General features: G+C 41.9%; 1 protein-coding gene across 1 annotated transcript; it reads left to right on the top strand.

Annotated features, from left to right (window-relative positions):
* The first annotated feature begins 21,173 nt into the window (after positions 1 to 21,173).
* On the top strand, positions 21,174 to 47,031 carry LOC306920734 (translation factor GUF1, mitochondrial-like). Its single transcript, XM_079497585.1, has 17 exons — positions 21,174 to 21,551; positions 21,800 to 21,911; positions 22,504 to 22,652; positions 24,689 to 24,769; positions 25,409 to 25,486; positions 25,612 to 25,695; positions 35,906 to 35,970; positions 36,197 to 36,400; positions 38,383 to 38,423; positions 38,961 to 39,084; positions 41,672 to 41,804; positions 42,827 to 42,970; positions 43,400 to 43,533; positions 43,732 to 43,833; positions 45,825 to 45,944; positions 46,406 to 46,442; positions 46,546 to 47,031. Exons 1-17 carry the CDS (start codon positions 21,357 to 21,359, stop codon positions 46,675 to 46,677), a joined length of 1,935 nt encoding a protein of 644 aa, XP_079353711.1. The 5' UTR covers positions 21,174 to 21,356; the 3' UTR covers positions 46,678 to 47,031.
* Positions 47,032 to 72,089: the final 25,058 nt, after the last annotated feature.

Raw genomic sequence — 72,089 nt, 5'->3', positions numbered from 1 at the left:
ACAACAATAATATAATGATTGTGTGACCGGGCCGTGGCCCGGAGTTTGAGTTATAGTACTTAAAGTATATAGTAGTATATTATTAGACCAATTACAGCTTTACATAAACATAACACAGGTTTTAAATACGAAGTGGTAGTGAAGAATGAGGACAGCGACAAGGATATTCCCCCAAGATTACAATCAGGTTTATTAAACAGATCAATCATAAAAGCGACACTTTATTGTAGGAAATACTTAAGTCATAAAAACAGAGAGGAGTTAAAAGTATAATCAAATACTTAACCTACAGTGAACGAAAGGGGGAAGGGGATGGAGTGCACAGTACCAAAGTGTAAGGGGGGGAGGGGGCACCACTGTGAGCCACCCAGATCACTGCACCTCTCCTGCAGCAGAAGAGAAAAGGAGATTAAAGTTTGTTCACAATTGACTCTTACAGTTTTAAGTATTAGGAAACGTCTTGGGGGAAATTACAAGTACAAAAGGTAAAGACGAATACAATGGCCACCAAATAATAGAACTAAACAAAACAAAACTCAAATCAAGGTAAATAAACAAAACTCAAAGTAACAAAACAGCAGTGGCCGTCAGGTCTACAAAGGAAACAAATATTACACATCAATACTATATACAACCATCCATTATGTAAAGTAATAACATTTGCAACATTAATAACAACATTTACCTCTGTCTGCATGACTATCATACACACGACAGGGAGGCTCAACTCAAGCAGGGTCAGTATGGAGCAGGGCCTAGAGTGTAACAAACAAAGGTTTCAAGCATTTTTTGACGCTCGGGGGGGTGCCCGACTCAATCGATCTGCTCGGGGCTGCTCAAAGCGCTGTGTGTGTGTGTGTGTGTGTGTGTGTGTGTGTGTGTGTGTGTGTGTGTGTGTGTGTGTGTGTGTGTGTGTGTGTGTGTGTGTGTGTGTGTGTGTGTGTGTGTGTGTGTGTGTGTGTGTGTGTGTGTGTGTGTGTGTGTGTGTGGCATTCATTGAAGAATCGTTGCATCGATTATAGTGATGCACCGAATATTCGTCCGCAGAAAATATTCTGCAGAAAATGGCTAAAAATGCATTTTCGGCCTAGTCGGTTTCGGCCCGAATAGGCGAAATATAAAATGTATCATAGTGTATGCAATGAATGCATTCAAAAGAGCTGATTAAATGTTTCATGGACCCATAATAGTGATTATTATTTAAGTTATTATTATTATTTAAGTTATTTAAGTCATAAATCAGGTAGCTTTAAGGTACGGCCATGACAGCAATGGTAGGAAAAAAAGATATATAATTAATCATATTCGGATATTCGGTATTTGGTTTTCGGCCAACTGTTTCCTATAGTCTGTATTCGGTTTCGGCCAAGAATTTCCCTTTCGGTGCATCCCTAATCGATTTCATAAGTTCATTTAACAAGTCGATTCTTCTCGAATCGACTTGTCTAAAGTACAAAAAAAAATAAGAAAATTTAAAATAAATTGCTTTCCCCATTGTTTTCCCCATATCATATTTCTATGTGTGCGTGTGTACAGAATTCAAACTGTAGGATTTGTTATTGTCACGGACAGAAGTCATTCTTTATTTCTTTCCCTTTGCATAGCGCACCAGAGCGCACTCGCCCATTAGTTTGCATTGCATTCAGATCGTGCCCTTAATTAAGAACCTAACTGCAGCTGTGTGTGGCTCTCAGCGGTGTCCCACTAATTGACTAGCCTCGGAAACCCAGACGTTTTTATTTCCAGGGAGTTGAAGTTGAACTGTGCTGTGTCAGAGAAGTAACAGATAGAAGGGCGGAAACTTTATTCCCAAACTATATCCACCCCACCTCCGTGCTGACGAAATTACTGTCCGGTTTCTGGTTTAGCTTTACGTGCGGGTTGTTGTTTATTTGCATGGCTCAGAAAATAAGTAACAAACAAAAGGTGGCCTTACACTAGCCGATAATCGATCTGCTCGGGGCTGCTCAAAGCGCGATCGGGATCGGCCCGATCAACATAAAAAATGTTTGATATTTGCTCTGCCCCGCTCCGATTATCCTATAGTGTGTGGTGCTATCAGATTTCAGATTGAAAAAAATCGGCTAGTGTAAGGCCACCTTAACATGAGAACGTTATCGAGTTGTTGTCGGAGGAGGAGGAGAAGGTTCACGTCGTGAATGTGGAACGTAATAGCAGATTGTATTCTGGTGATGTGCTAACTGCTGCTGGCTGCTATAAATGTTAATATAGACCTATGTCTTCTATTGTGTTCTGAAGGTCGGCTGCTGTACTGCCACTAGTGTTAATGTTATATTTTGTATTGTGTTCTCGGGCCGCTGTGTTGCGCTGCCAATTTTTCCCCCTCACCTGTTGTGTTCTCTTTTCTGGTCTGTGTACCATTGTGCGACGTGTGTGTGCCTGCACGGTTTAGTATTTTACCATTAAATTTTTGTGTTTTGATAATCAGCGCTTTGCCATATAGATGATACTGTAAGATCCATTTGAGCCACCTTATTGTTTTCCATGATTCATTGTCAATTTGCCAATCTACATTGCCATGGTTACAGGGAGGGAGGGTATTTAACCCTGTCCCTAATCAGTCTCAGGTGTTGCCAGTGGCAGAGGTACACATACACTGTGTCATATTGGAGATGCCACTGCTCTGTTTGACATGCTCCGTATGCTCCGCGCGCACCTCCACACCCCCCCTGTTAAAGTCCCCATCCGCCCCCCCCCCCCCCCCCCCCCCATCATAAAACGATGCATCGACTCAACTTCGACCTTACTGTCTGACAAGTCGACTTGGAAAAGTGTGTGTGTGTGTGTGTGTGTGTGTGTGTGTGTGTGTGCGTGTGCGCGTGCGTGCGTGTGCGTGCGTGTGCGTGCGCGCGCGCGCGCCAGGCATGTGTAAAGCATCTACCGTATACCGTATGTCCGATGGTGATGGGCACAGCATGTCAGGATGCTGTTATCATTCAGGTTGCTGAAAGATAACTATGAACAATAATAGGAGATCCGCATACTGTTTTAAAAGCTCCCAAAATTATTTATTAATAAGACAAAGAAACAACGTTTCGGCTTAACCGGTCGGTGTCGGGTGTACTGAAGCTGTGCGTTAAAGTCCAGGTAGGCTATAGGGCATCATCAGATTCCATCTCGCCATCATGAAAATCATTATATTATGATTATGTAAGGGATAATGTATGGCTGAGTGGTCATTGTTGATAGATAAATCACCGACAGGCTGATTAACCACGGACGCAGAGCAGAGGAGGTTAATCAGCCGGAAGGTGATTAATCTATAAACACTGACCACTCACTCAGCCATACATTATCACACTTATTACATGGCTACTTAATACATCAATTAATACAAAACACAACCAAACGAGCTATTTCCTTGCTTGGTAATGAAAGTATTCCATAAGTGTCGCACTGGCCGGTGTCTGCCCAGCTGCAGCACTGTCGGAAAACAAGGACGTCACATGAGTTGATCAAATAGAATCCATGTTCGGGTACTGCTTTGTCTATTTCTCGCTCAAATGTTTTCAAAAACATTTTTGAGAGCAATGTTTAGCTGTAAATTACATTGTTTATTCTTTATTCGGATCCCCATTAGCTTCCACAAAGTGGTCACTAGTCTTCCTGGGGTTCACACAAAACTGTATACAATAAAAACAGATCATTGAAAATTTAAACAGACAAAATCTAGTTATCAGCTAAAACAGTGAAGTCGCTCTGCATTTAACAGAGACAAAACAAACAATAGTAACATATACAGTGTTTACACAAAACATAAAAAGTACAAATAAGAATAAGGTACATTGTGTGTTTACATGGCTGTCATGTTGGAAACGGCAGTAAATCTAGCGGCTGCAGCCAGGTGCTCCGAGGGTTTGATTAGGCAGCGGTTATAGAGCGCAAGATATAAGACACCACTGAATTCTGCGATTGACCAATCAGAATCAAGCATTCAACCAAGCCATGTAATAAACCCACATGCCCACAGACAGAAATGATAACTAAACATTCTGTTCTGTTGGTGATTTCCACAGAGCACCACAGGAGGAGATCTCACGCCATCAGGAGAGATGGCCTCCAAAAGACATTTAGCACGGTCAGAGGAACAGCGGGAGATGGACCTGGGACATGGACTGTTTGATGCAACACTGCAACCTGTAGTAAAACTGTACCGGATAAGTATGTACCGTTTTATTTACAGCTAGTTAAACATGTGCTCCTCTGTAACTGTCCTGTTGTACCTTGGATTAAAAGTGTGGGGGGCGTGGTTTGTGATATGGTTGTAGAAACTTATTATATTCCTCTGTGAGGGAATGAAGAATGCTACTAAATGTCTTTTGTAGGTTTATTTGATACAACAGATGACAATAATATTATAATGATTGGACACACAAATGAGCTGAGAGTGTAATACATCAGAAGTGGTGAAAAGAGAGACAGATGGAGTATGTCCTATCACCTCAAAATGGTTCGGGAGTGTGACACAGGTTTTGGAAAAGACTAGACACAGTTCCAGGAGAATGTAAAATAAATCTCACAGACACAAAGCTCTTTTTGGCTGACCAGTCTCCTTTCTCAGTAAACATCGTTTCCCCTGCCAACACCACCCCTTATCTGCCTTAGTCTAGCCTATGTTTACATTCTCGACCAGGACACTCCAACCAGACATGATCATAACACTGCTCTAATAATGAACTGATTCAGCTTGCAGTCATACAGAACAAGTGATGAAACAGGAATAGAAAGAATCCTTTAAGCACTCACTCATCGGCGGCCAAGCCATGTCACGTGACTTGTGCGTTGGGTGCACTGTCACGTGATTATTGTTTACGGAAGCAGTAGAGAGAACGTGTCAGATAACAGCTGGAGACTGGTCTAAAAAATATTAAATAATGAATTAACAGCTGCAGACTGGTCTCAAACTCACTCTACTACGGTTGGATGATATGCCAAAACGTTCCTATTTGCCACTGTCAGCCCAAAAATTGATAACGATAGAAAATGAATTAATGTGAGAACAGCTCCACACCCCAGCTGGAAATATACTTCACCGTACAGCGAGCCACATGTCAAAAGTAGCAGATGTACAAGCTTGCAATGCGTCGTAAGCTTGTAGATCTGCTATTTTCGGCACACGACCCTGTCCTACGACTAGTATACATTGGGCTGTAACACACGTGCCAGTTTCAGGTTACTTACTGTGACTGTGTGACATTAAATGAACAGAGATGAGATGACACCGACGGTCTTTCTGCTGCCATGCCCTTTTCTCACTGACAAACGTGTTTATACGTCGAAGAATTGTAAAACATAATATATAAATGATCCGGCCCCCTGGAAAGTGACGGCGTGGGGTAGCGCCTGCTGATTGTTATAAAAAAATCAGTCATAAAGAAATTTAGAACACCCTACCAACAGTCATAAAGAAGAGTTGTTCTCCGTGCCAATAGTTATTAAGAAATGTGGAACGCCCTACCAACAGTCATACATAAATGTGAATACTTACTGTCCTTATAAAGTATATAACGGCTCTAAAAGAGCACTTACAGGTGCCTGCAATTTGGAGCTGGCCCCTGTAAAAAGTCAAAGCATCTATACCATTCATAGATATATAAATAGTAAGGCTGTCAAAGTTAACGCGTTAATCGTGCGTTAACTCAAAGTCCTTTTAATCAGCGTTAATTTAATTAACGCGCGATTAACGCACGGTGAAGTTTGACAGAACGGTTGAGAGACGCATACATGTGAATGCAGGCAGGCAGATTCCAATAGCCCCGCCTCTCTCTCATTCCCCCCCCCCCCACTCTCTCTCTACCATTCCCACTCAGTCCGGACTCCGGACCGCCAGGGAACTGGGCAGTTGTCAGTTGAGCTGTGAGCAGTCGTCACGTCAGCTAGGCTGAATGCCTCCGCTGGGCTCGTTATTAATTAATTTGCTTCACAATGTGTTAGATCAGAAGCTCTTTGAAGTGGGCATTGGGCAAAAGCAAAACTCTGGCAGTTTTGGTTGACAAACATAGTTAGTTAGTTGTGAAAGCTTGATGCTAATCATGCTACACAGACCATGCTAATGAGTGCTAAAGCTAATGTTGACTTGCAGGAGAGAGAGAGGGGCAGGGGATCTCGTTAGCCCCTTATGTGCCCTCTCCCTACGCTCATTCTGTAGCTCCGAGATGAGGTCACACACAGGGCCCCTCCCACCCCGTTCAGAAACGGTGCATGTTTCCACAAGGAACGATTCTTACCCTTTTCTAAACAATGAATCGAAAACGTGAAGCTGTAGAAAGGGTTTACACTAATTCAAACTTAGCAACGTCCAAGAAAATCCAACTTTAAACGGTTACACAAGGGTCTAGCGGTTGTTTAGCATGTTTTTCAAGGAAGTTGAAAAGCTTTAGCGCCTCCCCGGCGTCTCCCCTGGTCGAAAATTTCCAACTGACTTCAGTTCACTCGACATACACGCGCACACGCACAAATCCCTTGATAAACATGGAAGTGGCTGACTAAACCAACCGCTGTAACGCTCGTGACCGTTTAAACTCGGATTTTCTTGGACGTTGCTAAGTTTGAATTGGTGTAAACCCTTTCTACCGCTTCACGTTTTCGATTCATTGTTTAGAAAAGGGTAAGAATCGTTCCTTGTGGAAACATGTGCCGTTTCTGAACGGGGTGGGAGGGGCCCTGTGTGTGACCTCATCTCGGAGCTACAGAATGAGCGTAGGGAGAGGGCACATATGGGGCTAGGGCTCTCGTGTGTGTGTGTGTGTGTGTAGTTTATGATTTTGTTTCCCTCTTCCATGGCATTTGCAATAAAGCAAGCATTCTCCCATGTTGAGTATTTAAAACTTGAAAAGCAGTGGTTCTGAACCAGTGGTCCGGGGACCACCAGTGGTCCCTGAGGGGATTCCAGGTGGCCCACAGCTAAATGATGGAGGGTTGGTAACCAAATGAACACTTGTATATCTTTAACTTTTGAGAGTGTAAAATGAAACCAAGTGGGTCCATTTGGTTAAATTTTACACTCAAGAGTTGAATAATTGTTAAACAAATGCATTACTTAAAGTTATTTTATCAATTTATTTTGATCAACATTGGCCTGTTATCTCTCCTAATTGTACCAACATCAATACAGTTCTTTAGTTTGGGTCTGGAAGGCTAAATGTCATCAAATGGTGGTCCGTGGCTCAAATGCAGAATAAATAATGGACCTTGATATTAGGGATGCCAAACGACTCATATTTGGCCAATCGATAAATCGAGGCCGCAAATCGACTTTTTTTCCTATTTATTTTCCATTATTTTTTATTTTTGTTGTTGCTGCGCAGCAGTTGAGGAGAACGCAACTATGCATTCCTTTAAGCAACACAACTTCTGCAGCTGCATCCATATGTTTAGAATTTGCATCAATGATCAAAGCCCAATAATAAAAAATAAACTTTATTTTGTAAACAACGACACTGAAGGAGCAGCGGCGCTATCGGCTGCTATGCTATCAGCTAGTCCCAACTCAAGTGTCTGCAGCAGCCTGTCACAAGTCCCGTAATGAACTGATACGGGACGCACGTTGTTCCGTATTTTAATGTCGGGTCGGGGAATAAATACAGTATGAATGACGGCGGGATTTATTTGACAACGCTGTCCTGCTTTCTTCACGAGAAGAGAAGAGCGCTCACAGCTCAGAACAGAGCGGACCTGTCTTTGAGAGTGAGCAATGAGATGCATTGCGAACCTGGGGTCTGGGGGCTCAGAGCTGCAGCCATTGGCTCATGATACGAGCACACGACCAATGGGACAGAGCATTCAGTGTTGCTAAGATACCCTTCCCCTTCACCCCACACCCTTGGACGATGGCGCTCTAACTGTAGCCAGGGCATGCGAGGTGTGAGGTGCGGCGCTGACGGGCGCAAAAAAAATAAAAAATAAATAAAAACGATTTTTCGACTCATACGTTTTTGAGTCGCGGAAGGCATGAGTCGAAAATCGAGTCGATTTTCAACTTTTTTCAACATCCCTACTTGATATGAAAAATCTTGAAAACCACTGATTTAAGGTATATTTAGAACGGATAAAAAATATGCGATTCATTTGCGATTAAATATTTTAATCGACTGACAGGCCTAATAAATAGATAAGCTAATTAATTAAAACACTAGACATTATTACAAATCAGTAAGTAGGAGAATCAATCTTATCCAATCAGAAAACACAATGAATTTCTCTCTGCTTATGTTACCTCACTCTGCTCCTCTAGATATCAAGGACCTCCCTGTGTGTCCTCAGCAGGAGAGGAGCCTGAGTCTGGTCCAGGTGAAACTAGAACCTCTAGAGATTAAAGAGGAACAGCAGGAGGGGAGCCTCAGTCTGGTCCAGGTGAAACTAGAACCTCTACAGATTAAAGAGGAACAGCAGGAGGGGAGCCTCAGTCTTGTACAGGTGAAACTAGAACCTCCACAGATCAAAGAGGAACAGCAGGAGAGGTGCCTCAGTGTGGTCCAGGTGAAACTAGAACCTCCACAGATTAAAGAAGAACAGGAGACGCAATTTCAAAGACTGGAGGAGGGTGATGTTACATTAGTAGCTGTAAAAGTTGAATATGATGAAAACAGAAAGACACCTCTGGCCAGCACCTCAACTGAACACATGGTTGTGTGTAAAGAGGAAGTTTCTCCTGAACAGGAGAGGAGTTCCTGTCTGCTTCCGGAGGAACCAGAGCCTCCACACATTAAAGATGAACAGGAGGAACTATTTCAAAGACCAGAGGAACCTGTTGGGTCAATGTTGACATTACTAGCAGTGAAAAGTGAAGTTGATGAAAACACCTCTTCACACTGCTCTGAAGTTGAAGTTCAACTGGAATCTGACACTGAACTCACTGAAGACAGAGATGATTTGGGGGAGACAAGTGGAGGTGTCTACACTGGAGAAACAACTTTTCACTGTCAACATTGTGACAAGAGTTTCACTGATTCAAGTACTCTGAAGACACACCAGCGTATCCACACTGGAGAAAAACCCTTTCACTGTGAAAAATGTGACAAGAGTTTCAACGATTCAAGTAATCTGAAGACACACCAGCGTATCCACACTGGAGAAAAACCCTTTCACTGTAAACATTGTGACATGAGTTTCACTTATTCAAGTACTCTGAAGACACACCAGCGTATCCACACTGGAGAAAAACCCTTTCAGTGTAAACATTGTGACAATAGTTTCAGTAGGTCAAGTACTCTGAAGACACACCAGCGTATCCACACTGGAGAAAAACCCTTTCACTGTAAACATTGCGACAAGAGTTTCACGGATTCAAGTACTCTGAAGACACACCAGCGTATCCACACTGGAGAAAAACCTTTTCAGTGCAAACATTGTGACAAGAGTTTCACGGATTCAAGTACTCTGAAGACACACCAGCGTATCCACACTGGAGAAAAACCTTTTCAGTGCAAACATTGTGACAAGAGTTTCAGTCAGTCAGGTGATCTGAAGACACACCAGCGTATCCACACTGGAGAAAAACCCTTTCACTGTAAACATTGTGACAAGAGTTTCACGGTTTCAAGTACTCTGAAGACACACCAGCGTATCCACACTGGAGAAAAACCCTTTCACTGTAAACATTGCGACAAGAGTTTCAGTCAGTCAAGTAAACTGAAGTCACACCAGCGTATCCATACTGGAGAAAAACCTTTTCAGTGTAAACATTGTGACAAGAGTTTCAGGTGTCAGGTGATCTGAAGACACACCAGCATATCCACACTGGAGAAAAACCCTTTCACTGTAAACATTGTGACAAGAGTTTCACGGATTCAAGTACTCTGAAGACACACCAGCGTATCCACACTGGAGAAAAACCTTTTCAGTGCAAACATTGTGACAAGAGTTTCACGGATTCAAGTACTCTGAAGACACACCAGCGTATCCACACTGGAGAAAAACCTTTTCAGTGCAAACATTGTGACAAGAGTTTCAGTCAGTCAGATCACCTGAAGAAACACCAGCGTATCCACACTGGAGAAAAACCTTTTCAGTGCAAAAATTGTGACAAGAGTTTCAGTCAGTCAGATCACCTGAAGAAACACCAGCGTATCCACACTGGAGAAAAACCTTTTCAGTGCAACAATTGTGACAAGAGTTTCAGTCTTTCAAGTGGTCTGAAGACACACCAGCGTATCCACACTGGAGAAAAGCTCTCGTCACAATGTTAACAGTTTGACAGGAGTTTCAGTCAGTTAAAACTCATTAACTACCAGAGGGTCTCTAGAACAGTCTGCAGCCACTGCCGGCGTGTTTTACTAATCTTTCAAGACCAACATCATAATTAGTTCTATGACTATGTAAACACCAAATATCCCAAAAGAAAGAGTTACTTTCATTGTGGAGAATACATGTGATTCTTCAATATTCCATCCTTTAGTTATTGGCAGTTGAATATATATAGCTTGTTTTCACCAAAAAAATCTGTCTAGGAACTGAAAGCAGATAATGTTTTTTTAATAAATCCATGTAATACTACACTACATGGATTTGTTTAGAACACGTTTTTTTTTCCTCTTTCAGTTTATCCTCTGATCTGGAAGCTGCACTGTACTGTAATCAGTGAACATAAACACATCTGTTGGGAAATATAATGATAAATATCATTGGGGAATAGGGCATTAACGAGTTGAGATTTTTCCAAGTCGACTTGTCAGACAGTAAAGTCGAAGTTGAGTCGATGCATCGTTTTATGACGGGGGGAGGGGGGGGGGGGGAGACGACTTTAACAGGGCCCGGTGGAGGTGCGCATGGTCAAATATGTCAAACAAAGCACTGCGCACACAGTGGCCTCTCCAATATGGCACAGTGTGTATCATCTATATGGCAACGCACACGCAGAAAAGAGAACACAACAGGAGAGGGGGAATAATTGTCACACAGCGCAGCAGCAGCAGCAGCGCAGCGGCCCGAGAACACAATACAAAATAACTTTAACACTAGTGGCAGTCAGCAGGCCGACCTTCAGAACACAATATAGAAGACATATGTCTATATATTAACATTACAGCAGCCAGCAGCAGTTAGGCACATCATCAGATCAGAATACAATCTGCATTACATTCCACGATCATGACGTGAACCTTCTCCTCCTCCAACAACTCGATAACGTTCTCATGTTAGTTTGTTACTTATTTTCTGAGCCATGCAAATAAACAACAACCCGCATTGACCGGAGACGGAGAGATTCATGCGTTCCGCCGCTCCCGTGCGTAAAGCTAAACCAGAAACAGGACAGTCATTGCGTCAGCACGGATGTAGCCTCGGAAACCCAGACGTTTTATTTCCAGCACGGAGGTGGGGGGGATATCGTTTGGGGATAAAGTTTGTGCGCTTCTACCTGTTACTTCTCTGACAGCGCAGTTCAACTTCAGCCAGTCAATAGTGGGACACCGCTGAGAGCCACATACACAGCTGCAGTTAGGTTCTTAATTAAGGGTGCGTTCTGAATGCAAAGCAAACTAATAGGCGAGTGTGCTCCGGTGCGCTATGCAAAGGGAAAGAATGACTTCTGTCCGTGACAATAATCAATGCTACAGTTTGAATTATGTACACACGCACACATAGAGCAAAACATATGATATTGGGAAAACAATTTTTTTTTTTTCAACTTTCTACATGCTTGAATGTTCACTATTTTCACCAAATGTTTGCACACTATGAAATGCTCAGAATAGTAATGTTGGGTTCACTTGGTTAATTTGCATTATAAATACATTTATTTACTGTATTTGCAAAGATGTGCTATTGAAAAATAGCAGATCTACAAGCTCATAGCACGGCACAGAGTGCCGCACTATGAGCTTGTATATCTGCTATTTTTTTTTAAAGTTTTGTGCAAATCTTTGAACAAAACTCCTGACCCTCAGTCCACTGCTTCTTCTGATTGGTGACAGCAAGCGATGACACATGATGAACCCTGGGATGGGTCACCAGGTCATCAGATGTCTTGCAGCGAGAGTCTAGATTTAAAATTAAGCACAATATGGTCATCTAATATATTGTCACTGTGGTTATCTTGTATGTCCAAAACCTTTACTTTTCAGGAAATAGATACATGCGTTCTAGGGGTGTAACGATATAGTAACTGCATCAAAATCCATTTTAATTTCAAAAATCAAAGTACATCGAAATGGAAACTCAACATATCGTATCGTTTCACTTTGTATCGTATCGTTTGAAATGCAAATAATCATCATTGAATCGTTTTGCAATGAAACCATGAAAACATTGTATCAATACTAATAATTGAAATCATTGAATCGTATCGTCATAATGAACAAATATGGTCCATGTATCGTATTGTCAACCATGTATCGTGATACGTATCGTATAGCTGTTAAAATGTATTATTACATGGCTTGGTTGAATGCTTGATTCTGATTGGTCAATCGCTGAATTCAGCGGTGAGCTATGTGTTGATAAACCTCTGCCTAATCAAACCCTTTGACAAAGATGGTTTATGTATGAAGATGGGCCAACTTCATTGGAGCCACTAGAGGCGAAACGGTAATGCACCATTTAGGTTTGCCGACCGCCATGAAACCTGATAGAAGAAGAAGACAACAACACTGACAAGTCATTTAACAAAGTACATTGAAATCAACTGACAAGGTGTACTTTTGAAATAGTCGTTTTAGTTTCTCGAAGTCCTCCAACCAAATCAATTCATGATTTGGATCTATCTCATTAAAAAGTCTCTCCCTAATAGAGTTGTAGAATGGACAATAAAAAATTCCTTTAGATCACACAGACTACATAATCTATCCTCCTCAACCGTGCCTACATATCTGCCTGTCTCAATATGCAGACCAAGTATGCCAGCTCTAATTTGGGCACATAAGGATCATTTCTAATCGTTTTAAATATGTCCATTCATTTCACATTATAATATTCACATATTATCATCCTAAATATGGGGTCAGAGCCCCCTATGTGTTGTCCGTGAAATTGCAGATGGACAGAGAGAGGCTTCCGGACTCATCTCAAATCTCGCGAGAGTTTGTTGCTGGGATAAAGAAATGTCATTAACAAAGTCGATTTTCTCCTGATTTGTCTTGCTAAAAGAAGCCATTTTACTATGAATATCTTGTAAATATTGTGTGCCTTGTGATGATTTGGTCCAGTATTTAGTTCAGTGACCATGGAGTAAGGAATGGTTCAGAAGCTGTGTTCACGTTCACTCTCCCATTGGAAATGAATAGACTCCAACATTCTTCCTGTCTCCTAATAATGTTACCGCCCACCTCACGCAGATACAGGAAGTAAAGCAAAGTGGTCTCTCTTGCTAATAAGCCTATCTCACAGAATTTCCCCGCCCCCCCTAAATACGCCCCCTTTCGGGGTTAGTGGTGATAGCGTGACGTCACGCCATAGACACTACATGTTAACCGAGGTAATTTAAGAAGTCTACAACTTTTGTTTTCTCAAGGTAAGGTTTGTTCTATCTGTTCGACCTGATTTACCATCTTGTTTGCTTCATAATAATATTGGTCTGTCACATTTTTACATTAGAAAATGTACTTAGATTCTCCAGAGAAAAAAACGTGTAAATGCTCATGTTAAAGACACCACTATTTACCAGAAGTGGGCGTGGAAAGCGGGCTGTGAGATAGGCCTATTCTCCTCTTGGCCTTTGAGCACCAGCTGCGCGGCTGCACCCCGCTTGATTTACTGTGTTTCCAACATGACAGCCATGTCACACACACACTAGTGACACACAATGTCATTTACAGCTAAACATTGCTCTCAAAAATGTTTGAAAACATTTGAGCGAGAAATAGACTAGACCAGAACATGGATTTGATTTGATCAATTTTTGCTTCGATGCCCCGATGGGGCTTCGATGCCCCCACCACATGGAACACTTTACAGCAAACATTGAAAATGAATACCCCAATATCTTACGGACAATTTAATAACTTACTTTTGAACCTCCCTACCTCAATATGTAACTGTTTTTAACTCATGTTTTGTCTCACTGTTAGTACAATATGTCTCTGCCTTACAAGAAGATTTGTTTTGTGTTTTATACCTGCATGTCTTAATTTGTTTCATATACTGTATGTAATCTCATCAGCATTGAAAATGAGGGAGAACCTCAATTGCTCTTTTGAGAATAAATAAAGGTTTCAATCAAACTCACTTCCTTGTTTTCCGACTGCTGCAGCCCTGCAGCTGGCCAGACGCAGCCAGCGCGAACTTATGGAATACTTTTTTTGTTGTGTTTTGGGTATTAATTTATGTTAGGTAGCCATGTATAAGCGGGATAACCTTCTGTTGGTGAATTATCTCCCGTCAATGACCATCTAGCCAGATATTATCCCTTACTCATTACACCCCTAATGTGTTCCTCCAACGGATCCAATGGAGTTAAGTCTTTAGTTTGTTAATACTTTCCATTGGTTAAATATCTATAAAAACCCACAGACACACTTGACTACTTTCAATCCTTTTGGGCAAAAAAAATTACACCTGGGGCTTTAGGATCTCGGCACCCAAGTCCAAATATATCATCTTTGGGTTTAAGAGGAAGCTGCCAGACCTTGGGCTGACCATGTATGGGTCCCCACTTGATAAGGTCAAGACGTTCAAGTTCCTCGGGGTCTGGTTTGAGGAGCGTATGACCTGGGCGGTGCACATCAGTAAAACAGTGGAAAAGTGTGAGAAGGTACGGCAGCTAGGGGGGGGGCAAGATACTAGTCTTCACGGATGGGTCCAGAGACCCTGTTAGCAGGAGGGCAGGGTTTGGGGTCTACGTCGAGCAGCTGGAGCTAGAGTACAGTGTCCACATTTCAGGGCATACTGTGGGCGACTAGGTGGGAGGAACAGGGGAGGCCAAAAGAGGTGGTCATCTGCTCTGACTCTGCAACAGCACTAGAAGCCCTGAAAGGGGGCAAAAGCAAGGCCCGCCCAGACCGGGTACATGTGTTTGGTCCGATGATTCATTGATCCGATACCCCTAACCCCTAACCTAACCATAACCGCAAGCACGGGAGCAGGCGCTAGTCCGAGGTGCGGACGCATATCGAACCAATGCTCCGTCGGACCATAGTATGCCTCCCGCCCAGACCTAGTCAGAGAGATAATAAATGTCATGTGTAGAGTAGGGGGGGGGGGGAGTGAGGTCACCTTTTGCTGGGTCCCAGGGCATGCGGGGGTAGGCGGGAACGAGAGGGTGGACCTCCTTGCTAAGGGAGGCCTAGGCAGGGAATTAGACGTCCGACTACCCCTGGGGAGGGTGTAACTTAGGGGGCTAAGCAAAGAGGGTTTGGTGAAGGAGTGGCAGGGGTAGGCATTTTCACCATGTCCAGCCAGCTGTAAATAGAGAGTGCGGGTGTAACTTTGCGCCACGCAGTGATGCGGTTAAAGTATGTAGAATGAGGCTGGGGCACTGTGGCCTAAACAAAAACCTACGGATAATAGGGAAACACGCCACCGGGCTATGCCAGTGTGGGCATGCCGGAGACAGTGAGACACATCTTTTTAGAGTGTAGGATGTATAACACAGAAAGACAGGCGCTCTTCTCAAGGATGACAGAGTTAGGAGTGGAGGCTTTTTCTATCTGCTCTTTATTTGGCCACAGTGAGAATCACCAGCTGATTACAAAGGCAGTACTGCAGTTCCTGCATAGTACTGGTGTATACAATACGATCTGAGTAGGTGAACAAACAAACCAGTGGAGGGCAGTAATACGCCTAGTAGCGTCTACACTGCCGGAAACCTAGAAGAAGAAGAAGAAGAAGACAACGACATGTCAACAGACGTTTTTTTAGCTAAAGTTGAACTTGAACAAGTTGTTCGTTTTGAGAGACAGTCTGTCCTTTTCAACCTGAAGACACAAAGAGGACAACCCAGATAGAGCTTTGAGCAACCAGGGCTTCACTCAAACGTCTTATTTCTCGCACACAATCTATCTGGCAACACTGCTCACAGTCACAACAACAGTTGTGCTAGCTCTCTGCTAGCTAAGTCCCTCGCTGCTGTTTCTCTGCTAAAGTAAGTTATACTATTTTATAGTAGCCTAAAACTAACGTAAGGTCTGTTGAAATGCACACTGTCACGACGTGACTAGTGGTCGACACGCTAGTTGTGTGGATTGTCGTTTTGTATCAGTTGTGTCAGACTTTAGTTTGACCGTTTATTTTGTAACGCAGATCAATGTAATGTTTACATAGGCGTCTGAAAAGCCAGCGCAGAACACTGACTACATGTATGTCCTGAACTGATCATTGCAGCCAATGTTTGATACTCTACATTTTTTTAATGCTTTAAGTGCGATTCCATGTTCAGCTAACTTTGTATTAATGCACTCTTAGATATTTATATAATGAGGTGTGTTGTGGAAATTAAATATTTCCTCGGTGAGAGAATGAAGAATGTTTCTAAATGTCCTAATAGGTTTAACTTTACATAGGGTCCCTCTCGGGACCCTACGTAAAGTATTCTGAATACTGGACAACTCACCCTGGTGAGTTGTCTTCACTTTCTGACATGTCGGGGTGAGTTGTCTTTACTTTCCGCTGGGGCGAGTTGGGCGAGAAAGTACGGAGAGCTCACCCCGAAAGTCCAGACAACTCACCCCGGTGAGTTGTCTTCACTTTCTGACATTGCGGGTTGTCTGTACTTTCCGTGGCACCCATTACAGTAGGCCTAATGCAATTTCGGATCTAACTATCGGTTCCTACAGACGTGCGCAGTCACGGCTAATTCTTTATTTATTTAACAGTAAAATTCGGTGAAACACTTGTAAGTAAGGAGTAGAGCGTCTCACTCTCTATGCAGCATTGAGGGGGGGGTCGTTTGTGGATAATGTTTGCGCTTCAAAGGCAGAGTCACGGCTGTACAAAGTTGCTAATTAGACTGCACTCCCAACGGACGCATGATCAATCAATCACAGTTCTAATAGGGCTACTTATACTGACTGAATTACATCTGAATAGCAAAGCAATAATGACCCCCCCCCCCCCCCCCCCCCCCAACAACGATGATGATATGGCTACTGCTAGTTATACATTAGCATGTGAGAAACTAGAAAGGTCGCAATTTTAAAAAATTGCAAAGTGTGGTTGCCGCAGTGGCTTACATATGCCCCTCCCACTGATATAGCTAGCCAATTACAATTTCAAGTCACACATGTGATCATGTGTAAGTATTGTAAGGGATTTATGCCCCCAAAAATCATGTTTTTGCGACAAACGGTTACATTTCTCGCATTTGCGGCGCCCCCTATGGATGAAAATAGAATTGCTTTTGGTACTTGGTTGATTCAACCACCCGCAACATGTGATTCAAATTTGGGATGGATTGGACATTCCGTTCGTGATTTATGGCATTTTTTGTAAAATAGGCCCCTCCTACTATCTTCGGACGACGATTACGGCCGAACGATACGCACTATCAAAATTCTGCAGTTGGTGTTTTAATCGGATAGGTCTGGAGATCATGTGTGCCGATTTTTGTGAGATTTGGACAAAATCTGTAGGAGGAGGAGCCAAAAGTGTGTTTTGGAGAAAATTCAAAATGGCGGAAAATATATCATGACGCAAATGGGCGTGGCCTATATGGGGAGATGCGTCATAACCCAAGAAATCCAGGGGGAAAATAATTTTGATTTTACGACCTACGGTTCAAGAGTTATAAGCCAAAAGGTAAAGTGGGCTGTTATAGCGCCACCATGAGGCCGACCGATAACATTATAAGTGAATTAATTTTCGTAAGTATTACGAATTATCCCTCCAAGTTTTGTAACTATAGCCCTTACAGTCTCTGAGGAAAAAATACTTGAATGTGATTTTTCGCACTTTCCCATTCATGTCAATGGGGAAATTTAAATCACTAATAAATTCATATCAATTAAACTATACAACATTTCTCTTAGAAATGAGCAAGCACACCCTTTCCGATTTTTCCGGTCAATTTGACATATGGGTCAAGTGCGTACAGTTAAAACTGTGGGAGGAGTAGCGTTTCAAAAAAAGGGTTACTCCAGTAACATAATAATAAAGTGTTACAATTACAATAGTCTGGTTGCAGTCTGGTTGCCCCTTTAGGGCAACCACACTAATTACAAGTGACCTTATATAACCATTCAGCCACACACACACACACACACACACACACACACACACACACACACACACACACACACACACACACTTTAATTCAGGAAGATAAGGTTGAATTAATCTAGATTATATATAGGATAAATGGGACAAATCATTCAGATTATACAAGGAAATGAGTGGAATCAGAGGTTTAAAGACATTTTAAACCTCCATTTTGGCAGGAATATGCTTGGAAGATGGAAACAATGTTGCACATTCATCTAATCATATGGGTAGGCTACTGGGTAGCCTACGAACAATAATGTTTGTATTTGTAAGGTTTATTAAATGTATGAATTTGACCTTGACATACTTAAAGGGGAGCACTCATTTTCGACATTTTACTGTGTCATAAATATATTTACATCTGTAGCCTATATTGTGACTGTGCTATCATGCCTTGACTTAATTATACTTATATATTATTGTAGAAATTGTTGTTGTTGTTGTTGTACAGTTCTGAAAATAGACTACTTCAATATCCAATAGGAACTATGTCACCATTAGTTCAGTAAAGTATATAAAAGAGCTCAAAGGCTACATATTCAGTCAGACAACTCACCCCGAAAGTGAAGACAACTCACCCCGAAAGTGGCCGAAAGTGAAGACATCTCACCCCGGAAAGTGAAGACATCTCACCCCTGGTGAGTTGTCCGGACGTTCGGGGTGAGTTGTCCTGACAACTCACCAAAAGTGGCAAAAGGGGTGAGTTGTCTTGTTGGTAACAAGACAACTCACCCCTTTTGCCACTTTTGGTGAGTTGTCCTGACAACTCACCCCGAACGTGAAGACAACTCACCAGGGGTGAGATGTCTTCACTTTCCGGGGTGAGATGTCTTCACTTTTGGCCACTTTCGGGGTGAGTTGTCTTCACGTTCGGGGTGAGTTGTCAGGACAACTCACCAAAAGTCTGACTGAATATGTAGCCTTTGAGCTCTTTTATATACTTTACTGAATATTGCACAATAATACTTTACTGAATATTTCACAAGAATATAACACAAGAGTCAAATGTATAATTAGCAGTAGCCACCATCATCGTTGTTGGGGGGTGCTTAGATATCTTATATGCCAGCATTCTTCCCTAGTGGGTGCTCTGCTTTGAAATGAAAACAGGAAATCATCATATAAAGAACTAAATAAATAAAGGGAAAAATGTATCCAGTAATGGAAAAAAGGCGTGAATTTAGAACTAATGGGGACATAGTTCCTATTGGATATTGAAGTAGTCTATTTTCAGAACTTTACAACAACAACAACAATTTCTACAATATATAAGTATAATTAAGTCAAGGCATGATAGCACAATCACAATACAATACAGGCTACAGATGTAAATATATTTATGACACAGTAAAATGTTGAAAATGAGTGCTATTCGCCTTTAAGTATGTCAAGGTCAAATGCATAATAAACCTTACAAATACAAACATTATTGTTTGTATGTAGGCTACCCAGTAGCCTACCCATATGATTAGATGAATGTGCAACATTGTTTCCATCTTCCAAGCATATTCCTGCCAAAATGGAGATCTTAAATTGTTGAAAATGTCTTTAAACAAAAGATCACCATGAATTCAAGGCTTGTGTGTGTGTGTGTGTGTGTGTGTGTGTGTGTGTGTGTGTGTGTGTGTGTGTGTGTGTGTGTGTGTGTGTGTGTGTGTGTGTGTGTGTGTGTGTGTGTGTGTGTGTGTGTGTGTGTGTGTGTGTGTGTGTGTGTGTGTGTGTGTGTGTGTGTGTGTGTGTGTGTGTGTGTGTGTGTGTGTGTGTGTGTTGCAAACTTCGGAAGAAATGTGAACTGAACCCCTCTTAATTTGGTTACTCCAGATGGCTGAATGTAAGGTCACTTGTAATTTCTCACATGCTAATGTAACTAGCAGTAGCCATATCATCATCGATATTGCTTTGCTATTCAGATGTAATTCAGTCAGTATAGGCCTATTAGAACTGTGATTGATTGATCATGCGCCCGTTGTGCGTCTAATTAACAACTTTGTACAGCCGTGAGACTCTGCCTTTGAAGCGCAAACATTATCCACAAACGACCCCCCCCCCCCCCCCCTCAATGCTGCATAGAGAGAGAGAGAGAGAGAGAGAGAGAGAGAGACGCTCTACTCCTTACAAGTGTTTCACCGGATTTTACTGTTAAATAAATAAATAATTAGCCGTGACTGCGCACGTCTGTAGGACCCGATAGTTAGATCCGAAATTGAATTATGCCTACTGTAATGGGTGCCACGGAAAGTACAGACAACTCACCCCGCAATGTCAGAAAGTGAAGACAACTCACCGGGGTGAGTTGTCTGGACTTTCGGGGTGAGCTGTCCGTACTTTCTCGCCCAACTCGCCCCAGCGGAAAGTACAGACAACTCACCCCGACATGTCAGAAAGTGAAGACAACTGTCCGGTATTCGTCTTGTTACCCCCCTGCCCTCCTTCTCCCACCCCGCCTGCCACTCCTTCACCAAACCCTCTTTGCTTAGCCCCCTAAGTTCCACCCTCCCCAGGGGTAGTCGGATGTCTACTTCCCTGCCTAGGCCTCCCTTAGCAAGGAGGTCCACCCTCTCGTTCCCTCCTACCCCCGCATGCCCTGGGACCCAGCAAAAGGTGACCTTACTTCCCCCCCCTACTCTACACATGACATTTATTATCTCTCTGACTAGGTCTGGGCGGGCCTTGCTTTTGCCCCCTTTCAGGGCTTCTAAGTTCTAGTGCTGCTGCAGAGTCTGAGCAGATGACCACCTCGTTTGGCCTCCCCTGTTCCACCCACGTAGTCGCCCACAGTATTGCCATAAGTTCTGATGTGAACACCGAGCTGTTGTCTGAAATGTGGACACTGTACTCTAGCTCCAGCTGCTCGACGTAGACCCCAAACCCTGCCCTCCTGCTAACAGGGTCATAATTTTTCATATCTGTAGTTACAGAAACTAACCACACGATGGCGACAAACAACAAGAACTCGACTGAGTCAAAGAGATTCTATAGTCAACCACATTTCCCAGAATACATTGCTCGTGACCTGTCACCCCAAAATGACAGCCTTCATGCAGCTCTTGGCGTTGGGTTCTCTGGCTTTGCTCTCCTATAACTATATTTCTTTCTAGGGCTTTACATATATTTATTGGTGACGAAGTCACATTTTCTAGCAGAGCAAAATATGCACTATGTATAGCCTACATTATTAATCTGCTGATCTCAGTTTTATCCTAAACATGTCACTTTGCATTTTGAAACGCTGGTACGAAATGCCAATTTTGAGACGTCTTTTAGAGTTCAAAATGTATAGAAAGAAGCTTCACAGCTATAACACGACCCATACAACGTTCAGACACAGATGGATAAAAAATCTACCAATATTCTCAAGCAGATTCAGACCGATACACAGTGATGCAACACAAACACCCAAGGTAAGGAACTGCATGAAGTTCCTTATGAATTAAACGTTGTTAATGTATAACTGTAACATTATTGTAATATTATATGCAATGAATGCATATTGACAGTAACATCCAATATCAACACAGATGAGTGATGGAGAATATAAAATACTAAGCTAATGTGAAAAATACTTCCCCTTTGTTATTCAAAACACCACATAGGCTATGTTTGATTTTGGTTTCTTCTATGCCAAATTGTGGCACTGTTTACTTTTTAGGATGCTGTTGACCTGTCCAAGTTCCCTGTTGAAAGAATCAGGAATTTCAGCATCATTGCTCATATTGACCATGGAAAAATCACTTTGGCTGACCGACTGCTGGAAATTACAGGTAGAGGTTGTTCAGAATCGTTTGCATGTTGGGAAAAATGCTATATACATTTTCAAAAATAGTGGAAATAGCCGATCTACAAGCTCAACGTGTCACAACATTGTGAGCTTGTAGACCTGCCTTTTAAACATAAAAAGATTAAATATGGCACAGCCCCATTTTAGCCTAGTTCATTATTTATTTCGATTTTTGGTATCGGCCATTGTCAGTCATGTCTTTGTATATTCATAGTTATTTGTCTGCCCTGTGCAATTTTTGTTCCATTCTGGGCGGGAACCCCTTTTGGTGTTAGCATTATGTCATGCTTTAGCTATTGAAAAATAGCAGATCTACAAGCTCATAGCGCGCCACCGAGTGGCGCGCTACGAGCTTGTAGGTCTGCTATTTTTGAAAAATCGAAGAACAACTGACATAGAAACATAGCTTTTTCAGAAAACTGTCAGGATGTAGAAGACATTTTTAGAATCTGATCTCATGTCAAAATGGGTTAACACAGATTTACACGAATAAATCGACAGTCACACTTATTTGTATGACATTAATCGTCAAGTAAACTGTCAAGATGGTGACAGGCAGCCGTATCTCTGAACAGGTGCAATATCAACGACTGCGAAGAACAAGCAGGTGCTCGACAAGCTCCAGGTGGAGAGAGAGAGAGGGATAACGGTTAAGGCCCAGACGGCCTCGTTGTTTTACAACCACCAGGGTCAACAGTATCTCTTGAACCTTATCGACACGCCAGTAAGTCAATTGTAATAAGTCTCTTATTAATCTATATCTGTCTTGTCTCAATTTTGGAAGGCCTAGTTGTTTCCTCTCCTAAATTGTTTTTTAGCTCATTGAAACCGGGTCAGCATCTGTGTCATTTTAGGTTTCCCTTTTATACTTTGACTATTCAAAAACAGCAGATATACAAGCTCATAGATCGCCACTTCGTGCCACACTACGAGCTTGTAGATTAGATTGCTTCCTGTTGTACCTATTGGATGTTTCTTGATGCAGGGTGCTTGCACACGGCTTCCATAGTTGGAATTACTGAATTACTGTTTTCCAAACCTGGAGAAATAGGGAATTTTGGTGACAATGCACAAAAAAAAGTATTGCAAAAGTTCAACAAAAACAAACGCAGCCTTATTTTCAAAACCTGAAAATTGTCCACATAAGCACATAGTGAATATAATTGTGAATTAGTGATAACTGCGTGGATGCGATCTTTTACGACCCCCAAATTATATGTATTTGGCCACCGACCCCCATCTCAAAATATTTTGTTCCAGAGACCCCCAGAAGCAAAGATTTGAGTTAAAACTATTTAAGATTTATTTAAGAAATGTTGAGCTGCTAGTTTTGAATGGAAAGCATAAAATATTGATTTTAAGTCAAATCTAAAATGACATATGCTTACCCGGTCATATTGGGTTAATCTGGGCAACAGTTCTAATTCAATAATAAAGGTCTACATAGTATAATTATTGCATTTAGTGAAATTATGCAATGATTACATTGTGTCTGAGCCAGCATGCCCGGTAGAAGAAACTAAGAAAGTGTGAAAATGTGTTGTTTTTTCAAGCTTATGGCTCCAATACGACTAATAAAGTATTATCCCATTAAAAGACCTGAGGCCGATTCTACACATGTACAAGCTCGCAGCACAGGGTTAAAATCTCAACTGCTCCTGACTCCTAGCCTGTCAACCCATTAACATATATATTTTAATTTTAATGGCCGTGGCTAGCAATTCAGGGAGTGTCACCAGGCTACCTGACTCCACTCCAACACTAAAATATCATGATTAAAACAATTATATATACAGTCTTGTCTCAGAAAACAAAACAAACAAACATTCATTGTTTATTTGTTTTCATTTTCATTTTTGTTCAAATACTGTACAAATCTGTATTCATGTATTTAATAATGCATTTCGGAATATGAACAGGAAGGACTGTAATGTCAGTTGTTTTCAATGTACTTTGTTAAATGTGTCATAATGGGCCATGGCATGACACAAAAATAAATATTTCATTAATTCATTCATTCATTGGTTCGTTCATATTAATTAGAATTTATATTTGGAAAAAGGTCAAAACACAATGTGCATTGTCATTGACTACGGTAATAGGGGTGTAACGATACATTTTAACAGTGAGACGATACATATCACGATACATGGTGGACGATACGATACATGGACCATAGTGGTTCATTATGGTTATTTGCAATGCAAAACGATTCGATGCCGATTATTTGCATTGCAAAGCGATACGATACATAGTCAATGTTGCTGTTTTCATTTCGATATACTTCGATTCTTGAAATTAAAATTGATTTTTCGATGCATTTACTATATACACCCCTAGTAATAAGTTTGTTTAAAAACTGATTCACTTAGGGTTTTCTCCAATAAAAGTTCACCACAGTAGCTTTATATAATACTGTTTATTATACATTATATAATAGGCCAATCATTGATGTACAGGTATGTGCCAATACAGTATGAAGAAAACCGGGTTAATCATCCTCCTTTGACATTTACAGTTCTCATAAACTCATTAAAAAAAAATCAATCCTTTTTGGTCAAGATTGTTTATTTTCTTTATTGCAATTGTAATGTTCCATTGTCTGTAAAACATGATTAGAGACTCATCAAATGATTGGCTCAGGAATGCAAATACAAATGTCCATGAATTCAATGCTTAATGAGGTGTGTAATTGATAGAAAATAAGTCATTTATTTATTAGGTGAACTACTCCTTTTGATACATATTTCCTCTGCCCAGGGTCACGTTGACTTCAGTTATGAGGTGTCCAGATCAATTTCCGCATGTCAAGGAGTTCTACTTATTGTTGATGCCAACCAAGTAAGTGCTATGTCCTCAATATGTTTGGTGCTTTATTTAGTTGTTAATTAACCCATTTGATCTGAGGCCGATTCTAAACAAATGTGCTTTAATGTGCTTCTAAATTAAAAAAAAAACATTTATGTTACTGTCATCATCCACTTAGGGTTTTCTCCTATAAAAGTTCACCACAGTAGCTTTATATAATACTGTTTATTATCCCATTCTGGGCGGGAATGGGATAATACCTCGGGAATGGGATAAAACCTTTTTCATGTCAAGGACCCCCGGAATTATCTGTATTTGGCCGCGGAACCTCATCTGAAAATATGTGGTTCCAGGGACTGCCCAGAAGCAAAGATTTGAGTTCAAAACGGTCGCTCTGAAAGAATGTATATCCAAAGATTTCTGCCACATTTTCACGATTTTGTAAAAAATAGCAGATCTACAAGCTCGTAGCGCTATGAGCTTGTAGATCTGCTGTTTTTCAACAGCTAAAGTATAACATAATGCTTAAAACACCCAAAGGGGTTCCCGGCCAGAATTGGTTAAGAATTTAATTGTGGCATAGTGTTGTGCAGCCACTCATGCTCTCTCGGTTGATTGATATGATAATACACTGTACTTTTGCTAACCATACTTATTTATTGACATGTGAAGGGCATTCAGGCACAGACGGTGGCTAACTTCTATCTGGCTTTCGAATCTCAGCTGACGATTATCCCTGTCATCAACAAGGTACACTCTAATATCCATCTGCCATTCCACTTTGCCATTCAGATCCACCAGTGATTTGATTTTCATTGGTACTTCTTTTGAATAGAGGCAAGTTGTTAACCCCTGACATTTTCTTCTGACTTCAGATTGATTTGAAGAACGTTGACCCGGAGAGGGTCGAGAAACAGATTGAAAAGGTCTTTGATATTCCGTGTGAAGAATGCATCAGGGTGAGTTTGAGTATGACACAAACAAAAGTTAATTTATCTCATTCCCTCACTCATTCTTGAGATAAGGGACAAAACCTTTTTCAAATCAGATTTTTTTTAATTTTAAGAACCATTAAAATTAAATGGATGTATTTGTAGACACAGGTCTCAACTACCAATCTTGAGAAGGAACAGGTTTTTCGCATAACATTTATTTCTAAAATGGGACATTTATGCACTTTATAACTGATTTATGTCAACTCCGTCAGACACACTAAAATCCCTTTTATTTTAATTAGATAATTTCAACAATACTATAAAGTCCTCAGTTATCTTATAATTTTAGTAGTCAAGTTAAGTAATACAATTAATTTAATATTGTTTTATTCCAATATCACACTATTATGAAATATCCCATTTCTCAAATCCTTCATTTTCAACCTTTACTTTCAATATTATAACATAAAAACCATGTTAAAAAAAATAAAAAGCATCATTAAGTAGTATTTCAGTTGGTGTTTCAATACATAAGCACAAAATATTTGACATTGAATCATCTATTTCTTTGGAAATTAACAAAAACATCATGTGACCAACGTCTGACGGAGTTGACGGACATCTGACGGAGTTGACAAGTTTAACTGATTTAGGTTCTAGACCACCTAGGATCTTGATTCTGGTAACTAATCCCACATTTTCAAGGATGAGGAATACAGTGGTACTATTTAGATTTGCCCTGTGACCATGGCAGCCATTTTTCAAAATGGCCGCCACCTGCTGTTACTTTACAATAACTCAAGTTCTACACCACCTAGGATCTTGATTCTGGTGACTAATCATACATTTTCAAGGATGTGGGATACATTGGTACTATTTAGATTTGTCCTGTGACCATGGTAGACATTTTTCAAAATGGCCGCCAACTTTCTGTTATTTCCCAATAACTCAAGTTCTACACCACCTAGGATCTTGATTCTGGTGACTAATACTACATTGTCAAGGATGAGGAATACAGTAGTACTATTTTTTTCAAAAATGGCGGACCTGCTATTATTTTACCAATTAGTCAGGGAATATTATCAGAATGTCAAATCTGGGAATACATTTCTTACTGACAACCTTGATGTGGCCAACTACTTGAATATCTTCTTTACAAACATAGCAACAACTCTGGTTAACAAACTGCCCTCCCACTCTGGGCTCTTTGGTGTAGAGCACATTACAACCTTCTACAGAAACCTAGGTGTTTGTAAAGATGATTTTAAACTAGTTATGGTAACAACTGATGAGGTAATTAAGACACTGAGTGCCCTCCAACCCCACAAGGCCACAGGCCATGACAACATTCCCTCCAAATTTCTCAGAGACTCAGCCATCTCTATAGCTCCAATCATCACCCACATAGTAAACCTCTCCATCAAACAGGGACAGGTCCCCCAAGATTTCAAACTGGCCAAAGTAACCCCCTTGCACAAGAAAGGGAGTAAATTAGACCCCGGCAACTACCGCCCTATTTCTATTCTTAGTTCCATCTCGAAAGTGATGGAAAAAATAGTCTATGAACAGGTTGAAAAGTATCTTGCCACTAATAAATTATTGTACGAGTTCCAATCTGGCTTCAGAATATCCCACTCCACTGACACATGCCTTCTCTATTTGAGCGACCACATCAAACAAGAGGTGGACGCTGGCAAATACTGCGGCATGGTCATGCTGGACCTCCAAAAGGCTTTTGACACCGTGAACCACTCCATACTGGTTAACAAGCTAAAAGCAATTGGTTTCGATAGCACATCAGTGAGCTGGATGCAATCCTACCTGGAGGGGAGAGAACAGATGGTGGAAGTGAACGGAACACTGTCCCCCCCCTCCCAGTGAGCTGTGGCGTTCCACAAGGAAGCATACTAGGGCCTCTACTGTTCCTAATATATGTAAACGACATGACTTCAGCTTGTGACTGCAACTTGTTCCTGTTCGCAGATGACTCAGCACTGCTGGTCTCGGACAGGGACAAACTGCAGGTTGAAAATGCCCTCAGCTCTGAACTCGGTAGAATCTGCACCTGGCTCGCTGATAACAAACTATCTTTACACCTGGGAAAAACTGAATCCATTCTCTTTGGCTCTAATAGTAATCTCAGCAAGGCAAATGGCTTCTTGGTTAAAGTGGGTGACAATGTTATCACACGTAAAGATGAAATTACCTACCTAGGTTCCATCCTGGAGGCTAATCTTTCCGGTGATAAAATGGCCACCAACGTAATCAAAAAGGTCAACCATAGAACAAGATTCCTTTACAGGATCTCCTCACTGGTCAACAAAAACACCTTGAAGACCTTAACAGGAGCCCTTGTACAGGGTTTCTTTGACTATACATGCACCTCCTGGTACCACAGCACCTCAAAGGCCCTTAAAACCAGGCTCCAGACTTCCCAAAACAAACTGGTCAGGCTCCTACTTGACCTAGCCCCCCGAACCCACCTCACCCCTGCCCACTTCGACAGGCTGGAATGGCTTAGGGTCGACGACAGAGTACAGCATCTTGCAATGGGTCTGGTCCACAAGATTCGATACACCACCAAGATACTCATGTACCTGTCTAGATACTTCCTTAATGTTAACGAAGTCCACACCCACAACACCAGAGGGAGTGCAACGAACCATGTACAACCCAGATTCGGCACAAACAAGGGACTAAATTATTTTCGCTCCTATGCCACCAAAATGTGGAACGCCCTACCAACTGTCATTAAGACATGCACATCCCTTGACTCTTTCAAAACCGCTCTCAAAGGGCACCTACGGACGGCTGCAATTCGAAACTGGCCCCTGTAAAATCGGAATCCCTCAAACACGAACGCAAGGACAACACTAGAGACGGTCGCGGCCACACAGCCAACTCAAGGTATGGCCACTGAGCCAACTTGGGGACCCAACGCAGCTCCTCCAAGGAAAACAAACAAATTAACGGAGCTGAACGTGAATCCCCCCCACCGCCCACCCCTTTTTTCCCCTCACTGTATATGTTTCTTTTCCCTTTTTACCTCCTTTATTCCTGTTCTGTCTATAGAAGTGTCTATTTGTACGTCTCTAAATGTTTTGATGATTTGAACATGGTGGACCCTATTGGAAACAAGTGTAATGCTTAATTGGGTCGTCCACTCACAGTTAACAGCCTTTGTATTGAGTTTGTGCTTGAAATGTACTGTAATTCTGCAAACTGTTAATAAATTCTTCAATCAATCAATCAATTACCAAGAATTTTCTTGTTTGTAAAGGTGTCTACTAACATATCCCACATTGGTTTCTATTGAACCACCCTAGGGGAATTTTTGACAGCTGCTGAAAGTTGGGTACCATCAACAACCAATATAAGGCTAAATGTTCTAATTTTCATTATGCTTTAAGTAGCATGTGGCATGTCAAACGAGGGGGTTTTCATGATTCTGAATCCATTCCAAGCATTAGTTTTGCACGAAAAACACTCCTTGGGCTAAAAACGTCCATAGCCATCATCACAGATGTGATGAGGTAAGCACATTTGGGCAAGTGGCTATGACCAAACTAGGGGGTCTATGGCCAAACTAGGGGTCAAACTCCTTGGGCTAAATCCGGCCATATCCACTGGCCCAAATGTGCCCAAATGTGCTGACCTAATCACATTTGTGATGACGGCTATGGCCGTTTTCAGCCCAATGAGTGTTTTTCGTACATGGCTAATGCTTGGAATGCATTCAGAATCATGAAAACCCCCTAGTTTGACATGTCACATGCTATAAGCATAATGAACATTTTGCCTTATATTGGTTGTTGATGGTACCCCAACTTTCAGCAGCTGTCAAAAGTTCCCCTATAGGGTGGTTGAATATAAAGCAATGTGGGATATGTTAGTAGACACCCTTCCAAACACATTGGTGAAGAAAATTCTTGGTAAGGAATTTATTACCAGATTTTATTAACTCTTTGAGAGTTTCAAGGATTTCTATATAGTTTTTAGACTTCTCTATGGCAGAATGGCGTTTTTGAATGATTTATTGAAAATTCTCTGTTGTGAATGTGTTAGTTTTTGTGTTGGAAGCCATTTAAAAGAGCCTGCATTTACACTGGGTATTGTTTCTAGGACAACAAAAAAAGTTATGCCCGGTTGAAGTTTTATTTTCTAAATAACTTTTTTTCTGCTGGGCGTACATAGCCATGCAATATCTCATTTTAAAGGGTGAGTTGTCTAGTTCAATTAAAATAAAATAAAAAGTTTCTCACATGTACCACTGTAGATATTTTGCCATCTATAAATAGCATGGTCAGTCATGATCAATCTGACCTATCCAGCTAAAAGTCCCCCTAGCTCTGAAATGGAACATCATATAAACTCAATTCTTTTTTGGGGTAAAATTAGACATTCTAACGCACATTTTGATATATACCATGTTTACATAGTCTTACCAGTACCTTGTCTATTCATGCATGTATCTCAAAAACCTGTTGTGAAGAAACAGTTTTGATAAAAAAACACATCCAAGGACATTGTTTTGATATGACTTTGTGCCCATGATATGTATCAAAATATAGACTTGAATGTATACTGTATTATAACAAAAAATTGGGTTCTTACCATCTACCGTTACAGAGTAAATCACAGTTGAAACTCGCTTAGTCAAACCATTATCCTCAGAATAGTGAACAAAATAGCCATGACAGGTCTAACTCATTGTAAAAGCGTCTTTTATTTTTTATGACTACTAACATAATACAATTATAATAAATATTACAGAAAATAAATAGGCCTACATACAAAACAGTTGTCCCCAAACTCCCCAGTGTCCCCAAACCACTGCATTCCAGTTGTTCTTGACGGTGTGTGTGTGTGTGTAGGCTAAATTTAAAAAAAACAACAACTGAAATGAATGAATGCATCCGGTTCAGTGTCGGAGAACTCCATCGCAGTCTTGACTCTTCGTCTTCATCATCATCCTCCTCCTCTGATGCCAGTTCTAAATATATAAAAATAAACATTTAGCTGTAGTCAGCCCGGACAATAGCCAGTTGGGGGTGGGGGGGACGTAGGCTATCTGACATCATCGTCATCATCATCATCACACGGAGACACACTAAACAATGTACAATCATGATAGTATACAATATTCAATTAATGCGATTATCATGCAAGCTCAGACGTCAATGAAACGTCATACAGATCTTATATAATACGCTACTGTTAGCTTCACTCCCCGTCCCCCCTCCGATCCTTGTAGCAAGGTCATCATAATCACGCGTTGCTTCAGTAAACGATGCATGTTTGTTCTCCGTCTTTGTAGACAGTAAATAAAAGGAGCGAACATTACTCTAAAGATCAGATCGCCTATAAGGCACGCTACAATATAAAATACTTGTACTGCCATGCGTGCATGCCTGCTACGATACATTTGTACTGCACCGACCAACCGATCGACACCATTAGCCAGCACCTTTGGTGCTGGCTAATGGCTGGGGGCCATCGTGGTGAGTCATTCTGGCGTCATGATCTGACTAGTAGTAGTAATTATCCAAGCATCTATTTGTAGCGATCATCTTATGATGTCTGATCACTATAGAAGGGCATTTTCTACAATAAGATTACCTCAAAACATTCCGGGTTGATCGTCTTCTTCAATGGTTTCCCGGTATAGCTCATCGGACGACGATGGGGAGACAATGAAAAAAGGAGGGAGGGAGCAGCGAGTCTCGCTGTAAGCACTGGACCAGGGCTACTCCGCCTGGAGAAGGCGACTGGGACGCGTATGGATCAATACTACTACCACAAAACTCGCTCAAATAAATAGTACTGCTTTCAACTTTTTCTGCTAGAAAATCGCTCGGGCGAGACGGGTAAACAGGCAAAACAATGAAAACTATGAAGACTCCCTCTGCCCCCACTGTTTACAGGGGGTGGGACCAGCTTCCAATGGCAACACGTACACGTGTGTCACGTGACACGGGTTTTCTGGGTAATGTAGTTGGAATATAAGCTCAGGAATTTAAACAGCGCTTCGGAGCATATTAATATGTTTAGATTAATCAAAAACGGCGAAGACGCCAATTGGCGTCATTGATCATTTACGGAATTCTGATGAAGACGCCAATTGGCGTCTTTCACCTTCTAAGGGTTAATATCCCCATACTAAATAACGTTCTAATAATGTTCTAGACCACCTATAGACCCGACTTCACCAACAGAGACCCGGGTGACACCTAAACAACAAGTTTGGACAGTCCCACGAATTAGTGTTATGGAAAATAGCAAGTGTCTTGGAGGCAGCCAACATCTGTCGAGGCGATGGGGTGGCCTTTGAGAAGTTTGCGCTTCAAGTACAGTCGCTGGTAGGCATGCTAACAACCCTAGGCCCAGAGGGAGACACAGCACTTAGATGCGGCTCACAAGTTGCACGACTCCTCAACAAGCTGCCACCAGAGATAAGAGTTGAATTCCGCCGCACAATGCTCTGCGGCCCAGGAGCAACCAACACCCTGTTGGAGTTCTCGGAGTGGTTGAAGCACGAGTCCTAGCCATATAGCCTGTGCAAAGGCAAACACCTTGAAGTCCTGCTTGAGGTGAACAGTGAGCGAAAGACTCTGCCTCAACAGAAAACCTGAAGATCTGCCTTCAGAACTATCAGGCAGGATGCAGACACTGAAGGCATCAGTGTCGTTCTCTGTGTCCCCAGCATGTCAACCAAAGCAATGTTACCAAATCAAAGGAGCCTTCACCTCAAGTCACCTGGGGCTGGGTGAGCAATCGTATCCTGTATCTAGCCTCACAACTAAATACAGACACTTAGCCAGACTGCCGCTACAACGGTTTGAAAGGGTCAAACCCCTCATCCTGATTGGGGAAGACCACCCCACCTAATCACACCAACCAAACAATTGAGGTTGGGGCCTCCAGGTGGGCCAGCAGCCATCTGCACAAGACTGGGCTGGACCCTGCAGGAAAGCAATCTCCAGCCAAGACAATGTAAGAGCCCCAGAACACAGAGCTCATGAGGACGGAGAAACACTGGCAGGAGGCCACCAAGATACAACGCCCAAGAGACCCAGAGTGTGCCACCGCTCGCAGTAAGGACATCAACTGCTGCAGCAACGATGTCATGAAAGGCAAGTCTCTACCAAAAAACCCCTGAACCTAATCGGGGTGTCAAGAGACCAAAGTTTCTCCCCCACAGTTCCCTGCAGTGGCCAGTGAAGTCAAACTGTGCGTCTGTGCCTGAAAGGGACAAGTCAAAGGCCATAAAGCCCACCTACTGTAATGTCCTGTCAGTAGCAACTCAACCTGCACCTGAAATAAGCCCTGACCCCTCCCAGAGAAAGTTCATCCTTGAAAATGTAATGATTAGTCGCCAGATCCAAGATCCTAGGTGGTCTATAACTTGAATTATTGGTAAAATAACAGCAGGTTGGTGGCCATTTTGAAAAACAATGGCTGGCATGGTCACAGGACCAATCTAAATAGTACCACTGTATTCCTCATCTTTTAAAATGTATGATTAGTCACCAGAATCAAGATCCTAGGTGGTCTAAAACTTGAGTTATTGTAAAATAACAGCAGGTGGCGGCCATTTTGGAAGATGTCTGCCAAATTAGAATACTTCCCATTATTCAAAAACTATAATTGTATTGTTTTGGGAACACTTTTGTCAACTCCGTCAGATACATGTCAACTCCGTCAGACACAAAACCTGATGGAGTTGACGTCTGACGGAGTTGACAAAATGGCATTTGTTTTCATCTTAACCCTCTGTAGTACAATTTATCCATTTAGTTTTTCTTCAGTTGTTAGCTAAACCTAACCCTAAACTAAAATACTAAACATTATTTTGGAATTCTTAACAAAGATCATAATAATGTCCTGACGGAGTTGTCATGTAAAAGCTGTGACCACATTGATATCAACATTGTTTGTTTAAAATATCAAACAATTGAATGCTTGTCAGACCAGGTGCTCCACTGTTGCAACAAATATAAACAGGACTTGGAAAAGGAGTCTTCAGGCTAAATCTGTCGACAATATTTTCTGATTAATTTAAGACTTTCAAAAAACCTGACGGAGTTGACGGAGACGTGGGACACACATTTGATATGAGATATTTAATTTAAAATATAAATTAAAATGAACTGTGTATATTGTTTGCTATGTTGTTGACAATCTACTTTCATTTAGTATGTATATTTATGTGATTGTGACAGTATTATACACTTTTTTGGCAGTTTGAAATTGTGACAACTTGCTGGGAACAGGCTAAATACAGGCCTTTTTGGGTACAGTGCCTGCTTTTAACTAATTTAGATGGCATATGAAAAAATATATAATGAAATGAATGGCATAATAATACACAACTGTATTACATTTAACTTCGCAAGTGCTTTTATTTGTATTCATTTATTTATTTTTAACATAAATAAGGCTCTTATGTGTGGGACATGTTTTTTCCACTTTTGTCCCTCATCTCAAGAATGAGTGCCCTATTATCCCATTTTGACTTGAGATCAGATTCTGAAAATGTCTTCTACATCCTGACAGTTTTCTGAAAAAGCTATGTTTCTATGTCAGTCGTTCTTTGATTTTTCAAAAATAGCAGACCTACGAGCTATGAGCTTGTAGATCTGCTATTTTTCAATAGCTAAAGCATAACAATGCTAACACCAAAAGGGGTTCCCGCCCAAAATGGGTTAAATCAGTCTTTTCTCCAGGGACTATTTTCGCCAATACCTTTCAAATCAATCTCTGTGCTTTACAGTGCATTTAAATGCAACAATAGCGTAACTTTCACACATACTTACTGTGTAGCTATATTTAGCGTATTGCGTACAGAAACCTACTGGTACCTGTGCTGGTACTCTGGACATGTCCCACTGTCATACGCGAGAATCTATAACCGTGTGTCACCAGGATCAATGATAATACTAATAGCAGCGGGTAGGCTACTTGAGGCCAGTCAACTGTCTTCCGTGTTTTGGTACGATGATGCGTGACCGCGATGCACCCCTGCCCCCCCACCCCCCAGCCATGCCGGTCCGCGCACATTTTATGAACTGTCAGCCGGTCCGTGGTCATAGAAAGGTTGGGATGGGAACCCCTGGCTTACAGTCTATATCGTGATCAATTTGTAAGTTGAACAGAACGCAAATGAGTGGGAATCAGTGGATTCCTCGAATATCAAACAAACCACAGTATGCTCTGGAAAATGGTCAGCCTTGACATTAAAGTACTGTACAATAGTCAATGGGTTAAACATGCAGACTGCTGGTTAGCCCCTCTCGGCACCCTACGTTAAAGTTTTCTGACATTTGGATGACTTTAGCGTAGGGTCCCTTACCATCGATGTCGTGCTACATGCTAATTCTCAAACGCACACTGACTTACCGTTGCTTTTGCTTTTGCTGCGCTGTGTGTATGATAGTGACGTGTTCCAAAATAAGCATATAGGAGCTATAGGAGACAACGGAGACAACTGAACCCTCCGCGAACGGCGCAGAAGCCGTTAAGTATTTTTAATCTTTCTTTGTAATCTAGTTTTGGCAGCTCTGAAATTCTCTCTTCCTTCCTTCCTTGACTTCCTTATTGACATCCCATTGTCCCGCCTCCAGCACCGTGGCTGGCTACCTGCGATAGAGGCAGGAACGTAGGGACTGACACGCAGATAGCCAGTTCCGGCGCTGGAGGCGGGACAATGGGATGTCAATAAGGAAGTCAAGGAAGGAAGGAAGAGAGAATTTCAGAGCAGCCAAAACGGTCTAACAAAGATTAAAAATACTTAATGGCTTCTGCGCCGTTCGCTGGGGGTTCGGTTGTCTCCGTTGTCTCCTATAGCTCCTATATGCTTCTTTTGGAATATGTCAGCATCACACACACAGCGCAGCACACGCGTTTGAGAGGGTAAGTCTGAGTGCGTTCTAAAAATAGCATGTAGCTTTGCTTTGGTGTCACCGGACCCTATGGGTTGGGGTCCAAAGGAGCTCAACCCGGGGGGTCCGGAGACGGGCTAACTGCTGGTATGGTTCTTTATGTTCCAATTTACAACTTTTACTAACTGTAATCTTATTTCAATGTGTATCATTGAATTGTGTTCAATGTTGTTTTTTTGCCCCTTTTAAATTTTCGGCTCGGCTTGTGTTTGCATTTATGTTTCTGCACACTGCCATGACATGCAACACATTTTTAAGTTTTCTGTGTAATAAAATTGATTACATTTCCTAAGATTTCAGCTAAACTCGGAACAAATGTTGAACGGGTACTGCAAGAGGTTGTCAGTAGAATTCCACCGTAAGTATTGCTGATTTGCTTATATATTAAATGCTGTAATGGATGATTTTACTGACTGAAAATGGCCTTAGTGCTGCAACATTTTTTTCTTATACTTTGTTATGCTCTTTGTGATCTACATTTTCTGTAGTCTTTCAACTTTGAACATACTTTTTGTTTGCAAATACTCAATTTCCTGCATTTAAACATGAAATGATTTTTGCTTACTTTTTTTGTCCATTCTCAGACCCACTGCTAGCCGTGACGAGCCGTTTAAAGCTCTGGTGTTTGACTCCAATTTTGACCACTACAGAGGTGTGGTAGCGAACATTGCTGTGTGTGGAGGCCATGTCAGAAAAGGGGACATGATTGTATCAGCGTACCTTGGCAAAAGCTACGACGTCAATGAGCTAGGCCTGCTCCGACCTGATGAGTATCCAACGGACGGGTTGTAAGTAGCTTTTATCCTCTTTTCACTTTTCTTATTTAGCAGTAGCACTTAATCCCAAACCACACCAATGCAACTCCTTGCAACTTCTATAGAGGGTATGCGTGTGACATCATCGTACCTGGAAGTTATGCGGGAACACCCACTGAGTGGCAAAAACTACTTTCTGGCCTTGACAGCCCATTCATCCAAACAGAAAAGTCCTGTCTGATTGCATTAAACAATGTTAAACTCACCAACATTGCAGCTGAACGAAAAGCTTGAATTATCCTCTTTCTATCTGAGCTACTTTCTGTCAAGAAATGCCCTGCATTTGAATATTTTTCTGTGTCAGAGTTTGGAAGTGCTTCTTTTCAATAACACAACATGTTGCTGCCTCCTGCATTATGTGACATTTAGAAACAAACTCCAACACTCCGTGCTGCTCAATGTTTTGCCACTCAGTCTAGATGAGGGGGGCGTGTCCTGATGGGAAAACCATGCATGTGCATACTCTCTATTGGGGATAATGGTTCCAAATAGTTGCATGTTGCAAAGGAGTTGCATGGCGGCTTCAGAGTTGACACTCTTGACATTATCAATCACCTCGTGGAGGTGTAGTACAATTTTTTTAAATATATATTATTTTGTATTATTGTCCTAGAACTGACATTTCGTCACTGCTATTGCTACAGTATGAACACCTTGTGAAAAAACAATTGTTTTCTTTCTTTCTTTCTTTCTTTCTTTCTTTCTATATGTTTTATTCTGCTAAATACCTTTTAGGATGTGCATCTCCAGTTGTTGGGTCAAGTTGGTGCTCTTCAGAAACTAAATTAAACTAAATCTAAATTAATTCTAGCCAAATAAACCAGGCACAATACCACCAAGGGAAATCAAATAACGGAGTTGATTTGGGTTAATTGGCTTAACTAAGGCTAGCCATCTCATTTGGTTCCTGGCACTGCTCTTTGCTAGCCTGATTATCAGACTGTAGCTTTCTTGAAGCTTCAGTCTGACATTGTCTCCTGTCTGAGCGATTTCAAGGGGGAGGGGAATAGAATGTCCCTCAACCAGTAGCCATTGGTGTTGTTTTTCCCTCATTCCTCTGTGTGTTGCGCTGCGTGATGACGCTGAAAACGGGACTTGGCGCTGATTGGTTGTTCGTTAGACCCACCCACCCCCACCACCGATTCTCATTGGATAATACATTTTTGTACCGAAGAAATTATAGGTTCACAGTGCAACACCAGACCAAGAGATGCAGTCCACTCAGAGAGTGGGCGGGGTCTTTGGGCTGGATCCAGGCTAGCTCTTTGCAGCATTATAATAACAATGATCACACAAGCCAGTGTCATGATACGTTATCAAAACCATGTCATTAATCCGTTTTCATTGTGTGATATTCTAGAGCAGTGGTTCTCAGTGGGGTCCAGGGACCCTCAGGGTTCCTGGAGGGGTTTTATGGGGGGTCCTTGAATTTATTTATTAAGTGGTGCAACCACTTCCTTAACCCATTTTGACCTGAGATCAGATTCTAAAAATGTCTTCTACATCCTGACAGTTTTCTGAAAAAGCTATGTTTCTATGTCAGTGGTTCTTCGATTTTTCAAAAATAGCAGACCTACAAGCTCGTAGCGCGCCACTCGGTGGCGCACTATGAGCTTGTAGTTTTTCACCACCTGTGCGCAACCTAACACAAACACACACGCACATATTAACAGTATATATGGTGATTTCGGGTGTGTCAGTACAGTACAGTGACAGTACAGTAGACTCTACTGTACTGTCCCTCTACTGTACTGTGAGTAGAGGGTACACGGTAACTCTGTCATTTCTCAACCGTTTCGGACGCGGGGCGGCTCGCCCGGCACCCTGGCTGCGTTCCTGTGGGTCTGGAGCCCCCCCCGGGCACCCCCACACGGAGTTGCACCACTCACTTCACACGGGTGTGATTTTTATTGAGAACCACTTTTGTGAACTCACTTTTGTGATTTGATGTGCAGATATGCTGGCCAAGTGGGCTACATTGTAGCAGGGATGAAAATTTTAAAAAAAAATCTTCTAAATCCTCCAGTTTTCTGAAATAAATATTTTCACGATTTTTCAAAAATAGCAGACCTACAAGCTCGTAGCGTGCCACTCGGTGGCGTGCTATGAGCTTGTAGATCTGCTATTTTTCAATAGCTAAATTATAACATAATGTTTAAAAACCAAAAGGGGTTCCCGCCCGAAATTGGTTAATAATTAATCTAGCCATGCACAAAGCGTTTTTACACAAAGCAAAGCTGTTTACTGCATAACAATTCTTATTGTGCTTGTATTCTAGGCTGGAATAAATAAAGGCTATAGACAGGTTGACATAATGTACCTCTTCAGTGTTTATTCAGTGTTTGTGTTGAATAATGGCTCCAGCGAGGAGCTGGTTGGCGGTCTGTACATTCAGTGGTTTGCAAATAAACATTGCATGGACTAATGGCTGTTGCTCATGTTCTCCCTCTGACACGCACACTCACACGCGCACGCACGCACGTGCACACACTGTCTTCTTTGATTCTTATTTTCCTTTTCTTTCTTTCGCCAGGGATGTACCCAATGGACCAGTCAGACTATATTTCTCTTCGCAGTGCCATTGACAGGCTAACCCTGAATGATTCTAGTGTCACAGTGCAGAGGGACAGCAGTCTGGCTTTGGGGGCAGGCTGGAGGTTAGTAGGCACACGCATGCAGCACACATGCAGCACATCAAACACATTTCAGAATAGTTGTACACAGCTCTTATGAAATGTGTTTTTTTTTGTACATTTTGCAAATGGCTTAGAATTCGAGTTGACATGATCTTTTTATTATGATGACTAGACTTGGGTTGCTTAGGACTTTGCCCATATATGACTTGGGACCTATTTACTCGATTGAACAAAGCTGACATGTAGTCTCATCTTTCTTTTGTCCTGCATGCCACCTCAGGTGACTAGAAATTAGATTGAACTTGGAACGATGCAAGTTGGAAATGAATGCCCACCCAGTTACTATGTCTGTCTCCCTTTTATGCCCATATATGGAGATTTCTCTATCTGTCTCTCTGTGTCCCTTTATTCCTATACATGGAGTTCTGTGTCAGGCATGCCCAAATATGGAGTGTTGTGATGTCAGAACGTACTGTAGGGGTGATCAGGTCCAGAGCCCGCGGGCAGAGGCCTTTTGTGGCGTTTCTGGACAGCCGTGGGTCCGACCGACTCGACACCGGGCACTGCACTCCCTGTGGGGTATATGGAGTTATTTGTTAGGCATGCCCAAATATGGTGTCTGGCCCGGGCAGAGGCCTTTTTGTGGCGGTTCTGGACAACCGTGGGTCCGACCGACTCGACACCGCGCACTGCACTCCCTGTGGGGGTGTGGAACGCGTGTGTCGAATTTTGAAGTAGGTGGGGCGAACGGTTCTCGAGTTACGTGGATTAAGCCCTAACCACACCAAAGGGTCACCATGCAACTCCTTGGGTCCAAACGGTTGCAAGGAGTTAACGCTAAAACCGTCTTGACCCTTTGGTGTGGTTTGGGGCCATTGAATTCCATGCGTTGAATCACTAAGGGTCAACGTGGGTCAACGTGCAACAAGACATATCACACCGGAGGGACAACGCTAAAACCGTCTTGACCCTTTGGTGTGGTTAGGGGTTTACAGACGTACAGTGACTTGGTGCATTTATAGTTAGATATTGCATTTTGCAAAATGTACAGTTTAACCCATTTTGGGCAGGAACCCCTTTTGGTGTTTTAACTAAGCATTATGTTATACTTTAGCTATTGAAAAATAGCAGATCTACAAGCTCATAGCGCGCCAACGAGTGGCGCGCTACGAGCTTGTAGGTCTGCTATTTTTGAAAAATCGTAAAAATGCGGCACAAATCTTTGTATATATTCTTTCAGAGCGAAAGTTTTTTTTGTTTTCCCTAAATGGGTTAAAATAAAAGACAACACATTCATGTGGAGTTTCTCAGTCTATTCTTGTTTTCAACAGTGATGAGCTGCAGGTGCTGCTGTAAATGCAGCATTCTTTCAGGTCATGGCTCTGTTCAGGTGTCGCAGGGGGTAAAGTTCCTGCCCATCCCAGTGGTTTGAGTTCTCCACAGTGCCGGGCGCTCCTACATACCGACAATGTTCACTAGTGGGAAGCCAGGCAGGGAGGAGGTGGTATCTGTTGCTGCAGTAGCTCATTTCTAGGTAGCCTGTGTGTTCCTCTGCATAGCGTTACAGCCTCCTGGCCGTAACTCATCACTGTCAGGTGAAAAGAAGTGGCTGGTGACTCCATGTGTATTCGGAAAAGAGACATGTTGTTGTCTACACCCTACACTACAGAGACTGTTCTGTACTCTTGGGTTAGATTGGTAACGATTAAAACTAAATGGATTTTTTTTTCCTCTTATTTTCTCTTCATTGTTGTTTTTATATACATTGTTGTTAGTTTTTTTTAAGTAACTGTCTTGTATTGTGTTGTGTCTTGTAATGTGTTGTCCTTGTGTCTATGTAAAAAAAGAGAAAACCCTCAAAATAAAATGATTAAAAAAAAACGAAATGGAAGAAATATAAGACGAGGTCTAATATTGGCATGGCTTTCCTGTACAGTATGTGGAGGCCAGTCTGGAGCCGTACTCCATATTTAGCGATGGCTGACCCCTTTGCTGCCATGCTGTATAATAACGTATGCGGGACAGGGGACATGCAGGCTTTCTGATTTATTGTTGGCGTTGTATGCTTTATTTCAGATAGGACAATGATGAAGGAAAATACAGACAATACAGGCTATTTGCAAACCAAGTCTGAATATCAGTTACCTCCCTATTGTAAGGCCCCCTCTTTTTCTTTTTACTGTTTTTATTTCAGTTTAGGCAACTAAACAGAATTATAAGCATAGGCCTACATATTTCTTACAACTGCTTTTTTTTCCTTTTTGTTTTCACACAACCTCAGCTGTTTCATTATTTCACAGAATATATATATTATACACTCATACACACAAACAACTTCACATACATTTACAATTATTCACAATAAAACAAGGAAATAAAATACTACGATTATTCACCATAAAACAAGGAAATAAACTAGCGAGACAAAAACAACAGAGCGTCGACAACAATGGGAAGTGAACAATATTGAGAACAGACATGACTGGAGACAGAGGAAAAGCATATGAGCGCACCAGAAGGTCTGGGGAGAAGTGTATTTGGTGAATTGTTACTCAAGATTCCGATACCTGCCCCCTCTTTATGAAGGTCTTTTGATTCCCCTTTGCAGAATTGGCTTCCTGGGTCTTCTTCATATGGAGGTGTTTAACCAAAGACTAGAGCAGGAGTATAATGCCTCTGTCATAGTAACGGAGCCCACTGTACCCTACAAAGCTATCCTGTCCTCTGCCAAACTCATCAAGGTAAGAGACACTTTCAGCTCCTATTGTGTATATTGGACAGGAACAGTGATATCAGACGCTATACACTTTTTCCGACTAATTTACAAGATTGTGGTTAAAAGGGGACTCCTGCCAGTTGTATAGCATGGTTGGTGTTTCAGAACTGAGAAGTGAATGCCTGTTGAAACTCTTGCTTTAATCTCTATCTTAGTCAGAGGTAGCTTTGCTGAATGACTGGCCTTTACGTTAACCACTAACACCCTATATCCCATTCAGGGGATATACCTTTTTTTTCTCCTTCTAAATCATGACAATTATCTGAAAGATTTGAGGCACATTTTAACGATTTTTCAAAAATTGCAGATCTACAAGCTCATAGCGCGGCACCGAGTGCTGCGCTATGAGCTTGTAGATCTGCAATTTTTCACTATCTAAAGCTTAACATAATGCTTAAAACACCAAAAGGGGTTCCCGCCCAGAATGGGATATACAGTACTTTGTTGACTGGAGTCTAGACCTACAGGTCTATACTTGAAAGTTCTCTTCTCTTTGTATTTTCCTAGTCTACACGAATGATGAAAACAGCGAATCCACAACGTCACAACCAATGACTCAGTCAGAATGCGGTGCATTGTGAGCTTGTAGATCTGCCATTTTCACCCATTTGCGCTGAATGTTTGCCTAATTCGGACATGCCTAGGATTGGGACCCTTCACTTTAAGTGGTTAAAAAATATTTTAGCTTTTTAAGTCGTCCATTTTCAACATTTTACTATGTCATTAATGTACCTTAGAGCTGTTGTGTGGAAATAATAAAAAAGTCCCCCCATTCTGTGTTTCCTAGAACTGTAATTATGAAAAGAATCATTAACATGGTGAAACACATCTTGATGACATCATCAAGATGTGTTCTAGTTCTAGGAAACACAGAATGGGGGAACTTTTTATCATGTCCACACAACAGCTCTAAGGTACATTAATGACATAGTAAAATGTTGAAAATGAGTGGAATGCCCCTTTAAATAACAGCGGTTGTTCTTTTAGCATCATGGCAGTGAGGAGATCACCATAGTCAACCCTGCTCAGTTCCCAGACAGATCGGTGGTGTCGGAGTATCTGGAGCCCATGGTGATGGGGACTATCCTTGCTCCAGACACTTACACAGGGAGGATTATGACTCTCTGCTTGGTAAGCTCTATACTTTTATTTCTGTTTGCATTGATGTGTCAGCTTCCTTCTCATGTGGGGCGACTGTGGCTCAGGAGGTAGAGCAGGTCGTCCGATGATCCATGGGTCGGTGGTTCGAATCCCGGCTCCTCCTGTCTACATGTCGAAGTGTCCTTGGGCAAGACACTGAACCCCAAATTGCTCCCGATGTGCTGGTTGGTACCTTGCATGGCTTCCGCAGCAATCGGTGTATGAATGGGTGAATGTAATGCACAATCTATGTAAAGCGCCTTGGATAAAGGCGCTATATAAATGCACCATTTACCATTTACCATTTAATCTGAAAAGAAATGTATACATGCATTTTTGGACAAATACAAACTCAATATTGATGGATGCAAAAACATTATAGCCTTGATTTACATACATTATTTTGTTTTTGTCTCAAAGAACCGCAGAGCGATCCAGCAGAATATGGTGTACATCGATGACCATCGCGTTATGATGAAGTACCTCTTTCCTCTAAATGAAATAGTAGTTGACTTCTACGACCTTCTCAAATCAATGTCATCGGGATACGCCAGGTGAAACTAAAGATTGTGCTATAGCCGTAATTTTTATGTTCTATTTAACCCCAGCCTTTTGATCATCTCATTTATAGTTATGTGCGCATGCATTTCTACTTTCAGAAGATATTCAAGATATTTCTGTTCGTTATATTTGTCAGTTTAGTTTTGCAGTGAACTTATACCTTCAACAAATATTTTTTTTATTCTTCATAGCTTTGACTATGAAAATGCTGGTTATCAGCCAGCTAACTTGGTTAAGATGGATATTCTGCTGAATGGTCAGTCGGTGGAGGAACTCACCACAATTGTGCACAAGTAAGTGTCAAATAGTGATAATAATAATAATAAGTAAGTAATAATTTGTCTTATGTGTTGTACAATATCACAGTTACTTTCTTCGGACAGTTTTTTTCTCAGCCTGTGTTACTGTTGTGTACTACTGCTTTTACATGAGTGAGTGATACATTAGACTCTCTTGAATCTTAAATCTATGTCAGTGAACCATATAGCAATCAGTTCTAATGTGATTTATTACTGTCACAAGGTCCACCAACGTCATTTCATTAGTGAGATGGATTAACTCATGTATATTGTATGCCTATGGCATAGCTATGACACCATTCATTGACTTGGGTAAGTGAAGGGTACAGTGTTTCTGAAATGGTGGCTTCCACTAGTCTCACATAGCCAGGCAACTCCACAATCTCCACAATTCCCACAATCTCCGAATGCTTTAGAGTCCAACTACACCTCCTGAAATCTGAGTAAGGAAGCTTCCATTTCCGTTCATGAAAATATATTTTAAAATATCTTTAGAGCTTCTTTTTAATATATTTCCATTTCTGCTAAGCAGCAAGCTATATATGCTTAGGCGATTAGAAGTGGGGAGGAGACACACTTCCGCTTTATATTTTACTCATGATAGAGCTTCCGTTGCTCCAGACTGTATGACAGAAGCATTTGGAAATTGCGAGAGGCAACCTTGTGGTGTACGGCTATAGGTAATGTCAATGGTTGCTAACACAAAGGTTCTTGGTTTCATTCTTGTTAGTGAAACATATTTTTGTTTAAGTTTAGTTAATGCATTTTAGTTAATGTCAGGCAATCATTTAATATGTTAGTATAGTTACATATTAGATATTTATGTTAGTCCCTCCCTCCACGTGCCGGATGGCACGCCCAGTACCGGCAGAGTAGTTCTGGAGCAGCGGATTGTGTGTCCCTGGTTTTTCCCTAAGGGACTGATCGAGGGTAGCTACTGGGACGTAAGTCGGGACTTGATCACCCCGGCTGGGTCACCCGAGTGAGGGGTATGATGTTGGAAGACCCGAAACCCTGAGGACCTTGGGATACATCACTGAGGATACGTCCCAGTTGCATCCTAGCGATGTTTTTTTAGTTCTGGTGGGGTTAAGTTTATGGTTGGGGTAGCTCCAGTGTTTCCTGCAGGAAAAAGCTTTGGCATGGTGCTGGGCACGGGGGGGGGGGGGGGGGGGGGTGGACCTTTTTGATGAATTAATTAATTGATTGATTAATTGATTAATTTGATTACGATTAATTTGTATTATTGCTCTGGTATTGCTAGTGTATTATTATATTCAGCTATTTTAGATTTTCGTCCTATACAAATTCTCATTGATAATGAATGGAGAATGTTGTCCTACACAAACATGACATTCCCATTGACAATGAATGGAGAATTTTACGTCATAGTGAGCAAATATACATTGTCTAGTTTACGTCATGCTGATTGATAAGACATGGTACATCATGTCCAACCATCATGGAACCTATTAGATTGGTCTAGGCCTGGGGTGCAGTGAACAATTACATTACCTTAAGACAGAAAACCCTATGGGCAACTCTTGACTTGTGCACATCTCGTCGCTCACAACATACATGTAACAATCTAAGCAGTAATTGGACAAACATAAGTATACTATAAAAGACATTGACACAGTCTGTAACATGGAAGTTCAAGTATGAACATGTGGATTAACAATACATTTGACCCAATGCATTTGTAATTGTGACCTTCTCTTCACTTACAAAGATTACTTTTTTTCTTTCTTTTTTTTTTAATATAACTAGACAAAAGTTACAGATGTAAGTGCTCTTGAGCTAGCCTGGCCTTAGCCAGACTGATAACGTGGATTCACTCATGTTCCACAGAGCAACGTGTGAGTGAATCCATGTCATCGGTCTGGCTAATGCCAGGCTACTCTTGAGCAGCATTGAATTTGAAATTCCAAACGGCCAACCCCTTGCTATGATTATAAATACACGAGTATATACTTTGATTACAGAGAACGGGCGTACATTGTTGGGAAAGCCTTGTGTGAGTGCCTGAAAGACTCCATTCCAAGGCAAATGTTTGACATTGCTGTACAAGCAGCAATTGGGAGTAAGGTTCTTGCTAGAGAGACGTAAGTACATGGTTTGGAATTGGGAGTTTGTTTCCATTTTATTATCGAATACATTTTTCATTCATTCAAACCTTAAGCTACACTATACTGTAGAACACAATAAAGTCAGTAAATGTCTCATTAATGCATCAACATTTGTTTGTACTACGGAATACAGTATATGTGTTGAACTTCAAATGGTGTGTTGAGTGCATTTTGTTAAATGAGATCATTTCAATGAGCATTGTGAAATCTAGTAACCGGTCACTAATTCAGCCAATATATACTTTTTTCTACTTGGGCACATTTAATATAAGAAGCTTCAACTGTCTGAGGCTGCTCCAGTATCTTCTCTACATAATGCTTCTCCTGTGATACACCAGGCTTGCATACGTTTGGCTGAGCTGTGGCAGTTGACTCCATGTCTTCTCCACTCTGTCAGTTCCCTTTGATGTGATGTATTTGATGCATGTCTCTTTCAGAATTAAAGCGTACAAGAAAAATGTCCTTGCAAAATGCGTAAGTAGAACATTCTTCTTGAAAGCTTTGAATCTTTAACACTACAAGTTCCAAACAATTAGCAGATGCTACAATGGTAACACTTTTTCATTGTTTTCTTTAGTATGGAGGTGACATCACACGGAAGATGAAATTACTGAAAAGACAGGCTGAGGGTAAAAAGAAGATGCGGCTTATTGGCAAAGTGGAAGTTCCCAAAGACGCCTTCATAAATGTTCTGAAGAGAAAAGACTAATAGAAAGATATTTAATGTTGCTGTTATTTAAGATGATTCGCTGCTCAATGGGTCTTTGTTATGAAAGACTGATGAATGAATAATGCAAAGATTATTCAATGAAATAAAGTGGTTACTCGTGCATTGGTTTTAAATACAGTTTTTATTAATGGCATGTCCCACTCACTAGGACAGTGGTTTTCAACCCTTAGGCCCATTATTTAATTGGCATGTGAGCCATGGACCACCATTTGATGACATTTAGACTCAATATTTTGTTATCGCTGTATAAGATTTTGTCCACAATTCCATGCTGTATTGATGTGGTACCATAGATCAGATAACAGGCAAACGTTGGTCAAAATAACAATTCTTCTACATTCTCTTATTGTGAAGACTTCTTAAATTAATAATAAAATAAAAGTAATGCAGATTTTTAACAATAATTGAACTCTTGAGAGTGTAAAATGAAACCAAATGGACACCAACTCTCTATCACTTAGCTGAGGACCACCTGGAGACAGAATAAAGCTGTAACTTATCCTGTTCTACCCTGGTTTTGAACCCAGGTCTCTCGCGCAAGAGCTGGAGATTTTGCCACTGACGTATTGCCTGCCAGCTGTTGTGCATGGGAGAAATAGGAAACAGTTATGTTATAGCCTACTGTACCATACAGGTTGGGGGGAAGAAAACACGCTTTAATGATGCAAATTAATTGTCTCCTCGATGGAGCACTTTAACAATCGGAACGTTAACCATTTCCGGGTCAAACTGGAATGACCCCGAGTGATCGTGTGGGAGTGAGCGAGTGGCCGAGATTTTGGGTATTGGAATTTGGCTATATAAAGATGATCCTGGAAGCAGCAAGAAGATTTCTGAAGGTGGATGACGTCAGGGGAGAGGACCCGGACATTCTGTTGAGGGAGGGCCGGAGTAGGAGGACAGGAGGACTAACAGAACCGATTGATGATTACTTTATTTACTTATTTATTTTTTAGAGGAAGAGGAGTCATAGTTAAGATCATTAGAGTGATCCAAGAGCTGGATCACTAGATGGCGGTAATGCACCAAAACCTGGTTGCCAACTGCCGTAAAACAACAAAAAGAAGAAGACAAGTCTGCCGTTGTAACTTGTGCTAGCTCTCTGCTAGCTAAGTCCCTCGCTGCTGTTTCTCTGCTAAAGTAAGTTATACTATGTTATAGTAGCCTAAAACTAACCTAAGGTCTGTTGAAATGCACACTGTCACGTGACTAGTGGTCGAAACGCTAGTTGTGTGGATTGTCGTTTTCTATCAGTTGTGTCAGACTTTAGTTTGACCGTTTATTTTGTAACGCAGATCAATGTAATGTTTACATAGACGTCTGAAAAGCCAGCGCAGAACACTGACTACGTGTATGTCCTGAACGGATCATTGCAGCCAATGTTTGATACTCTACATTTTTTGAATGCTTTAAGGGCGATTCCATGTTCAGCTAACTTTGTATTAATGCACTCTTAGATATGTATATATTGAGGTGTGTTGTGGAAATTAAATATTTCCTCGGTGAGAGAATGAAGAATGTTTCTAAATATCCTACTAGGTTTATTTGATACAACAATAATATAATGATTGGACACACAAGTTACAACTAGCATAGCCCTGTAACGTGACAGTTATGACAGTCATGGCGCAACTGCAGCCTGTTTTACGCAATCGCTACATTTACAGTCCAAACGTGTATATAAACATTCCGATTTCAAATATAAAGTCCTCGCCACATGTACCACGGGTGTTAGAAATGTGCTGGTACAGCGATTAGCATTGCTGCATCCCGCGTTGTTTAATAAAAAGCATTTTTATCCGAGTGCCCCGGCCCCCGGCTACTTTTCTCAAACGGGGTTCGTTTGGGAAATTCACAGTTGCACACCGGGAGCGCACTCGCCTATTAGGGGCCGGGTACACGAGGACGTCGCGGGCTGTTCCCCGCCTAAGTTTGCGAACGATATAAAACTTTACTGCGTCTACATTGCGGTTATGTTAATTATGTACGACGTCCACTCGAGACCGGTAAACTGCTTCGTTTTCAATAGAAAGATGCAGTACACATGGCTGGCCTGTAGATGGCCACAAAAAAAGAAAGGGCTTATTCTAAAGTAGGCTATATGAAAGCGTTGGTATTTCACACAGGTGTTGCCAAATAACTAATTATCTTGATCAGATGCGCATATGCGTCATATCAATTTAATGAGCAGAGCAGTGCTGCTTCTCTCTCTGAGTCTGCACACACTGACTGACCAGCTAAAGTGTATGCCTACTAAACCATAATATATGACAAACCTTGGATTAATTCTTGAGAGAGAGAGAGAGAGAGAGAGAGAGAGAGAGAGAGAGAGAGAGAGAGAGAGAGAGAGAGAGAGAGAGAGAGAGAGAGAGAGAGAGAGAGAGAGAGAGAGAGAGAGAGAGAGAGAGAGAGAGAGAGAGAGAGAGAGAGAGAGAGATGAGAGAGAGAGAGAGAGAGAGAGAGAGAGAGAGAGAGAGAGAGAGAGAGAGAGAGAGAGCCAGAGAGCCCCTTCTATTTTTTAACACGCAGCATCTCTCTCTCTCTCTGTGACTGTGACTGCGTCTGACACAGACGCGGTCAATAATATATAGCATAAATAATAGGCCAAATATAACACTTTCCCTCTATCTGTGATCAGCTCCTCACACACAACTCCTCTCTCGTGCATGCCTGCTCAATTTCAGCAACTGTTTGTGTGCGTGCGGGCTGCAGATCGGCTATTTTTGGAGAAGAGATTTATAGACATTATGTGCAAATATAAAATAGCTGTGATACTTATATGTAAGTGGTTATGGTGAAATAAACCATTAACACTGGTTAGTTTGGAGGTATTTTCTACCTGTATTTTCTACTGCCAATGCAAATTGGCATACCAACCTTTTTATTTATAGAATATTCTCTGGTGGGGTTATAAGGACATGGAATATATCAAAAGAAGAAGGAGAATGTCTTCTTTCATAGAAAAAATAAACTGAGTTGATAACTAACTCTGTTGATAACTAACTCTGTTGTTGAATAAAACTTGTTTTCACATTGATTTTTCAATGTTCCAAGTTACAGCCGATTTAGTTTCAGTTAGTTTCAGTTAGCTATATAGGCTAGGTTCTATTATGGCTACATACCCATGCCATATATCAAATTAAAGATAATTTTGTCTACTTTAATTCAAAAAAAGAAAATAAGTTTCTAGCATGTACCATTATATTATATAATCATAAATATAAGCGGTCAAACCAGATTGGTGTCACATTTCCAAAATACAGTGCTGCTTTCAGAGCCTAATATTTTCACAATGGTACATGCTAGAAACTTTTTTATTTTTCTAAATTAAACTTGACATCCTAAGGTTTATTTTGATATATGGCATGGATATGTAGCCCAAGTAGAAGAAAAAGAAAAACTGTTTATTTCAAAGAAATGCATATATGTGACCAGATTTGCCATATCTCCAAAACTGGTAGGTCAAACTGAACAACCAATATGTCAATTTGAAGCTATGATTCCCTGCTTACATGACATGAAAAAAAAAAAAAGTCATGTACATGAAAGTCATGTACATGTACAACATGTACATGTTGTATGAGCTGCCAGCTATAATCATACCCCCCCCCCCCCCCCCCCCCCCCACACACACACACACACACACACACACACACACACACAGGAAGGAGGTGCTTTACTCCAAAGCGCCGCTCACTTCACGCCATGGTGTGATTTTTTTTTTTTTTTCTGGTTGTTGCGTGTGTGGTCGGTTGAACTATGGACTGTAAGCAATACCAGGTATCTGTCATGCCCCAATGGCAATGATCCCATGGCTGGAGAGTCTCCAGTGGAGACGTTCCAGGTATGGGCTGAATATGCATCAGTCAGTCTCGGAAAGTCGTAAAGTCAGACGAGAGTCTACTTTTATTTATTATCATATGTTTTACGGTGAAACCCATGGACAGGGACGCTGAGCTTGGAGCTGTCATGATGATAATGGATTCGTCGCAAAGTATAGCCACTCGGTTGCGCGCTATGAGCTTGTAGGTCTGCTATTTTTTGTCATACGTTTTACGGGGCAGCCACATGTCTAGATCGATCGATTCTTGTCGCAAGGGAGAATGCTGGAGAATACAATGCATACTTTTCCCAGTGGAGTATGCTGCAGGACATTATGATGGACATAATACATTGGACTATTGTTTTGAGATGTAGAGATCAGGTAGGTCGGAACTCGGAACGTGTGTGTGTGTGTGTGGGGGGGGGGGGGGGGATCGCCCCCCTCTCTCTCTCTGTGTGTGTGTATGTGTGTGTGTGTAAAAAAATAGCTGATCTACAAGCTCTCAACGTGTGTGTGTGTGTGTGTGTGTGTGTGTGTGTGTGTGTGTGTGTGTGTGTGTGTGTGTGTGTGTGTGTGTGTGTGTGTGTGTGTGTGTGTGTGTGTGTGTGTGTGTGTGTGTGTGTGTGTGTGTGGATCGCAGCTGAGGGGCCATCCAGATGAGGACGATTTCGGTGTTTCTCGGGCAAGTAATTAGCCGATCTGCCCTTTTTGTCACACGGAGACGGCGTTTTGGGGGACTTTAACGGCTAATTTTGAAACTACCTTCCAGAGTGGGAAAGTTTGGAGACGCGACTTTCACGTCTCCGTGTGTACAGCGAATGCCGCCTAATTTGCTGAAACGGTGATGTCATAGTCCCCTCGCCCCCTCCAAACTAACTAGTGTTAATGGTTTATTTCACCATAACCACTTACATATAAGTATCACAGCTATTTTATATTTGCACATAATGTCTATAAATCTCTTCTCCAAAAATAGCCGATCTGCAGCCCGCACGCACGCAAACAATTGAGCAGGCATGCACGAGAGAGGAGTTGTGTGTGAGGAGCTGATCACAGATAGAGGGAAAGTGTTATATTTGGCCTATTATTTATGCTATATATTATTGACCGCGTCTGTGTCAGTCTCACAGTCACAAAGAGAGAGAGAGAGAGAGATGCTGCGTGTTAAAAAATAGGCAATGATTAGCACTGTGCTGCCAGCAGGTGGAAGGAATCAAGCAATTATCTGACATTCAGAGGTGTTGCGCACCAGCGAATATATATATTTCAATCTCCAAAGTCAAACTCATAAATTCACAATGTACCATGCCGCTCCTCGTTGTGAGCTGTGTATGATGATCTGACCGAGAGAAGGGTCGCGCACGCTCTCTCTCGCTCTCTCTCTCTCTCTCTCTCTCTCTCTCTCTCTCTCTCTCTCTCTCTCTCACACACTCTCTCTCTCCCTCTCTCTCTCACACTTACTTTGTGCTTGCTGCTGTTTTCAGAAGAATTAATCCAAGGTTTGTCATATATTATGGTTTAGTAGGCATACACTTTAGCTGGTCAGTCAGTGTGTGCAGACTCAGAGAGAGAAGCAGCACTGCTCTGCTCATTAAATTGATATGACCTAGATATGTCATATGCGCATCTGATCAAGATAATTAGTTATTTGGCAACACCTGTGTGAAATACCAACGCTTTCCTACTTTTAGAAGCTTTTTCTTTTTTTTGATGGCCATCAAAAAAACACAGGCCAGCCATGTGTACTGCATCTTTATCTTGAAAACGAAGCAGTTTACCGGTCTCGAGTGGACGTCGTACATAATTAACATAACCGCAATGTAGACGCAGTAAAGTGTTATATCGTTCACAAAACTTAGGCGGGGAACAGCCCGCGACGTCCTCGTGAAGGCAGCCCCTGAGTGTTGCGCTGTGGTGTGGAAGTGGGGAGATCGCCCCCCCCCCGTGTGTGTGTGTGTGTGTGTGTTTGCGTGGATCGCAGCTGAGTGTTCCGCTGTGGTGTGGAAGTGGGGAGATCGCCCCCCCCCCCCCCCCCCCCCCCTCTCTCTGTGTGTGTGTGTGTGTTTGCGTGGATCGCAGCTGAGTGTTCCGCTGTGGTGTGGAAATGGGGAGATCGCCCCCCCCCCCCCCCGTGTGTGTGTGTGTGTGTGTGTGTGTGTTTGCGTGGATCGCAGCTGAGTGTTCCGCTGTGGTGTGGAAGTGGGGAGATCGCCCCCCCCCCTCTGTGTGTGTGTGTGTGTGTGTGTGTGTGTGTGTGTGTGTGTGTGTGTGTGCGCGCTTGCACATTGTTCCGTTCTACATTTTTGAAACCTGTGTGTGTGTGCGCGTGCTTGCACATTGTTCCGTTCTACATTGTTGAAACCTGTGTGTGTCGTGTGTGTGCGCGCGCTTGCACATGGTTCCGTTCTACATTGTTGAAACCTGTGTGTGCGTGCCAGCCAGCCAGTCCGGCGTGTGTGTAAAGCATCTACCGGTATGTCCGATGGTGATGGGCACAGCATGTCAGGATGCTGTTATCATTCAGTTTGCTGAAAGATAACTATGAACAATAATAGGAGATCCGCATACCGTTTTAAAAGCTCCCAAAATTATTTATTAATAAGACAAAGAAACAACGTTTCGGCTTAACCGGCCGGTGTCGGGTGTACTGAAGCTATGCGTTAAAGTCCAGGTAGGCTATAGGGCATCATCAGATTCCATCTCGCCATCATGAAAATCATTATATAATGATTATGTAAGGGATAATGTATGGCTGAGTGGTCATTGTTGATAGATAAATCACCGACAGGCTGATTAACCACGGACGCAGAGCGGAGGAGGTTAATCAGCCGGAAGGTGATTAATCTATAAACACTGACCACTCACTCAGCCATACATTATCACACTTATTACATGGCTACTTAATACATACATTAATACAAAACACAACAAAACAAGCTATTTCTTTGCTTGGTAATGAAAGTATTCCATAAGTGTCGCACTGGCCGGTGTCTGCCCAGCTGCAGCACTGTCGGAAAACAAGGATGTCACATGAGTTGTATTGTCACTGAAACAATACAAGAATACAGTAAGAGAAAAAAGAGATCAACATGTTAGAAACCAACTGCAAGATATTGAGGATTCCATACAGACAAACCGCTTCTGAGAAAACTGGAACAGACTTAATAAGCTAAAACAGGACGAACTACCCATCCAAAATGGAGATATATGGGTGAACCATTTTTCTAGCCTCTTTGGCCCAATCGAGAAGAACAAAGAGCAAAAACAAATAAAAGATATACTACAAAACCTAGTCAGCCATAAAAGACTACCAGAATCCACTAGATTCCCAAATCAACTTAAAATAACTACAAGACAAAAGACAAAAACACTTAAAACCAAGAAGGCCTGTGGGGCAGACGGTATTCTAAATGAAATGATACAATTCACCGACCTCAAATTCCAACTGGCCATACTAAAACTCCTAAATATCGTGCTCAGCTCTGGGATCTTCCCCAGCACACAGAACCAAGGGCTGATAACGCCACTCCACAAAAGTGGAGACAAACATGACCCAAATAACTACCGCGGGATCTGTGTAAACAGCAACCTCGGAAAGATCCTCTGCATGATCCTCAACCACAGAATTCTAAACTTCCTCACAGAAAGCAATGTCCTGAGCAAATCACAAATTGGCTTTCTACCAAAATATCGCACAACAGACCACATTTAAACTCTAAACACCCTAATTGACAACCAAATAAACAAAAGCAAATTATTCTCATGCTTTGTCGACTTCAAAAAAGCATTCGATTCAATTTGGCAGGAGGGTCTGATGTACAAACTGTTAAAGTGACATTGGTGGGGAAAACCTATGACATCATAAAATCAATGTACACTAACAACAAATGCGCAGTTAAAATAGGCGAAAAGCACACAGACGTTTTCCCCCAAAGCCGAGGAGTTAGACAGGGATGCAGCCTGAGTCCAACACTCTTCAACATATATATCAACGAATTAGCAAAAACATTAGAACAGTCTACAGCTCCAGGCATCCCCTTGGCAAACACAGAAATCAAATGCTTACTTTTCACAGATGACCTGCTGCTGCTGTCTCCAACCAAGGAAGGACTACAGCAGCAACTTGATCTCCTACACAAATTCTCCCAGACATGGGCCCTGACAGTGAACCTAACTAAGACTAAAATCATGATATTTCAAAAAAGATCCAGCTGCCAAAACCATCAATTTTTCCTAAATACAATCCCACTAGAACAAACAAAAAACTATACCTACCTTGGCCTAAACATCAGCAGCACAGGGAACTACAACCAAGCTGTAAAGGACCTGAGAGACAAGGCAAGAAGGGCATTCTATGCTATCAAAAGAAACATCAAAATAAACATCCCAATAAAAACCTGGCTTAAAATACTGGACTCTGTAATATAACCAATTTCCCTCTATGGTTGTGAGATCTGGGGACCATTAGCAAACCATGACCTTGAAAAATGGGATAAACACCAAACCGAGACCCTACACACAGAATTCTGCAAATCCATTCTCCGTACCCAGCGAAAAACACCAAATAATGCATGCAGGGCAGAATTAGGACGATACCCACTCATAATCAAAATAAAAAAGAGAGCACTTAAGTTCTACAACCACCTAAAAGAAAGTGACCTAGACGCACTCCATAACAAGGCACTCACACACAGCGAAACTCTAGAGAGATGCCCCCTCAGCCAGCTGGCCCTGGAACTCCGGGCACAAACACAAACAGAGCCACGAGATAGAAAACCCATTGGACTAAACCAAATTATAAAACAGCAAAAGGAAAACTACCTGACACATTGGAAAGAAGCAACACAAAAGCAGAGTAAACTAGAATGCTATCTGGCCCTAAACAGAGAATACGCAGTGGCAGAATACCTGAGCACCGTGACCGACCCAAAACAAAGAAAAATCCTAACTAGGTACAGACTCGGTGAGCACAGTCTTGCGATCGAGAAAGGCCGTCATAGGCAGACCTGTATCCCGAGAGAAGACAGACTATGCACCCACTGCACACAAAATGAAGTGGAAACCGAGCTTCCTAACCATCTGTCCATTGTACCAAGACATCAGAGACACATACTTCCCACAGATTACAACCACACACGGAGATTTTGAAAACATGACCAATGACAAAAACAATGTGCAAACACAGCAGCAAGATTTGTGAGTTGCTGTGATAGGAGAAGGATATCAAACGGAACACAACCACCCTAAAGACTAATCATTGTGTATATTCCTGCACTATACCTGCATCCAGTGACCTTGGTACAATATAGAAATTGATCTATTGAAGATTCTGACGTGCAAATGTATTTTTTTTTATTTTTTATTTTATTGCTGTATTGTTGTATTGTGCTTTCTGCTTTGGCAATGTAAACGTATGTTTTCTCATGCCAATAAAGCCCATTGAATTGAATTGAGTTGATCAAATAGAATCCATGTTCGGGTACTGCTTTGTCTATTTCTCGCTCAAATGTTTTCAAAAACATTTTTGAGAGCAATGTTTAGCTGTAAATTACATTGTTTATTCGGATCCCCATTAGCTTCCACAAAGTGGTCGCTAGTCTTCCTGGGGTTCACACAAAACTGTATACTGCTAAAACAGTGAAGTGCATTTAACAGAGACAAAACAAACATATACAGTGTTTACACAAAACATAAAAAGTACAAATAAGAATAAGGTACATTGTGTGTTTACATGGCTGTCATGTTGGAAACGGCAGTAAATCTAGCGGCTGCAGCCAGGTGCTCCGAGGGTTTGATTAGGCAGCGGTCTGTTATAGAGCGCAGCGGTCTGTTATCAAGATATAAGACACCACTGAATTCTGCGATTGACGAATCAGAATCAAGCATTCAACCAAGCCATGTAATTATAAACCCACATGCCCACAGACAGAAATGATAACTAAACATTCTCTTCTGTTTGTGATTTCCACAGAGCACCACAAGAGGAGATCTCACGCCATCAGGAGAGATGGCCTCCAAAAGACATTTAGCACGGTCAGAGGAACAGCGGGAGATGGACCTGGGACATGGACTGTTTGATGCAACACTGCAACCTGTAGTAAAACTGTACCGGATAAGTATGTACCGTTTTTTATTTACAGCTAGTTAAACATGTGCTCCTCTGTAACTGTCCTGTTGTACCTTGGATTCAAAGTGTGTCATCTAGGGGGGCGTGGTTTGTGATATGGTAGCTGAAATGTATTGTATTCCTCTGAGGGAATGAAGAATGCTACTAAATGTCTTTTGTAGGTTTATTTGATACAACAACAGATGACAATAATATTATAATGATTGGACACACAAATGAGCTGAGAGTGTAATACATCAGAAGTGGTGAAAAGAGAGACAGATGGAGTATGTCCTATCTATCACCTCAAAATGGTTCGGGAGTCTGACACAAGTTTTGGAAAAGACTAGACACACAGTTCCAGGAGAATGTAAAATAAATCTCACAGACACAAAGCTCTTTTTGGCTGACCAGTCTCCTTCCTCAGTAAACATAATTTCCCCCGCCAACACCACCCCTTATCTGCCTTAGTCTAGCCTATGTTTACATTCTCGACCAGGACACTCCAACCAGACATGATCATAACACTGCTCTAATAATGAACTGATTCAGCTTGCAGTCATGAGAAACAAGTGATGAAACAGGAATAGAAATAATCATTTAAGCACTCACTCATCGGCGGCCAAGCCATGTCACGTGACTTATGTGTTGGGTGCACTGTCACATGATTATTGGAGACTGGTCTAAAAAATATTAAATAATAAGTTAACAGCTGGAGACTGGTCTCAAACTCACTCTACTACGGTTGGATGATATGCCAAAACGTTCCTATTTGCCACTGTCAGCCCAAAAATTGATAACGATAGAAAATGAATTAATGTGAGAACAGCTCCACACCCCAGCTGGAAATATACTTCACCGTACAGCGAGCCACATGTCAAAAGTAGCAGATGTACAAGCTTGCAATGCGCCGTAAGCTTGTAGATCTGCTATTTTCGGCACACGACCCTGTCCTACGACTAGTATACATTGGGCTGTAACACACGTGCCAGTTTCAGGTTACTTACTGTGACTGTGTGACATTAAATGAACAGAGATGAGATGACACCGACGGTCTTTCTGCTGCCATGCCCTTTTCTCACTGACAAACGTGTTTATACGTCGAAGAATTGTAAAACATAATATATAAATGATCCGGCCCCCTGGAAAGTGACGGTGTGGGGTAGCGCCTGCTGATTGTTATAAAACAATCAGTCGTAAAGAAATTTAGAACACCCTACCAACAGTCATAAAGAAGAGTTGTTCTCCGTGCCAATAGTTATTAAGAAATGTGGAACGCCCTACCAACAGTAATAAATAAATGTGAATACTTACTGTCCTTATAAAGTATATAACTGCTCTAAAAGAGCACTTACAGGTGCCTGCAATTTGGAGCTGGCCCCTGTAAAAAGTCAAAGCATCTATACCATTCATAGATATATAAATAGTAAGGCTGTCAAAGTTAACGCGTTAATCGTGCGTTAACTCAAAGTCCTTTTAATCAGCGTTAATTTAATTAACGCGCGATTAATGCACGGTGAAGTTTGACAGAACGGTTGAGAGACGCATACATGTGAATGCAGGCAGGCAGATTCCAATAGCCCCGCCTCTCTCTCATCCCCCCCCCCCCCCCCCCCACTCTCTCTCTACCATTCCCACTCAGTCCGGACTCCGGACCGCCAGGGAACTGGGCAGTTGTCAGTTGAGCTGTGAGCAGTCGTCACGTCAGCTAGGCTGAATGCCTCCGCTGGGCTCGTTATTAATTAATTTGCTTCACAATGTGTTAGATCAGAAGCTCTTTGAAGTGGGCAAAACTCTGGCAGTTTTGGTTGACAAACATAGTTAGTTAGTTAGTTGTGAAAGCTTGATGCTAATCATGCTACACAGACCATGCTAATGAGTGCTAAAGCTAATGTTGACTTGCAGGAGAGAGAGAGGGGCAGGGGATCTCGTTAGCCCCATATGTGCCCTCTCCCTACGCTCATTCTGTAGCTCCTAGATGAGGTCACACACAGGGCCCCTCCCACCCCGTTCAGAAACGGTGCATGTTTCAACAAGGAACGATTCTTACCCTTTTCTAAACAATGAATCGAAAACGTGAAGCGGTAGAAAGGGTTTACACTAATTCAAACTTAGCAACGTCCAAGAAAATCCAACTTTAAACGGTTACACAAGGGTCTAGCGGTTGTTTAGCATGTTTTTCAAGGAAGTTGAAAAGCTTTAGCGCCTCCCCGGCGTCTCCCCTGGTCGAAAATTTCCAACTGACTTCAGTTCACTCGACATACACGCGCACGCGCACAAATCCCTTGATAAACATGGAAGCGGCTGACTAAACCAACCGCTGTAACGCTCGTGACCGTTTAAACTCGGATTTTCTTGGACGTTGCTAAGTTTGAATTGGTGTAAACCCTTTCTACCGCTTCACGTTTTCGATTCATTGTTTAGAAAAGGGTAAGAATCGTTCCTTGTGGAAACATGCGCCGTTTCTGAACGGGGTGGGAGGGGCCCTGTGTGTGACCTCATCTCGGAGCTACAGAATGAGCGTAGGGAGAGGGCACATATGGGGCTAGGGCTCTCGTGTGTGTGTGTGTGTGTGTGTGTGTGTGTGTAGTTTATGATTTTGTTTCCCTCTTCCATGGCATTTGCAATAAAGCAAGCATTCTCCCATGTTGAGTATTTAAAACTTGAAAAGCAGTGGTTCTGAACCAGTGGTCCGGGGACCACCAGTGGTCCCTGAGGGGATTCCAGGTGGCCCACAGCTAAATGATGGAGGGTTGGTAACCAAATGAACACTTATATATCTTTAACTTTTGAGAGTGTAAAATGAAACCAAGTGGGTCCATTTGGTTAAATTTTACACTCAAGAGTTGAATAATTGTTAAACAAATGCATTACTTAATGTTATTTTATCAATTTATTTTGATCAACATTGGCCTGTTATCTCTCCTAATTGTACCAACATCAATACAGTTCTTTAGTTTGGGTCTGGAAGGCTAAATGTCATCAAATGGTGGTCCGTGGCTCAAATGCAGAATAAATAATGGACCTTGATATGAAAAATCTTGAAAACCACTGATTTAAGGTATATTTAGAACGGATAAAAAATATGCGATTAATTTGCGATTAAATATTTTAATCGACTGACATGCCTAATAAATAGATAAGCTAATTAATTAAAACACTAGACATTATTACAAATCAGTAAGTAGGAGAATCAATCTTATCCAATCGGAAAACACAATGAATTTCTCTCTGCTTATGTTACCTCACTCTGCTCCTCTAGATATCAAGGACCTCCCTGTGTGTCCTCAGCAGGAGAGGAGCCTGAGTCTGGTCCAGGTGAAACTAGAACCTCTACAGATTAAAGATGAACAGCAGGAGGGGAGCCTCAGTCTGGTCCAGGTGAAACTAGAACCTCTACAGATTAAAGAAGAACAGCAGGAGAGGAGCCTCAGTCTGGTCCAGGTGAAACTAGAACCTCTACAGATTAAAGAGGAACAGCAGGAGGGGAGCCTCAGTCTTGTACAGGTGAAACTAGAACCTCCACAGATTAAAGAGGAACAGCAGGAGAGGTGCCTCAGTGTGGTCCAGGTGAAACTAGAACCTCCACAGATTAAAGAAGAACAGGAGACGCAATTTCAAAGACTGGAGGAGGGTGATGTTACATTAGTAGCTGTAAAAGTTGAATATGATGAAAACAGAAAGACACCTCTGGCCAGCACCTCAACTGAACACATGGTTGTGTGTAAAGAGGAAGTTTCTCCTGAACAGGAGAGGAGTTCCTGTCTGCTTCCGGAGGAACCAGAGCCTCCACACATTAAAGATGAACAGGAGGAACTATTTCAAAGACCAGAGGAACCTGTTGGGTCAATGTTGACATTACTAGCAGTGAAAAGTGAAGTTGATGAAAACACCTCTTCACACTGCTCTGAAGTTGAAGTTCAACTGGAATCTGACACTGAACTCACTGAAGACAGAGATGATTGGGGGGAGACAAGTGGAGGTGTCTACACTGGAGAAAAAACTTTTCACTGTCAACATTGTGACAAGAGTTTCACTTATTCAAGTACTCTGAAAACACACCAGCGTATCCACACTGGAGAAAAACCCTTTCACTGTAAACATTGTGACAATAGTTTCAGTCAGTCAAGTACTCTGAAGACACACCAGCGTATCCACACTGGAGAAAAACCCTTTCACTGTAAACATTGCGACAAGAGTTTCAGTCAGTCAAGTAAACTGAAGTCACACCAGCGTATCCACACTGGAGAAAAACCCTTTCACTGTAAACATTGTGAAAAGAGTTTCAGTCAGTCAGAACACCTGAAGACACACCAGAGTATCCACACTGGAGAAAAACCCTTTCACTGTAAACATTGTGAGAAGAGTTTCAGTCAGTTAGGTACTCTGAAGAAACACCAGCGTATCCATACTGGAGAAAAACCTTTTCAGTGTAAACATTGTGACAAGAGTTTCAGGCTGTCAGGTCATCTGAAGACACACCTGCGTGTCCACACTGAAGAAAAACCCTTTCAGTGTAAACATTGTGACAAGAGTTTCACTTATTCAAGTACTCTGAAGACACACCAGCGTATCCACACTGGAGAAAAACCCTTTCACTGTAAACATTGCGACAAGAGTTTCAGTTTGTCAGGTGATCTGAAGACACACCAGCGTATCCATACTGGAGAAAAACCTTTTCAGTGTAAACATTGTGACAAGAGTTTCAGGTGGTCAGGTGATCTGAAGACACACCAGCGTATCCATACTGGAGAAAAACCTTTTCAGTGTAAACATTGTGACAAGAGTTTCAGGTGGTCAGGTGATCTGAAGACACACCAGCATATCCACACTGGAGAAAAACCCTTTCAGTGTAAACATTGTGACAATAGTTTCAGTAGGTCAAGTACTCTGAAGACACACCAGCGTAGCCACACTGGAGAAAAACCCTTTCACTGTAAACATTGCGACAAGAGTTTCAGTCAGTCAAGTAAACTGAAGTCACACCAGCGTATCCATACTGGAGAAAAACCTTTTCAGTGTAAACATTGTGTCAAGAGTTTCAGGCTGTCAGGTGATCTGAAGACACACCAGCATATCCACACTGGAGAAAAACCCTTTCACTGTAAACATTGTGACAAGAGTTTCAGTCAGTCAGATAACCTGAAGAAACACCAGCGTATCCACACTGGAGAAAAACCTTTTCAGTGCAAAAATTGTGACAAGAGTTTCAGTCAGTCAGATCACCTGAAGAAACACCAGCGTATCCACACTGGAGAAAAACCTTTTCAGTGCAAAAATTGTGACAAGAGTTTCAGTCTTTCAAGTGGTCTGAAGACACACCAGCGTATCCACACTGGAGAAAAGCTCTCGTCACAATGTTAACAGTTTGACAGGAGTTTCAGTCAGTTAAAACTCATTCACTACCAGAGGGTCTCTAGAACAGTCTGCAGCCACTGCCGGCGTGTTTTACTAATCTTTCAAGACCAACATCATAATTAGTTCTATGACTATGTAAACACCAAATATCCCAAAAGAAAGAAGAGAGTTACTTTCATTGTGGAGAATACATGTGATTCTTCAATATTCCATCCTTAAGTTATTGGCAGTTGAATATATATAGCTTGTTTTCACCAAAAAAATCTGTCTAGGAACTGAAAGCATCCATCCATGTAATACTACACTACATGGATTTGTTTAGAACACGTTTTTTTTCCTCTTTCAGTTTATCCTCTGATCTGGAAGCTGCACTGTACTGTAATCAGTGAACATAAACACATCTGTTGGGAAATATAATGATAATTATCATTGGGGAATAGGGCATTAACGAGTTGAGATTTTTCCAAGTCGACTTGTCAGACAGTAAAGTCGAAGTTGAGTCGATGCATCGTTTTATGACGGGGGGAGGGGGGGGGGAGACGACTTTAACAGGGCCCGGTGGAGGTGCGCATGGTCAAATATGTCAAACAAAGCACTGCGCACACAGTGGCCTCTCCAATATGGCACAGTGTGTATCATCTATATGGCAACGCACACGCAGAAAAGAGAACACAACAGGAGAGGGGGAATAATTGTCACACAGCGCAGCAGCGCAGCGGCCCGAGAACACAATACAAAATAACTTTAACACTAGTGGCAGTCAGCAGGCCGACCTTCAGAACACAATATAGAAGACATATGTCTATATATTAACATTACAGCAGCCAGCAGCAGTTAGGCACATCATCAGATCAGAATACAATCTGCATTACATTCCACGATCATGACGTGAACCTTCTCCTCCTCCAACAACTCGATAACGTTCTCATGTTAGTTTGTTACTTATTTTCTGAGCCATGCAAATAAACAACAACCCGCATTGACCGGAGACGGAGAGATTCATGCGTTCCGCCGCTCCCGTGCGTAAAGCTAAACCAGAAACAGGACAGTCATTGCGTCAGCACGGATGTAGCCTCGGAAACCCAGACGTTTTATTTCCAGCACGGAGGTGGGGGGGATATCGTTTGGGGATAAAGTTTGTGCGCTTCTACCTGTTACTTCTCTGACAGCGCAGTTCAACTTCAGCCAGTCAATAGTGGGACACCGCTGAGAGCCACATACACAGCTGCAGTTAGGTTCTTAATTAAGGATGCGTTCTGAATGCAAAGCAAACTAATAGGCGAGTGTGCTCCGGTGCGCTATGCAAAGGGAAAGAATGACTTCTGTCCGTGACAATAATCAATGCTACAGTTTGAATTATGTACACACGCACACATAGAGCAAAACATATGATATTGGGAAAACAATTGATTTTTATTTTTTTCAACTTTCTACATGCTTGAATGTTCACTATTTTCACCAAATGTTTGCACACTATGAAATGCTCAGAATAGTAATGTTGGGTTCACTTGGTTAATTTGCATTATAAATACATTTATTTACTGTATTTGCAAAGATGTGCTATTGAAAAATAGCAGATCTACAAGCTCATAGCACGGCACAGAGTGCCGCACTATTCTGCTATTTTTTTTTAAAGTTTTGTGCAAATCTTTGAACAAAACTCCTGACCCTCAGTCCACTGCTTTTTCTGATTGGTGACAGCAAGCGATGACACATGATGAACCCTGGGATGGGTCACCAGGTCATCAGATGTCTTGCAGCGAGAGTCTAGATTTAAAATTAAGCACAATATGGTCATCTAATATATTGTCACTGTGGTTATCTTGTATGTCCAAAACCTTTACTTTTCAGGAAATAGATACATGTGTTCTAGGGGTGTAACGATATAGTAACTGCATCAAAATCCATTTTAATTTCAAAAATCAAAGTACATCGAAATGGAAACTCAACATATTGTATCGTTTCACTTTGTATCGTATCGTTTGAAATGCAAATAATCATCATTGAATCGTTTTGCAATGAAACATGAAACATGAAAAAAAACATTGTATCAATACTAATAATTGAAATCATTGAATCGTATCGTCAACCATGTATCGTGATACGTATCGTATAGCTGTTAAAATGTATTATTACATGGCTTGGTTGAATGCTTGATTCTGATTGGTCAATGGCTGAATTCAGCGGTGAGCTATGTGTTGATAAACCTCTGCCTAATCAAACCCTTTGACAAAGATGGTTTATGTATGAAGATGGGCCAACTTCATTGGAGCCACTAGAGGCGAAATGGTACACAAAGCCTACAAATGGTCTCCTAAATATAGTAGGCGTGGTTTGCTTCTCCCCGACCTCCACCCTCCCCCCCTGACAACAACACTGTTTCCACACTCAGTCTAGTAGGTGGCGGTAATGCACCATTTAGGTTTGCCGACCGCCATGAAACCTGATAGAAGAAGAAGACAACAACACTGACAAGTCATTTAACAAAGTACATTGAAAACAACTGACAAGGTGTACTTTTGAAATAGTCGTTTTAGTTTCTCGAAGTCCTCCAACCATATCAATTCATGATTTGGATCTATCTCATTAAAAAGTCTCTCCCTAATAGAGTTGTAGAATGGACAATAAAAATTTCCTTTAGATCACACAGACTACATAATCTATCCTCCTCAACCGTGCCTACATATCTGCCTGTCTCAATATGCAGACCAAGTATGCCAGCTCTAATTTGGGCACATAAGGATCATTTCTAATCGTTTTAAATATGTCCATTCATTTCACATTATAATATTCACATATTATCATCCTAAATATGGGGTCAGAGCCCCCTATGTGTTGTCCGTGAAATTGCAGATGGACAGAGAGAGGCTTCCGGACTCATCTAAAATCTCGCGAGAGTTTGTTGCTGGGATAAAGAAATGTCATTAACAAAGTCGATTTTCTCCTGATTTGTCTCGCTAAAAGAAGCCATTTTACTATGAATATCTTGTAAATATTGTGTGCCTTGTGGTGATTTGGTCCAGTATTTAGTTCAGTGACCATGGAGTTAAGGAATGGTTCAGAAGCTGTGTTCACGTTCACTCTCCCATTGGAAATGAATAGACTCCAACATTCTTCCTGTCTCCTAATAATGTTACCGCCCACCTCACGCAGATACAGGAAGTAAAGCAAAGTGGTCTCTCTTGCTAATAAGCCTATCTCACAGAATTTCCCCGCCCCCCTAAATACGCCCCCTTTCGGGGTTAGTGGTGATAGCGTGACGTCACGCCATAGACACTACATGTTAACCGAGGTAATTTAAGAAGTCTACAACTTTTGTTTTCTCAAGGTAAGGTTTGTTCTATCTGTTCGACCTGATTTACCATCTTGTTTGCTTCATAATAATATTGGTCTGTCACATTTTTACATTAGAAAATGTACTTAGATTCTCCAGAGAAAAAAACGTGTAAATGCTCATGTTAAAGACACCACTATTTACCGGAAGTGGGCGTGGAAAGCGGGCTGTGAGATAGGCCTATTCTCCTCTTGGCCTTTGAGCACCAGCTGCGCGGCTGCACCCCGCTTGATTTACTGTGTTTCCAACATGACAGCCATGTCACACACACACTAGTGACACACAATGTCATTTACAGCTAAACATTGCTCTCAAAAATGTTTGAAAACATTTGAGCGAGAAATAGACTAGACCAGAACATGGATTTGATTTGATCAATTTTTGCTTCGATGCCCCGATGGGGCTTCGATGCCCCCACCACATGGAACACTTTACAGCAAACATTGAAAATGAATACCCCAATATCTTACGGACAATTTAATAACTTACTTTTGAACCTCCCTACCTCAATATGTAACTGTTTTTAACTTGTTTTGTCTCACTGTTAGTACAATATGTCTCTGCCTTACAAGAAGATTTGTTTTGTGTTTTATACCTGCATGTCTTAATTTGTTTCATATACTGTATGTAATCTCGTCAGCATTGAAAATGAGGGAGAACCTCAATTGCTCTTTTGAGAATAAATAAAGGTTTCAATCAAACTCACTTCCTTGTTTTCCGACAGTGCTGCAGCCCTGCAGCTGGCCAGACGCAGCCAGCGCGAACTTATGGAATACTTTTTTTGTTGTGTTTTGGGTATTAATTTATGTTAGGTAGCCATGTATAAGCGGGATAAGTTTCTGTTGGTGAATTATCTCCCGTCAATGACCATCTAGCCAGATATTATCCCTTACTCATTACACCCCTAATGTGTTCCAACGGATCCAATGGAGTTAAGTCTTTAGTTTGTTAATACTTTCCATTGGTTAAATATCTATAAAAACCCACAGACACACTTGACTACTTTCAATCCTTTTGGGCAAAAAAAATCACACCTGGGGCTTTAGGATCTCGGCACCCAAGTCCAAATATATCATCTTTGGGTTTAAGAGGAAGCTGCCAGACCTTGGGCTGACCATGTATGGGTCCCCGCTTGATAAGGTCAAGACGTTCAAGTTCCTCGGGGTCTGGTTTGAGGAGCGTATGACCTTGGCGGTGCACATCAGTAAAACAGTGGAAAAGTGTGAGAAGGTGATAAACGTACAATTTACAATTTACAATTTAGGCATTTAGCAGACGCTCTTAATCCAGAGCGACTTACATTAGGCAAGAACAAAAGTATGGGAATACATCACATATATAAAATGCATTTATCAAGAAACATGCGTAAGCTAAGAACGTAACTAGAACATATCTATATAATGACACTATACATATTAAATATACATATATACTATACTATGCTATACATATGTACTATGATGTGCTATGACTACATACAATGCAATTATTGTGCTGTCTACATGACATGCTATAAGTCTGTTTCAAATGCTATCTAAGTCTAAAAAGTGCTATCTAAGGGGGTAGGATAAGTGCTATGGGCCATGATGGAGTCTGAAAAGGTGGGTCTTCAGACTACGGCGGAAGATTGGGAGTGATGCTCCCAAGGCTTACTGAGAAGCCTGGCGGGGAGTGAGTGGGGGGCTGATAGGGGGACCCTGCGCCTAATCTACCAGGCCATGATTAGGCCAGCGCTGGATTATGGCAGCGTGGTGTATGGGGCCGCTTCCAAGACAGCGCTAGACAGGCTAGACGTCATACAAGCCAGGGCGCTGAGGCCCTGCTGTGGGGCCTTTAGGACCTCCCCGGTACCAGCCCTGCTCATCGAGATGGGGGAAAATGCTTGTTGCAGGAGGAGGAGGGAGGCAGGCACGAGCCTTTCATAGCGAGAGTGAACCAGTGGGCCAGGGAGCTAGAAATGGGGCGGGGGGCATAGCGGAGCACGTAGGCTGGCCCCCAACTCCACCGTGGCTGACGCCAGAGCTCGATGTAGACGAGCTTCCTCCAGGTGGAGGACAAGGGGGAGGTGAGCTCAAGGGTGGAGGAGTACCTCAGTAGGGCAGCTAGGGGGGGGGCAAGATACTAGTCTTCACGGATGGGTCCAGATACCCTGTTAGCAGGAGGGAAGGGTTTGGGGTCTACGTCGAGCAGCTGGAGCTAGAGTACAGTGTCCGCATTTCAGTGTCCGCACAGCTCGGTGTTCACATCAGAACTTATGGCAATACTGTGGGCGACTAGGTGGGTGGAACAGGGGAGGCCAAAAGAGGTGGTCATCTGCTCCGACTCTGCAGCAGCACTAGAAGCCCTGAAAGGGGGCAAAAGCAAGGCCCGCCCTGACCTAGTCAGAGAGATAATAAATGTCATGTGTAGGGGGGGGGGGGGGGGGGGGGAAGTGAGGTCACCTTTTGCTGGGTCCCAGGGCATGTAGGGGTAGGAGGGAACGAGAGGGTGGACCTCCTTGCTAAGGGAGGCCTAGGCAGGGAAGTAGACGTCCGACTACCCCTGGGGAGGGTGGAACTTGGGGGGCTAAGCAAAGAGGGTTTGGTGAAGGAGTGGCAGGCGGGGTGGGAGAAGGAGGGCAGGGGTAGGCATTTTCACCATGTCCAGCCAGCTGTAAATAGAGAGTGCGGGTGTAATTTTGCGCAACGCAGGGATGCGGTTAAAGTATGTAGAATGAGGCTGGGGCACTGTGGCCTAAACAAAAACCTACGGCTAATAGGGAAACACGACACCGGGTTATGCCAGTGTGGGCAGCCGGAGACAGTGCGACACATCTTTTTAGAGTGTAGGATGTATAACACAGAAAGACAGGCGCTCTTCTCAAGGATGACAGAGTTAGGAGTGGAGGCTTTTTCTATCTGCTCTTTATTTGGCCACAGTGAGAATCACCAGCTGATTACAAAGGCAGTACTGCAGTTCCTGCATAGTACTGGTGTATACAATAGGATCTGAGTAGGTGAACAAACAAACCAGTGGAGGGCAGTAATACGCCTAGTAGCGTCTACACTGCCGGAAACCTAAAAGAAGAAGAAGAAGGCTGCCATTTTGGGGTGACAGGTCACGAGCAATGTATTCTCGGAAATGTGGTTGACTATAGAATCTCTTTGAGTTCTTGTTGTTTGTCGCCATCCTGTAGTTAGTTTCTGTAACTACAGATATGAAGAATGATGAAGCATAGCCTATACTACTGTACTTGAAACTTGAAAGGCGTTTTGAAGTCTGATAGTGATAGACAGTCCATCAGGATGATGATAAAAAGCTATCAACCTCAGATAACCTTATTCAACATCTTTATTCAAAACCCCTTTGAAACATTGTGACATTAACAACCATGTTACATTTCAAACAGGCAATAGAATACAATTGGAAAAAAAGAGCCTACATAGAAAATAAATGAACACAGTAATGGCTTATTCATCGTAGGCCGGTGTCACATGCTAAAAATAGGCAACATACAATATCACAGCGTGTCGCGGATGAATAGCAGCTTGTAGTTCTATTGTATATTGCTATTTTTACACAATACCGTTGTTATAGCGTATGGTACTGTCTATAACAGCATGATATCATGGGCACAACAAGTAATACTTCCATTAAGGCTTTCTTAAGGCCGGGATAACCAGTGATTTTGAACTTTAAACAGTGTTTCTTTACCTGACGAACTAACGAACGTGTTGCCTCTATCATTGTGACAATTGAGAAAACAACATTCAAAGGCTTCCCTTTAAGAGTAAAAAGGCTATGCTATGGGTTATTCAAAAGATGCTGGCAAATGAACAATAAAAGGCCAAAACCCAAAACAGAATACAAAATATATGCATGGGGACAGACTACAGACATATTTGTTCCTAACTTCCAGAGATGGGTAAAAAATACATTTCAAATAGCAGGAAACAACAAACATCCAGGGAGTTTGATAAGTAATAATTATTGCATAATTATAATAAATACTGTGAAAAAGGCTCTTTTTTAATGTACCTTAGTGTGAAATAATGTGAATTTATGATTTAATGTATAGTTTTATAGTCAGTGGTTAGGGCTATAGTTGAAAGCAAGGTTAACACAATCAGCAAATCTGTGTGGTGCTTTTAAATAATACATAAATATGCTAAACTATACAATTATAAATACATTATTCAATGTCTTTGCAGGGTTGGTATAGGTTAATGAAGGAAAACGCAGGCACATTATGAGACTAATATTATATATTTTGACTTGGGAGTGCACCAGATCTGCAGTATATAATACACACACGTTATAGCCGTTATACACAATACATAGGTCTTGTAGATCTTGACAAATCAGTCACCATGTCCTTCACCGTTTGGCGTTTGCCCAACTCGTCACAACAGGTTAGCTTATAGAATGACAGTGAATAGAGAATGCTCAGATCAGATCAGATGGTTGCTGCAGGAGTAAAGCTTTATTGATTCCTATTTGCTTGCCAAGAAGAAAAAATAGAGGGCCTTATCTTGTGCCACTCCTGACCTTACCCCTAAACTTATTTTTCTTGTACTATTTTTTTTTTTAATAATTTTTATCCCACGATTTTGTAACCCATTTTTCACCCCTGTGTCAATTATCTAATGTGATCCTGGGCTCTACACACCCTCCGCCAACCTGGTCCCCATATATGGGGGACATGGGGAGAGCAACGGACTTGAACTCATGCTTCCTTCATGCCTGAGTGTCCAAGTTGCTCCTTTACACCTGACAGGGGGGAGTTTCCCTGGTTGGACGTAGCGCATAGAAGGAACACGTTATTCCAACCAGTTCCTTTCCCCTCCATCAGGCGCCCCGGCTGGCCAGGGGGGGGCAATGTTGAAAAACAACTAGCCGATCTACATCAACACGCTATGAGCTTGTAGAGCGGCTATTTGAACTATTTTAAAAGGTTTTTCCAAACATGTTACACAAATACGTGTAAGGGGCGACGCAAGATATAGCCCCTACTCTTATTCTTTAGCTCGTTAGATGTGTCAGCTATGACAGAGAATATAGAATATAGTTGGTCATACTCTGGCGATCACTTTCATCAATAATTTACAAAACACCGTTGCAACCTTCTTTAAGTGCACCACAAATAAGCAGAAATGAGTGTTGATTTGCATGGTCATGTCTGTTATTTCAGAGTTACATGTTCCTGCAGCAGAACATTGGTGGATATATACACACACATGACAGTTAATGAGTAGCCTTATAGTTATAGTTAGTTATAATTCACGCCGATCTCACCCCTGGTTTACAATACAGTTTGTTTTACTTACCGTACCGTAGTAGGCAGTATTTACTTTAATGCATATGTATTGTTACCGTTAAGTGTTAAAATACACACCTCCCAAGGTGTTGACTTTGTTTTTCCTCTCTGAAATATACTACAGACAGTGGCTCTTCAAAGACAAATACATCCTTAAGTGTTATGAATGAACTAACGTAGGAGAAAAATGAACTAAAGTATAGAAGAAAGGACGGGGCAGTAGTTGGGAAGAAATAGGCCTACTTGGAATTTCCAGAAAAAGCGGAAAATGCACAACCCTGTGAGTCACATTTCATTGCGTTCATGTTTTGACGTCGAGGCTCCTGCTGTAGTACATGCCAGGTTGAATGGCTATTTGAAATAAACGATTCTTAAACAGTGGTGAACATGGAATCTGAGCATCACAGTCAGTCATACTGTAAGAAATGGATACATATTTTACGCAGACTGTCAGAGAAGAATAACAACTGCCAACGTCCCTTCACACATATTGGACAGCGTAGGACAGGTGTAGAAGTTTGTGTAAAGATGTGTCCATTCTCTTCACAGGGGTCACAGTTTCTCCTAGCCTATCTGAGGCAGTATAGACTCCAGAAAGAACAGCTATACTGGCCCACAAGCTTTTAACGTAGATGTGTGTCACCATTCATTCTCATCGCCACTTCCAGTGGCATAGTATTAGTATAACAAGGAATGTGTTCATTTACATTATATTATATGTCATGTTTACAATGCATTCTCACTCTCAAGCCATGAAACGGGGGACAACATGAGCATGGATGTGACCTTTACGCCACGGGACGACGTTTCGGGGGGGAATCCTTAACGTCGCATGCACGATTTTAAAACTATGAACTATGTTCCTATACGGCTGAAGCTGACTTCGAAACGTTCACCATGGTGACTCGCTCGCATAGCAGGCCACTCGCCGGTGCCTCTCATGCAGGGGTCATCACCATGTCGGCTTGTGGTGGACACACAAAAAGAGCTAGTCTGTAACTCTGAGAGTGTTCAAATGGAACCAAATGGCATTTGGTTTCATTTGTACACTCTCAGAACTAGCCCTGAATTACCATAACAAGTCGGTACTTGCAAATAAAACATTTGAGAACCACTAGTACTAGTTGGACGCCCGGCCTAATGTGTCTTAGTAAATCAGTGTCATACATATTCTGAAGAAAACCTGGAGACTTGACATTCAGTATAAAGAAGTGTAAAGAAGAAAATCTAAAATTTGCCATGGACAAGACCAAGTCTTTGCCTTTTGTCCGTGTACGGATATATTGATGACCCGTGCTCCCGTGGCTCAAGTCCGTCATTTTAACGGGGTTTTTAGCAGAGCCCTTTCTGCGTCTTGGGTTTGAGAGCGGCACTCCCGCCGTTATCGGGAGTGGGACGTCTTAAAACGGCATGAAGGGTCCAATGCTGTCACTATAGGATGGCTTGAGAGAGAGTATAATGTTGCATATTATTA

Source organism: Electrona antarctica (assembly GCF_951216825.1).
Source record: "Electrona antarctica genome assembly, chromosome: 1".
NCBI lineage: Eukaryota > Metazoa > Chordata > Actinopteri > Myctophiformes > Myctophidae > Electrona > Electrona antarctica.
Note: the sequence above shows the minus strand (reverse complement) of the source record. Positions and strands in the feature narration are given on the sequence as shown.

Coding starts and splice junctions, on each gene's coding strand:
- LOC306920734 (XM_079497585.1), top strand. CDS start 21,357: ATGTCACTTTGCATTTTGAAACGCTGGTACGAAATGCCAATTTTGAGA. Junction 42,971..43,399: donor GGATTATGACTCTCTGCTTG/GTAAGCTCTATA, acceptor TTTGTCTCAAAG/AACCGCAGAGCGATCCAGCA. Junction 46,443..46,545: donor AAAATGTCCTTGCAAAATGC/GTAAGTAGAACA, acceptor TGTTTTCTTTAG/TATGGAGGTGACATCACACG.